General features: G+C 38.9%; 1 pseudogene; it reads left to right on the top strand.

The window, feature by feature from the left end:
• The first annotated feature begins 18,328 nt into the window (after positions 1-18,328).
• LOC149164044 (calcium-transporting ATPase, endoplasmic reticulum-type pseudogene) lies at positions 18,329-27,130 on the top strand (annotated as a pseudogene).
• The last annotated feature ends 44,959 nt before the right edge of the window (positions 27,131-72,089 follow it).

Below are 72,089 nucleotides of genomic sequence, written 5' to 3'. Positions count from 1 at the left end.
CTTCCTGAGCTATGGTGAATACCATTGATCTCAAGAGGAGATGTTTGGAAGTGTTGTACCTTAGCATTGTAAGTGGGTTGAGCTACATCAACGTGTGGGTTTGGAAATGGTGGTACAGGTAGTGGAGTGGAAGTGGATGTTGAGATGGATATGGATGGGATTGTGGTTGTGGTGGAGGTGAATGGTAAGGATAACATGGAGTTTGGTATGGAGGATATGAAGGAAGATACTGAGGATATTGTGGATGGTTCGCATAAGTTTCTTTCCAACCTTGTTGCCAAGATTGGTTTTGGGGTTGAGATGGCCAATGTTACCAAGGAAAGAGTGTGTTCCAATTACTTTGAGATGGATGTGCATAAGCTTGAAATTGTGAATTAGGCTCTTCCATCATATCAAGATGAAGATGTTGCCATGGTCCTCTTGGAGCTACATAACATCGTTGCATTGGTAATTGAATTGCTCCATTGTCCTCTTGGTAAACTTCCTTACACCTTGGTAATGATGGACAATGCTTAACATCATGTGATTCTGGAACACAAGTATCAACATTTTATTTTCCTTCATCTTGCATTCTTAACATTTCTACTTGTTTTGTTAGATTTCTAAGAAATTATGTTTTAAAATTATCAAACAAATTTCGAAGTTTAGCTTGACTTACCGATCTTGATGCTCATTTACCTATTCTTGCTTTTCTTCTTGATATGTGTTTTTATGTTTGACAACTTTCCTCAAATGATAATTGATATACATCACCTCTAATCATGAGATTAAGGAGATGAATGATGTATTTTTTAGTGTTTCGGATCCTAAATGATGTAGTTTTCCCGTCTTAACATTATACATGAACCTCTATATTAGATCCTCTAGACTTTGATCTTCCCTTTGATTCATTCTAAATATTTCTTCTTTAATATCATGATATTTTATTTTTCTAGAAATAACTTTTGCATCTCACCCCATGATCTTATTGAATTAATCCTGAAACTCATGAACCATTCAAGAGCTCTATACTTCAATGTTGTTAGAAACAATATCAGTTTTTGAGTTTTTAAGAAGTAACCATAAGATCTACAAACATTTTCAAATTCAAAGAGAAGGGTTTCTGAATCCTCTCACCTTAGAAAACGAAATTTTGGAAGGAAAGCTGGAGATATGTTCTTCATGTGCACATTGATTTCATTATCTGGAATGGGAAATCTAAGAGGATCTTGCTCATTGTCATCATCTCCATCCATTTCTTCTACATTCTTTGCCATCTTCTTTTGCTACTTGAAAAAGTGAATGGTGATGTGGCTCTTGCTACACCACGTGATAAAATAGGGGGGTTGGGTTGGTGTTGGAGATTTTTTTTGTTTTTATGCTTGAATGATAACACTAATGTAATGAGCTTTTCCTATTTTTGAAATGAAATATGCATAATGCAATTATTTTTTTGTTTTTGAAAAAAGTAAAAAGAAATGAATCAACTAGAGAAGAAAACAATGCATATTTTCACACCTCCCCAACAAGGACACCAAAAAGTGATGAGCCTTAGTATTGCATCAAGAATGCTACAACTCCCAAGGCTACCAACTTTAATTATTAACCCGTGGTTCGTACAAAATTAAGATGAATCAGCACTATATGTGCAGCATACATTGTGTCCTTCCTTTGCTGTCATGATGTAATGGAGCACATGTAATGATGCCAAATCCTAAACTGGTTGCAAAAAATCTAATGTTTGAGATGGAACCTTAACCTATTGCAAGAAAGAAATTACAAGGAAAGAGACTGAAATCAAATGCTAAAACACACCGTTTTCTAACTAACTGCTAAGAGGCTTTGCTTCAAAAGAATGCTAAGTTAACATGTATGCAATCCTACTGTCCTAAGCATGCAGATTCAAACAATCAAACCTTCTACTGTCATGCATGTAAATGAATAAAATAAATTTGTTGTTATTTTTGTTTTTTTCATGTGAGAGTGTGAAAGCTAATCTCCTTTGGTGATGTGGCAGCTGGATGGTTGGAAGTCTTGGGAGACAATTAGGGACCCTTTACTAGCTTCCTAGAGGATGTTTCCTCAATTTGGCCTCAAAATAGGCTTTCCTACACAATACTACAGTGATTTCCTACAGGATGTACTAAAAACCTACAAGATCCCCTAAAAACCTACACGATACAGCCGAGAGAAAAACAATGGGTTCTAGAGTTGATGGAAGGCTTAGGAAAGGTGGTTTGTGGAATGAATGGAGCGATAAAATGCCTAGGATCACTTAGAACTCAAAACCAAAGTTGGGAGATGGATGGATTTGCTCAAAAAGCTTGGAGAAGTTTCCTTGTGAAATGATGAAATTGGTGAGAGTTTAATGACCAAGGAAATCAAATCCAAATTGGAAGGGACATGTTTTGTTATTAATAAGAATTTCATAGGTACCTATTATAATTGGAATCACTCAAAAAACATATATTAACCCATTCGAAAAAAAAAAATTACCAGTCGAAATCTAGAAATCCTAGAACTAGTGAGCTAGTAGATCTAAGAAATCCCTAACCAAATCAAGTGAAAATGAAATGGGGTAGTTTTTGTTATGAACTAGTATTATTTTTTGATCTAATGCAATTGGAAACAACTTGATTGAATCTTGTTAGAATGCTCTAAAAAATAGCAGAAATTTACTATCCTTTGCTGAAAAGGAGGTACACCAATCTTGATTTGGGAATAAGAAGACTAATCCAAGTAGCTCAATGATTACTATGAACTTCCAAAGATTTTCCAAGAATTAAATAATGCTGGTGATCCTACAAAATAACTTACATCAACCATTTAACTCAATCCTACAACAAGAAATCACTAATAGTAAATGCAGAAATACAAAGACATAAAAACTAGAGATGCATGTGGATAAGAGTGAAAAGAAGGAAAGAAAATGATACAAAAGGGCTCTGAGCTTCCTAGGATGGCCAAGCCCAAGGGAAATCAGAGACCTATGGAGGAGAACAAGATTTAGAAGTTGAACATGACACCAATCTTCATTATTTTCTTCAATAGAATTACATCCCTACAAGAAAATACAATGGAGCTTCAAAAATACAAGCTCTCTCCACAATAACACTAATGAAAATCTATATCTAGAGGAAAATTCAACTTCTTACTTATACAAAATGATTAGGAATCATTACCCGTGAATGGAGGAAGATTTCCCCACAAAAATTCCTTGATTAGTGCATCTGGTCGCCAATACTAGGAATCTACATTAAATTGGACAGAACACATTCTTAGATTTTCTCAATCATTTTGTAGAGCCAAATTCGACTTGGTACTTATACTTAAATTTTCTCAATCATTGGATTTCCACAATATCTACCATAATTCCATAATATCTTGTTGATTTATTATTTATTATTGATCCTCCTATAGTAGGGAACAAGTCCCTAAATTATCTCCTCCTCCAAATCTTCATAATCTACCCAATATTCTCATAGTATTCCACAAAAATAAATAATATTAGGCACAAATATCCAATCATTCATAAACCTTCCTAACGAATATATTAAAGTTATAAACAAATTATCTAATGCAAAAGAAGAGGTTTAATGTGCTAAAGGATGGCCATAGGCCTTAAATTATTGTTTAATTTAGAGGCATGGGGTTTAATTTATGTCTAATTTAGAGGCCCGTCACTATAAATGCATCATATTTGGCCTGATTATTAGTGGAACATCCAATGCACATGCTGTTTGAAAGGATGAACCTATGCAAGGGAGAAAAAATGGTCGAGGCTAAATTCCGGGAGAAGCGACTCACACCATCGGCATGGCCGATATATGGTGTGGATGACGGATCCATCTGAAAGGTGAAAAACACAATGGATGAGAGGATGAAATCTATCTAGAATTATGGGAGAAATAAAGACACACAAATCAAAGGGATGTGTTGTGAGAAACATTTGTGGAGGTAGAGTGCATTGCGAGAATTAGGAAGGAGATGGCCTACGGAATCCTCTTGAACAAATTCCCCCTTGCTCAAGCATAGGGGTAATCAAGGGTAGACATACCTTCCATGGTGTCCCCATTAGGGTGGGAGATGAGTGAATGGGAGGAAGAATTACCCCATGATGTGGCGACATTACATGGTGCATTAACCTGAGGAATAAGGTTCACATACCCATCATCTTGAATGACAAATGATAGGCTGGTAGACGGAGGGTCTGCTAATGTTGAGACCTTGAATTCCATCAAAACACGCTTTGTAGAAATGTGCACAGCTACCACAGGAATGTTTTCTTGCGAGGCACTCAAGGATGACGACAGGTAAAGAATGGAGCTTGTGTTTGTCCGTTATCTCGACATCGGGGAAAGGGATCACAATAGAAGGGCCAGAGTTCCCCTATTTTGGTTGACAGGTCGTACCAGAATGGACAGGTAGAGGAGAAAAGGCTTTACTACGACTAGCCTTGTACTCACAAATCGCCCCAAGGCAATAGTGAAACTCATAGAGACGAGGGCAACAATGGGAATTGTGACCATTAAGATCATAGAGGGCACAAGGGTGGTTTCCTCAAAGCATTTTGAGTTTTTTAGGTGGGACTGATATGTTAACATGGACTTCTAGAATATTCAACTGAGGGAATGCTTCATGAACCAAAGGTTTAAGTTGAGGAAGTTCAGGACAATTTTTGGTGGCATGCCCAACAGCTTCACACAAAGCGCATGGCTTCGAGGCCTTAGGTGCTCAAGGAGCTTGGGGAGCCTTGTACTTTGAATCTTTCTTTTTGGATTTTCCCCTTGTCCAAGTGCTTTTGTAACAGGGGCTAGTTCCTATAGAGGTTGTGATGGCGTTGAAGCATTGGTAGGGGTCATGGGGATCAGTTGAGCTGGCGTCAAATTGTGATAAGGTCTTGGTTGACTAGGTAGAATATTTGCAGGGGAATTGATGTACCATACTCCTATCCTGATGTTGGGTTGTCTTATATTCTTTCCACGTAGTTAACAGGGGGTTTGAAGGGCACCTGTAACCCCACTTTATGGGGTCCGGGGCAGCGCCCTGGAAAATTTTCGTTTTGGACCCTCTGTTAGGTTGGGTGGACCCACCTATGGTTTTGTGTATGATTTTCGCACATGTTTTTGGACGTGATGGATTTCGGTCCATGGTATTGGATGCTTCGGCATGTATAAATATGTATTGTAACATTGAAAGGAACATAATGAAAAATCAAGCTGGTGGTCCCAGTTTTGGGATCTAGGGGAAAATCTCTGTGTATATGTGTTTTATGTGTTATGATCTCACATTGTTTAAGTTTAGTGTTTTAGAATTCATATGCAGGTAATTCCTATACGGGTCTAAAACCTACATTTGGTATTAGAGCTATTTTTGGCTTCAAGGGGATGCCTTTGTTGCTAAGGGGTTTCACTCAGGCCTATGCTAGACCCTGTTCAGTGGGAGATCTGCAAGATCGATTCTGGTGGTGAAAGAATATGGCAAGTGGTGGAAAGATAGATATCGAGAAATTTAATGGTCAGAGTTTTGAGTTGTGGAAACTCAAGATGGAGGATCTGTTGGTGGATAAAGATCAGTGGATTGCAGTAGATCCAAGTACTAAACCAACGGGAGTGACCGATGAAGAATGGAATAAGTTGGATTGGAAGGCAAAGAGCACAATACGATTGTGTGTCTTAGATTCGGTATTGCTGAATGTATCAGGGGAAGCTATGGCAAAGGCTTTGTGGGACAATTTAGGGACTTTGTACCAATATAAGTCTTTGGTGAATAAATTGTTCCTCCAAAAAAGTTGTATAACCTGAGGATGGAAGATGGAGACTCAGTGACAGAGCGTCTGAATGTGTTTAATACTGTGGTAAGTCAGTTAGCATCTGTTGATATTAAAATTTCAGATGAAGATAAGTGCATCAATTTGTTGTGTTCTCTACTAGATTCGTGGGATATTCTGGTTATTGCAATAAGTAGCAATGCAACTGCCTTGCATTTTGATGAAATAGTCTCATCCTTACTGATGGAGGAGATGAGATGGAAAAATATGGAGAGCTAGAATGGTGATGCCTTTTTTGTATGAGGACAGTCCTAGAACAGAAACAAAAATAAGTCATCGACTGAGAGATCTAAATCTAGAGGAAGATCTAAATCTCCAGGAAAATCTATAAAGGTGGTGTGCTAGAAATGAGGAAAGGAAGGGCACTTCAAAAGGGACTATAAATCTAAAGCTCCTGATAAAGGAAAGGGATCTGATGATGCTCCTTCTACATAGGTGAAAACCACCTCAGATGAAGGTGGGGATGTGTACTTGGCTTCTTCAAGTACACATGTAGATCACGAGGCATGGTTCATTGACACAGGTGCATCCTTTCACTTCACTCCCCATAGAGAGTGGTTTTGTGAGTATGAGAAATATGATGGTGGATATTTCATGGGGGACGACAGGAAGGATAGAATCATTGATCACGAAAAATTAAAGTTGAAGTTGCAAGGTGGAAGGGTTATAACACTTCTGGGTGTTCTACATATTCCTGCATTGGCTAGAAATCTGGTTTCTATAAGCAACCTAGATGATGCAGGTGTAAAAACAGTGTTCGAGAAGGATACTTGCAAGATGGTTCGGGAGCACTAGTATTGATGCCGGGAGTTCGGACTAGAAATTTGTACAAGCTACAAGGTAGCACTGTTGTTGATGGGTGGAACGATTATGTGGTTCTTGAAAGTGGAGCAGAAAATATAGTCATCTCTGGAGAGAGGACCATGTTGTTGCGTCAAAGGCTTGGAAATATTGGAGAGAAGGGCCTTCGAATACTTCATGGTAAAGATATGGTAGAAGGTATGAGTAATAGCTCTCTGGATTTTGATTTCTGTGAAAATTGTGTATATGGGAAGCAGAATCGCGTGAGTTTTTCCTCTGGAAGTAAGAGGGTGAAATAGATATTAGAACTTGTGCACAGTGATGTGTTTGGACCTGTGAAGGTTTCATCACTACGTAAGTCTATGTACCATGTATCATTTATAGATGACTTCTCAAGGAATACATGGATATATTTCCTTAAGAAGAAAACTAAAGTCTTTGATAGGTTTTAAGAATTTAAGGCTCTGGTGGAAAACTAGACAGAGAAAAAGATAAAGGTGTTGAGGACAGATAACGGTGGAGAGTTTTGCAGTAAGGAATTTGAAGAATTTTGTAAGAAGTGTGGTATAGCATGACAGAAGACTACTCCATATACACCTTAGCAAAATGGAGTTGCAGAAAGAATGAATAAGACATTGATGGAAAGGGCAAGAACCATGCTCAGTGGTGCCAGGTTAGGATAGGAATTCTGGGTAGAGGCGGTGGATATTGCATGTTACCTGGTCAACAGGTCACCTTCATCAGCGTTGGAGGATAAGACTCCACAAGAGGTATGGACTCGTAAGAAACCCTCTCTTTCACATCTAAGGGTATTTGGATGTGATGCATATGTACATGTTCCAAAGGAGAAACGAACCAAGTTGGATAGTAAATCTGTAAAGTGCATCTTTATTGGCTATAAGGATGGTTTAAATGGTTCTAAGCTTTGGAACCTAGTCACACGGAAGGTTGTGTACAGCCGAGATGTGGTGTCCAGAGAGGTGAAAGATGTTATTAAACATGAAGTCCAACGAAAGGAACCTGAGAAGATAGAGTTTGAGCTAAAGGAGGAAGAATCAGAATCTACCACAGAGGAGGAATCAGAAGATGAAGGGCCACAAACTCTGGCTATGAGAAGATCAGTTCGAGAAAGAAGGAAGCCTGAAAGGTATAGTCCATCTACTTTCTATTCAAATTTTGCTTTATCTATTACTGACAATGATCCCAAAACTGTGAATGAAGCAGTGGATTCAGAGGATGGAAAACTCTGGAAAGAGGCCATGGTTGATGAAATGGCATCTTTACACAAGAATGAGGCCTGGGATCTGGTGGAGTTGTCGGCTGGAAGGAAACCCATTGGAAGCAAATGGGTGTTCAAAAAGAAGATAAATATAGAAGGAAAAGTGGACAAATACAAAGCTCAGTTGTAGCAAAAGGCTATTCCGAGGTGTTTGAAATTGATTTTGGTGATATTTGTTCTCCTATTTCCAAGGTAACTTCTGTTAGATTACTTTTATTTATTGCTACTGCTTTTGATTTTGAGGTAAAACACATGGATGTGAAGACAACATTTTTTCACAAGGATCTATAATAGGAAATCTACATGAAGTAACCTCAAGGCTTTTCAGCGAAGGGTAAGAAAGAACTGGTATGCAAGTTAAAGAACTCTCTATGTGGGTTAAAACAGTCACCAAGAATGTGGTATCAGAAATTTGATACATTTATATGAGGACTTGGCTTCACCAGAATAAAAGCAGATTACTGCATGTATTTTAAATTAATTAGTGACCCTGTTATTTATCTTGTCTTGTATGTGGATGATATGTTGCTGGTTGGAAATGACAAAGAAATTATCAAGGATTTGAAGACCCAATTGTCCTCCAAATTCAACATGAAAGATCTTGGTGCTGCAAACTATATGTTGGGCATGAAAATTAAAAGAGATCATGCAAAGAGGAAGCTTTAGTTAAACCAGAGGAAGTATGTCGAGACAATACTACAGAGGTTCAATATGCATGATAGTAAATTGGTGAAGGTTTCTATTCCTATAGGTGTGAGGTTATCTGCTGAACAATGTCCCAAGACACAAGAAGAGGAAGAGGACATGTCCCGTGTTCCATATGCAATTGCAGTCAGTACCCTGATGTATGCAATGGTCTATACTATACCAGACGTTGCACATGCAGTGGGAGAATTGAGAAAGTTTATGTCAAAACTAGGAAAGGAGCATTGGACAGCAGTGAAGCGGGTTTTCAGGTATTTGCGTGGCACTAGTGATTATGGTTTGTGCTACCAAGGAAGACCAGGATTGGACAGAGTGTTGGATATTAGTGGCTTTGTTGATGTGGACTAGGCTAGAGATATGGATCAGAGAAGATCCATAAGTGGGTATGTGTTTAACCTATTTGGAGGTGCAGTCAGTTGGATGAGTAAGAAACAATATATAGTGGCACTATCAACTACAGAGGTAGAATACATGGCAGCCACTTATGCAAGCAAGGAAGAAGTTTGGTTGCAAATATTGTGTTCAAGTTTCGGGTTAGTACAGGAAGCTATAAGGATAGAATGTGACAGCCAAAGTGCAATTTTCTTGGCAAAGAACCCTGCATATAAATTAAAGACAAAGCACAATGATTTTCAGTATCACTTTGTGAGGGATATGATAGAATACAAAAAGGTGTTGCTGGTAAAGGTGGACACTTTGAAGAATACTATAGATGCATTGACAATATAAGAGAGCTCTGAGAAGTTCTCTTGGTGTAGAGAGACAATGGGAATTTCAGGGCTAGGAAAATGACTAAGCTCTCTTGTAGCCCCCTGTGGAAAGAAATCAACAAGTGGGAGAATGTTGGGTTGTGTTATATTCTTTTGATGTAGTTAATAGGGGGTTTGAAGGGCACCTGTAACACCACTTTATGGGGTCCGGGGCAACGCCCTAGAAAATTTTGGTTTTTGACCCTATCTTAGGTTGGGCAAACCCATCTATGGTTTTGTGCATGATTTTTGCACATGTTTTTTGGATGCGATGGTTTTCAGTGCATGGTATTGTATGCTTCAGCATGTATAAATATGTATTGTAACATTGAGAGGAACATAATGAAAAATCAAGATGGTAGTCCTAGTTTTGGGATACAAGGGAAAATCTCTGTGTATATGTGTTTTATTTGTTATGATCTCGCATTGTTTATTTTCTGTGTTTTAGAATTTGTATGCAGGTAATTTTTGTACTGGGTTAAAACCTACACCCCAAAGTCATGTTAGAAAGGGCTAGTAAAGCCATGACAGGTACATAAAATATTCTCGAAGGGGGGAATAAGAATGTTATGTGGCCAGCAAGATAATGTCTTGGTGGAATAGTTCCTGGATGGTTGAGACTTGGAGGAAAAATTCCTCATGGGAACATAGGAGTGGTACCCACAAATGGAGGAGGTCTTGGGGGAGTGGGTCGAGAGGGTTTAGCTAGAAGAGTAGAAATAGGATGTTGAGGGGATGGTTGTTGATTAGGTGTACCAAACTTCTTAAGGGCACCCCGTGACTCCTGTAACACGTAAACTCTCATGGAAGTAGGTTCAGAAATGGGCAGGGGAGAATCAAGGAAGGCATCCAATAATGAGGAATCTTTATAGACTCTAGGCGAGACACTGGTGCAAGGAGCTAATGAATGTTTATCAAACACCGATGAGATGATGAACTCTGGGGAGGTCACGGATGTCGTCTCTTAGTAATTCAACTGATCAATGGTAACGATCTTCCCTTCATGGGGGAAGAACATATTCTAGAACGCCACAGGTGCGAAACCTGACATGGAATATGGGTAACTACGACCTAAGAGGATGTTGTAATCCAAAAGGGCATCGATGACTTTGATATCGACATGGACAGTCTTGCTAGCAAGAGTCACTGGACAGTTTTGGTACATTCCAAGGGGCTAAGAGGAGTGTCCATCCCACACGCACGAAGTGATGGTGGAGGGGAACAACTTAGGTGACTTGAGTTATTTCTGAATAGTAGTGGACATCACAAAGGTGGATGTGCCCTTATCATTAATGCATCTAGGGATGATGGAATTACACACTCCAATTGGTATCTCGAAAGCAAAAGATGAAGGTAATGCAGGGTGATCTGATGTATCAACGGGGGCGACAATTAAATAATCATCTTAAGGATCCACTACAACCAAAGCAGTTAGTACAACCTTCTTTTGGGAAGGGCATGACTGGAGGACTTCCAGTGTTGACATGGTGGTAGGTGATTGCACCAAGTGATCTACTATATTGTATGTATGGGTAGATCTCTTAGTGTTATCACTCAGGTTGTCCTTAAAGCTCCTTAAAGGATACGGCCGAGGTAACCACAAACCAATCTTTGGACTGCGGGTCTTAGCCTACCTGCAATCAAAGAGGGCTCTCTCTTTATAATTTAGCTTTGTTTTGGGTTGATTTTAGGCTAGTTATGATTTTCTTGGGTTTTGTTTTGATTTTGGTGGGATGGAGGATTCTTTCAAACAGAGTTGGGATGCATAGTGTGAGAAGTTCAAACCATTGGGCATGGAATCGTGGATTAGGCTTGCTGTCACATTTTCTTGGTCACAAGAGGAGTACAGAGCAGGAGAGCTACACATAAAACAATATCTAGCTAGAATAAAGATGGAACGAAGGTCAGTGAATGAAAGGAAACTAAGTAGCTCTCATTATGCTAACAGAGGGAAGGTGAATGAACATTTATATATGAGCAATTAAGGATTCCTAAACAAAATTCATATATGAAGGAACTAGTGTAAATATGAGCAAATCAGTATTCATATTCAGGACTAATTCAGAGGAAAACATAGATAAATCACAGAAATTGAGAACAGAATACAACTAAGTGAGCTCTGAACTATTCTTTCTTTCTGCTATTTAGATAGTGAAACAATGATGGCATAAAACATACAAACTGTAAACAGAGATAAGAAACACTTATTGGGATATGTAGAAGCATTAGGATTCCATAGTCACTCTTCAGACATTAAAACACAAAAGTCAGTTCATCTCCCAAACATTCCAGCGATCTTTGATTATAGAGACTCTCAGAAAATACAATGCAAGTCTAGAGGAAGTTATCGACCAACCAACCCTTTTTTCATAACAGAGGGTGGTTTAAATAGAAAAAATATCTACAAACAACAGATCTGAGACAGATCTCATCAAATAAATTCCTTTAACTTAATTTGTGCAGAAGTAAATGGCAGAAATATCTATCTAACAGCTACGTTGGGGCAAATGGCATCTCAAAATAACTATTTGCAGTAGATCTTAGGCAAATCTGAGGAAAATGAGTGCCTTAACCTATTTTATCTTGAAGTAAATGCTTAAAACATTTATCTAAGTGCTGTGTTGGGGCAGCTGCCTCAAAAATGGATCAAAATCTATCCTTATGGCTTTGTGCTGGCTCTTTTAGCCATAAGTGTGCTTTAAATTCATTAATTTGCGCGTGCAAGTTGTTATGCCGCCTTAAGTGGCCAAAACTGTGAGTTGGTGCGCCTTTATGGCTCAGAGTTGCTTTATTGACTTTGTTGGGAGGCTCTTTAATGATTTCCTGCTTCGGGTTCAAAGTTTCCATTGAACACCTTCACTAATATACTTTGCCACATCCTAATATACTTTGGCACTAAATCTGGGCCTTTTCTCACCACTGATACTCTTTAAACTGTCCCATCACCCCCTTCTGCCTTTTAATGCACAATAATTGCTGCAAATTCTTCCGTGGCCATTAGAATGCTATCGGCGCTGGCCGATCAAAAATGGTACTAAAAATGATGAACAACTGCTAACTGGCGAAAGACTGGATGCTGGAGGCACGCCGAGGCCCAAATCTTGCAATTTGGAGCTATTTCGGGCCTGGAGCGCTCAAATATGGACTAAAGAATGCCATGTTTCTTTTGGAGGCTGGACGGGCACGGGTGCCGAACTGTTTAAAAGAAAATGGCCCTTTTCCCTTTTATAAGGCAAAAAAGCTTTAAACGTGAAAATCCTTCAAAATTGGGGCGAGAGCGATTACTGTTCATAAGATTGAATGCTGGCCGTTGAATCCAGCGCGGGCCGATCCAACGGCTGGCGCTAAATCGCATCGGGGCGGACCATTGGTCCCAACACATAAAACCTCTGAAAAGCGATGAACCTGGTGGAAAGGGACTGGTTGTAAGCAGTTTTATCAGATCGCTTTTGGTACGGACCCGGTTTGTGTCGGAAGCCGCCCGATACAACGAGAAATTGACATGTGCCATAGGCCCTACGTCAACCTCTGACACTTTTTGGGAAGTAAAGGACGGCGATCGGGGGCGGTCCGAAATCGCCGAGGACCGTCAGATGGGAGGGCCTGGATCCGACGGATGACGGGATGCGGAGACGGCAGAGCGATACGATGGGGCCCGTCTAATAAACAATTGTTATTACTGGAAAATTGCGTCGAGACAAAACTTTGGATAAATGAAATTGTGGGTTTTCGGAGGTTTTCGGGGATAAATGGTAAACGATATATCCATTTATAAGGTGCTCTTAGGGTTATTAAATCAACCGGGTGTTGATTCAATTCCCAAAAGTAAAGTATGAACAGATATTCCATGGGACTCCGACTTTCTCACACTTCCAAACTTTGGGATATATGCCTAGATTGCCCAGGGGGGGGGGGGGAATATATATATTTATGGGATTTTTTTTGCACAATAATTCTATAATAATAGGGAATGGGAGAACTTAGGGAGCTATATAGTAAGTTTAGAAGTTAATATGAACTTTGAGATGTGGAAGAGAAACAGAGAGCTAAGTTTAAGGAGTAAACTTAGATTTAGAAGCAGATGAGGGTGAGGAATGATTTTACACAAGAAATGTGGCTTCTTGTGTAATAGGAATCAACACCTTGGCTTGATGTTGCCATAATCAAAAGGTGATATTGGTAGACAATGAGGAAATCCCATTGGACCTTTAGGGAATGTTAGAAAGAAGTTTTGTGGGGAATGATTGGGGAGTTAGACATGCTTCACTGTGCTGTCGCCAAAATGTTGAAATAGGTGAACCTTCTCTTGTCAATATATGCTTTCTGTCAAGGCCAGCAATATAATTGAAAACAAGATTCTGCAACCCCTTTCTACCTACCCATCTTAGTGCCTAGAATTTTTTATTACTTCAAGGAGGGTGCACTTAGACTTGCAAACCCTCAGTTGCTCTTTTTCTTTTTCTTTTCTTTTCCTTTTGAGTTTCTATCTACAACTACCCTTATCACTTCCAAGGCCCCAGATTAAGCAGTTGGGAACCTTTATTCTCTACCTAATCTACCAATGTGCCAAGATTAGACAGTTTGGACAGATGTTTATTCTCTATATTCTAAAACAGGAAATTGAAATCTAGGGAGACCAAGATTAAGCTGTTTGGACCTCCCCTTAACTGAAAACTGATCAAAATGGATTACTTATCAAAACAGGAACAAAGCAATAGCATTAAAACTGGCACACCCTCATAGATACTTCTCTGGCCATCTGTAGAAAATATGGAGCATTGCAGTAAGAAAAGTATGACATATTTGGCATGTAAAAATGTCGATCATGAAAGCTGATTAACTTGCTGCAGCAGGAGGCTAACAGTGGCTCCACTTGGGGATGGCTTTTCCTTGTGACAAGCCAAGAACAGCAGGTTAGAATGCCTTGAATTCAATTGTTGATGTGCTATGCAAAATTCCCTTGGCTGGCTGCCTTATTGATCCTACCAACCTACCTACCCTAACCAGCACTTACTTTGCTGTTAGGTGAAGTGAAATAGCCAATGCAGCCACTTAAGCAATAAAAACATGAGTGGGCTTTGCTGCTTGTGTTTGCTGGTGAGGCCAGCTGAGATCTTGTAATCTAATGTGGCTTTGCTAATCTTTGAGGAGATTAGGAAGCTACTGATCTCCTTCGCTGAACCTAAAGACTGTACAAAAGGGTCCTGCAACATATATACAATACTGCTGAGCTAAAATAAACAACTGTACAAAGGTTTAGGATCGTTATCATGCTTTGGAATGTGGAAACCATCAACATTTTGATACTAAGCCTTGCAGCCTGCTAATGGAGAAGAGCACTGACTTATTTCATCACTCAGCCAGCCATCTAATGGATTGCACAAAACTTGGAGCGATACTTGCAACTCATTACAAACAGGCTCAGATGGCACTTGAAAGATTTGCACTTGCTGCTCCTCCTTTTCTTTAAATAATTCAGATGATTCAAAACAAAGCGGCAGAGAATCATCTGGGACTTCTTGATCACATGTTGCTACTTCCGAGTCTTCTTCTTCAATCTGACATTCAATGCCACTCTAGGGCTGCAAATCTAGAGGTAATGCATCAGGAGCAAGGATTTGACTCTCCTCTAGATGGCCAATATCAACACTTGATGATACTTGGTTACAAATTGCATGATAATTATCCTTGATAAACTAAAAATATTCAAAACAAAGAGGTAAAGTTCCTTCGCTGAAATCAAAATTCTCTACTTTTTCCACCTCCTCTTCATAGCTGAAATAGCCAACCTGACCACTGGGTTCAGGCTGCTGATCCTGAACTATGCTTTCTGCCAAAATAGGCTCTGACTCCTCTGCAAGGCTGATTTGGACATTGGGCGCATAATCTTCATCATATTGGTGATATTTGGGTAGACAACTGAAAGAAGGAGAGAAATTATCCTCATACAATAGATTGGGAGATTCATCCATATATTGCTCAGAAACTGAAGTTTTATCTTTGCAAGTAGTTTTTCTCTTAGCTCTTGCTCTGTTTCGCTTGGCAATCAGATTTTCCTCCACAGTAGCAGTTATATTCTGCATGTCTGTTAAGCTTTGAGGGGCTCTTTCCCTCAGTTGATATGCCATGTCAGTATCAAAACCATCTGGGAAGTTATACATAGCAAGATTAGGTGGAGGTCTGAGGTTCTGTGGGATTGAATTATAAACATTATTAAATCTTGCACAATAGTCGAAGACAGCCTCTTAAGGGCCTCTTTTGATAGTATCATATTCTGATAATATGTGCAGGGGATCCTTCTTTTTCTCCCATCTGTTAAGGAATTTTTGGTAAAGAGCCTCTAGATCAGCTATGGAATTTACAGGAAGAGCTCTAAACCAGGGCCTAACATCACCTCTGAGACTTTGGACAAAAATATTCATTCTTATAGCATCATCATCTATTTCATAAATCTCAAAATAGTCCTGCATTTTTTTGGTATGTTGCAGGGCTGTGTAAGACCAAGTTCCCTCAAAATAAGTGATTTTAGTTTGGTAATCCTGAGGCATAGCTCCAGGATTAACAGGTAATTGTAAAGGTGTGTAACGATTCGCCATATTTTCCAGGAAAAATGGAACAGCAGGAAGAAACAAAACAGCTGGAACAACGGGGATGGAAGAGGAAATAGTAGAAGGAGTTGGAATATAGCTTGAATGAACTGTTTCAGGAGGAAACTTAAATATTTTCTCTTTCAGGTTCGTTCCTCCAGTGGAGTCTTGATTGAAAATGATGTGGAGTCGCTAGGTGGATGACTTAACTTTGAAGTGCCTGATCTCTGTCCACCATCAAAGATCAGAACTAAACATGAAAACGTTCTGAAGAAAAGGAGCACTTTCTCCAGAAAACGAGATTTGTCCCCAGCGGAGTCGCCATTATGTTATCACTCAGGTTGTCCTTAAAGCTCCTTAAAGGATACGGCCGAGGTAACCACAAACCAATCTTTGGACTGCAGATCCTAGCCTACCTGCAATCAGAGAGGGCTCTCTCTTTATAATTTAGCTTTGTTTTGGGTTGATTTTAGGCTAGTTATGATTTTCTTGGGTTTTGTTTTGATTTTGGTGGGATGGAGGATTCTTTCAAACAGAGTTGGGATGCATAGTGTGAGAAGTTCAAACCATTGGGCATGGAGTCGTGGATTACGCTTGCTGTCGCGTTTTCTTGGTCACAAGAGGAGTACAGAGAAGGATAGCTACACATAAAACAATATCTAGCTAGAATAAAGATGGAACGAAGGTCAGTGAATGAAAGGCAACTAAGTAGCTCTCATTATGCTAACAGAGGGAAGGTGAATGAACATTTATATAGAAGCAATCAAGGATTCCTAAACAACATTCATATATGAAGGAACTAGTGTAAATATGAGCAAATCAGTATTCATATTCAGGACTAATTCAGAGGAAAACATAGATAAATCACAGAAATTGAGAACAGAATACAACTAAGTGAGCTCTGAACTATTCTTTCTTTCTGCTATTTAGATAGTGAAACAATGATGGAATAAAACATACAAACTGTAAACAGAGATAAGAAACACTTATTGGGCTATGTAGAAGTGTTAGGATTCCATAGTCACTCTTCAGACACTAAAACACAACAGTCAGTTCATCTCCCAAACATTCTAGCGATCTTTGATTATAGAGACTCTCAGAAAATACAATGCAAGTCTAGAGGAAGTTATCGACCAACCAACCCTTTTTTCATAATAGAGGGTGGTTTAAATAGAAAAAATATCTACAAAAAACAGATCTGAGATAGATCTCATCAAATAAATGCCTTTAACCTAATTTGTACAGAAGTAAATGGCAGAAATATCTATCTAACAGCTGCGCTGGGGCAACTGGCATCTCAAAATATCTATTTACAGCAGATCATAGGCAAATCTGAGGAAAATGAGTGCCTTAACCTATTTTATCTTGAAGTAAATGCTTAAAACATTTATCTAAGTGCTACGCTGGGGCAGCTGCCTCAAAAATGGATCAAAATCTGTCCTTATGGCTCTGTGCTGGCTCTTTTAGCCATAAGTGTGCTTTAAATTCCTTCATTTGCGCCTGCAAGTGGTTGTGCCGCCTTAAGTGGCCAAAACTGTGAGTTTGTGAGCCTTTATGGCTCAGAGCTACTTTATTGACTTTGCTGGGATGCTCTTTAATGATTTCTTGCTTCGGGTTCAAAGTTTCCATTGAACACCTTCACTGATATACTTTGACGTATCCTGATACACTTTGGCACTAAATCTGGGCCTTTTCTGACCACTAATACTCTTTAAACTGTCCCATCGCCCCCTTCTTCCTTTTAATGCACAATAACTGTTGCAAATGCTTCCGTGGCCATTGGAATTCTATCGGCGCTGGCCGATCAAAAATGGTACTAAAAATGATGAACAACTGCTAACTGGCGGAAGACTGGATGTTGGAGGCACGCCGAGGCCAAAATCCTGCAATCTGGAGCTATTTCGGGCCTGGAGCGATCAAATATGGACTAAAGAATGCCATGTTTCTTTTGGAAGCGTGGCGGGCACGGGCGCTGAACTGTTTAAAAGAAAATGGCCCTTTTCCCTTTTATAAGGCAAAAAAGCTTTAAACGTGAAAATCCTTCAAAATTGGGGCGGGAGCGATTACTGTTCATAGGATTGAATGCTGGTCGTTGGATCCGGCGCGGGCCGATCCAATGGCTGGCACTAAATCGCATCGGGGTGGACCATTGGTCCCAACACATAAAACCTTCGAAAAGCGATGAACGTGGCGGAAAGGGACTGGCTGTAAGCGGTTTTATCGGACTGCTTTTGGTACGGGCCCGGTTTGTGTCGGAAGCCGCCCGATACAACGAGAAATTGACACGCGCCACAGGCCCTACGTCACCCTCTGACACTTTTCGGGCGCTAAAGGACAGTGATCGGGGGCAGTCCGAAATCGCCGAGGACCGTCGGATGGGAGGGCCCGTATCTGACGGATGACGGGATGCAGAGATGGCAGAGCAATACGGCGAGGCCCGTCTAATAAACAATTGTTATTACTGGAAAATTGCGCCGGGACAAAACTTTGGATAAATGAAATTGTGGGTTTTCTGAGGTTTTCGGGGATAAATGGTAAACGATATATCCATTTATAAGGTGTGCTTAGGGTTATTAAATCAACCGAGTGTTGATTCAATTCCCAAAAGTAAAGTATGAACACATATTCCATGGGACTCCGACTTTCTCACACTTCCAAACTTTGGGATATATGGCTAGATTGCCCAAGGGGGGGGATATATATATATATTTATGGGATTTTTTTCGCACAATAATGCTATAATAATAGGGAATGGGAGAACTTAGGGAGCTATATAGTAAGTTTAGAAGTTAATATGAACTTTGAGATGTGGAAGAGAAACAGAGAGCTAAGTTTAAGGAGTAAACTTAGATTTACAAGCAGATGAGGGTTAGGAATGATTTTACACAAGAAATGTGGCTTCTTGTGTAATAGGAATCAACACCTTGGCTTGATGTTGCCATAATCAGAAGGTGATATTAGTACACAATGAGGAAATCCCATTGGACCTTTAGGGAATGTTAGAAAGAAGTTTTGTGGGGAATGATTGGGGAGTTAGTCATGCTTCACTGTGTTGTCACCAAAATGTTGAAACAGGTGAACCTTCTCTTGTCAATATATGCTTTCTATCAAGGCCAGCAATATAACTGAAAACAAGCTTCTGCAACCCCTTTCTACCTACCCATCTTAGTGCCTAGCATTTTTTATTACTTCAAGGAGGGTGCACTTAGACTTGCAAACCCTCAGCTGCTCTTTTTCTTTTTCTTTTCTTTTCCTTTTGAGTTTCTATCTACAACTACCCTTATCACTTCCAAAGCCCCAGATTAAGCAGTTGGGAACCTTTATTCTCTACCTAATCTAATAATCTGCCAAGATTAGACAGTTTGGACAGATGTTTATTCTCTATATTCTAAAACAGGAAATTGAAATCTAGGGAGACCAAGATTAAGCTTTTTGGACCTCCCCTTAACTGAAAACTGATCAAAATGGATTACTTATCAAAACTGGAACAAAGCAGTAGCATTAAAACTGGCACACCCTCATAGATACTTCTCTGGCCATCTGTAGCAAATATGGAGCATTGCAGTAAGCAAAGTATGACATATTTGGCATGTAAAAATGTCGATCATGAAAGATGATTAACCTACTGCAGCAGGAGGCTAACACTTAGAAGGCACATTACAGCATAATGGTCCCTTTGGGATCTTGGGAATGGCCTCAACTTTTGATTGAGGGATTGTTAAGGAAAATTTCATGTCATAAGAAGCTCAATGGATCCTTTGGTTTTTGACTCAGAAGCTGATGAAGTAAAGGGCTTATCATGTTGACGCGATCAAGTTTGTAGTTTGATATGGAAGGAGTTAACCTCATCAAAGTTCATCATCATGATCTAGTAGTCATCGGAACCAGAATGTTGGGGGAGGTTGGCTGCTTGACCTTGCTCGGGTTGAGCAGCAACAAATCCTTGCTGACGTAAATGATTTGTGAGCATAATAGGTTGAGGTGGCGTAGGATTTTGATGCAGCTGTTGGCCTCGAGAAGCTACTTGAGCTTCCCACATTTGGCACATCTCGGGTAAGAGGGGACACTCATGTGTATAGTGGCCATGTACACCACAACATGCACAAGGTTTGTTTGTACGAATAACCTTCTTCTGCTTGGGTTGGCCACCCTATTGTTGGTTGTTGGTGTCAAGTTGGTTCCCTTAGGGTTCACTAGGCTCATTACCTTGGTTACCCTTGTTACCCTTTGATGAGCCCCAAAAATGGACAATTATTTGGGCTCATCCAACCTCCTAAGTTGACTTAATCGACCATTCTCATTGGTTTATTGCATGTTTTTTATTATTTTTATGTTAATAGAGTGAATTTGGTTAGTCATTATGCCAACACGTCTAATGGGTGCTTTGTGTAGCCTTTTTAGTCATCTTGGAGACAAAATTGAAGGTCTTAATGAGCACTTGGCAGCCAAATTCGTGGGAGAACAAGCTAGAGGATTTGTAGGAAGGTGTCCCCCTCATTTATTGGCCCTTACCTCGAATTCTCCACCATCAGCTCGGAGTTCAAAGGCCACCAAATCAATGAGCACAAGGGCAGCTAAGTAAGTCAAGTTGGATTGCTGTTAACTACAAGTCTTGGGCAGCCAAGTCCCTAAATTTTAGGAGGACTGTTGGGTCCTCAAATTGTATAAATAAGAGGGCTTAAGACCTCATTTCAGTTAGTCATTTTAGGGAGCTAGTTGGTAGTCATTTTGTAGCTAGTAGTTAGCCAGTAGTTAGTCATTTTGTAATTCGATTTGTAGGCCATGGATTAGCTTTGCTTTCAGCTCATTCTCAAGCTCTCCTTGTGGACAGCTTTGATGTAACTCTTCATTCTTGTTTAATAAAGATGAATCCAGCTTTGCACCAGCTCTAAATCTCTCTTGGGAGGCTGTAGCTCTTGGGTTTGGGCCCATCTCAAGTGCCCAGTACCTCCCTTGTTTATCTTTATGTGTTTTGCTGCATTCCTAGAATAAAATCTGCTATTTGTATTTAAATCTTGCATTGTTATTTGGATTTCTTTTGATGGTTAAAGTAGATTCTCATGGTTAGAATAGATTGGTAGGATAATAACAAGAAAAAGGCTACCAAGCACCTTGGATCTCACCTCTCCCTCAGTGGAATCATGAGCTGGGACCAACGTGACTTTGCTGCCAACAAAAACGCTGTTTTGCTTTTCCATGCAACTCTTAGTGTTGGAACCCTCTTTTGTAGATGCTAATATTAGTAGTGTTTAAATGCTTCAGTTGATGATTTCTTAGTGGCATAAGTTAGTTCATGCATTTCATTTCGAATAAATTGCTGTTCATTTCCTTTTGTTGTTACTTAGGTCAGATTAGAGTGAAGTAACTAGGTCATAGGTTTTATAACTAGATCTTTGTTTTCTTGCATATCTTTGTTTGGTCAGTTTGAAAAGCGACTTGCAGAGCACCTGTACCACTCCTTCATCTGCTTATTCTCCAACAGCACAATCCACTCCACCCTCTACTTAGAACCCTTGCTTCACTTTTGCCGTTCGCTCCCAAAACCCTAATTTTTGTGCAACATTGCTTCACTCTCCCTTGAACAAATCGAACCATCCTCGCCATTCCTTAGCTTCATCCATCAGTTCCTAGGCCACTTCAGACCCCTATTTCACCTCCATACTCGTTCCTCCACCTTTTTCCCTCCATCCATTCTCCAAAATCCTCTTTTCAGAACATCCTGTAGAAATCTCTGAACATCCTGTAGAAACCCCTGCAGACATCCTGTAGAAGCCTACACACTCGGTTGCCGAGCACCTGAACGTTGTGGACTTCTGTGGAATGATGTTTTGGATCCCCTGGAACCTCTCCTAGCCCTCCTGACCTTTCCCAAGCTTTCCTTCCCTTCAAACCACCCCTGCACAGTCAAAACCTAATAAGAAACAAGTCATAATAACTCCAACCACTTAAGAAAAAATATAAAAACAATGTTATTTTCAATAGAAGTAGTTTAAGCTCATGCATTTCATATCACTAGCAGTAATGGCATCATTCTTAGACACTTGAACTCCCACCATTGCATCATAGAGATTAAGCTAGTCAGATTAGGGTTTACTAGGGTTTCCATGTTTTGGTTGGCTTTCAGTTCATTTTTGCAAAGTAGATTAATTTCCTTTGAGATAGCCTTCGTCCATCATTTAGAAAGCTTCTTCTGAGAACATATAGAAGTTGGCTTGAGCCCTAGTGGACTTGTGCCAGCTGACCAAGTGACAACTGCGACAAGAGCTAGTACTTGTGCATACAACACCGTCGCTTCCAAGTTTGTACGAACTACCGGGTTGATAAAATTAGAGATAGGAAGCCCCAGGAGTTGTAGCATTATTGCTACAATACTGGAGCCCACCATCTTTTTGGCGTTGTTGCCTTTCATTTCATAAAAATATTCCATTTCATGCCTTGTAGGAGTAGAGATAAGTTAGAAAAATGATTGCACAACACCCCCACTGCTTCACACAGCCAAGATTCTCTCTTCTTCGATGGTTGTGATTGAAGGACCCCTGGGTGGACATCAAGACATATCTGAAGAACCTCTAGGGGAGAAGAAGAAGAAAACATTCCTTTGGAGCAAATGGCTACAAGCAGAAATGTTGGGAGCAACATCTTGTCTAAAGATGAATTTGAAAATCAGATCAAAGATTTCAAGAGTGATATGAGGCAGTTTCTTGCCATGCAACTGGATACCTTGCGGATCCAAAAGAAGCAAGAAGAATCCAAGAGGGCTTTGGCCATTTTTTGTCCTAGGTGCACTAGAAAGCATCCTAGGAACGAATGTCCAATGCACTCTCTAGAAGTGTGTTTCATCTGTGAAGAATACCATCCTACAGATTAGTGCCCTTCCTTGCCCAGAATCAAAGCTACATATCAAAGAGTCAAGGGAGCCACTAAATCACTCTGTTATATGAACCAAAGGAGGCCACATGGACCCGTACCCTACCAGCAGGAACTACAAGGGACACCCGAGACCTATTATGACCCTTACTAAGCCACCTTCATGCCTTCTTGGGGTCCCCCTGCTCATCCTTCCTGGTTCACACCTCCTCCTTATTCCTTCACAGATCCATATTATGCCCAACCAGCTGCTCATTCGTTTCACTCTTATGCTCAGCCACAGCCTCAGTGGAATGCACATTATCAGGAGTGGAGGCCCCAGTACAACTCTCATCCCGCTCATTTTCCTCCACCACCTGCTCATCCACAACCATCGCCTCCTCCTCCACCAAGGCAACCCCAAATGCCTACCCAACCACAATGCCATCCATCTCCATCTCAATTTCACACCCCCACTCAGCTACCCGTACCTCCATTTCCAAAACCCTGCAATGGAGCAGCTCAACCCAATTGCAAAGCTGAGGCACAACATGTGCAAATGACTCCTTTTGAGCTCAATGATGTTCACCAAAGCTTAGGAAGAGTGTTGCAAAAGAGAGAATCTATTGACAACATTGAAGGACCAAAAGCAAAAGAAGATTCCAAAGAGGAGATCAAAGAACCATGGGCTGCACTTAATGAAGAGAAGAGATCAGAATCAGAGATCGAGAGAGTTCCTTCATGGTTACCATCAAATCTTCCATGTATTAAAGAGAAAGATCAACAAAAAGAGGAAGATCAGAAGGTCATGATAGAAGGTGACATGAAGAATGATCCAGATCAGCAAAAGAACCAAGGATATCAAAGCTATATTGAGATATGGTTTCAGAAGGTCACTAAGTTGCAGCAGTACTTTCTTCCTCAACTTCGTTTGATCCCTTCAAAGCCAGATCATTTGGTCTCTGAGATCTGGATACTTGTCCAAGCATGCATTTCAAGCCTTCACATCATTTTTTCTCTAATCTCGATGTGCACATGGCTCCATTGGAAGTATTCTTATACTTGAAAATGATTTTGTTTTTCAAGTAGGGTAGGGTGGAAGAAAAAAAAGAAGAAAAAAAAAGAAAAAAAAATGAAAATAAGAGAAAAATAAAAATCTAAGGTGAAAACCTCCTCGGAGGCGCCTTAGATTGGCTCATTGATTGAAAACCTCCATGAGGCGGTCAATGGGTTGAAAAAAAGAGAAAAGAGAATAAGATCTCTGGGTGAAAACCTCCCTTGGAGGCGCCCAGGGCAGGCAATTAGGGTGAAAACCTCCATGAGGTGCCCTAGTTTTTTTCAAAAAAAAAAAAGAGAAAAAAGAAAAAGAAAAATAAAGCTAATCTCCATTGAATAATTTCATGTTGCAGCAATGACATTGCAGGTTGCAAGAAGGACATTTCATGACAGGAGGAGCACTCAAATCAAGGTCAAAGTAATTGTTCTTGTGCCTTCTACAGGAAGCTCTGTATTTCTACAGGAAACATCCTGTAGAACCTTTGGACGAGCCAAATCCAATTTCAAAAGTGAATCTGATGGTGGGAATCTATTGATTAGGCCTACAAGCACTTGTGTGTCCATCCCTTGCCTTTCTCCATCATTTTTTCCACCTCCTTGTGCTTCTCATTGTGCTTCTACAGGAACTTCCTGTAGAAATTGTGGGAAACTAGGCATGCATTTCAAAAAGTGGTTTGGCGAACATGGTAGCTTCCTCAAGGGTTTAGAAGTCCTCATGCAATCTTCCAACTCCTCCTCCATCATCTCCATACCTGCATCACAGCCAAAATTCATTTTGTCATACCATGCAAGCACATGCAAAAAGCCTTGAGGCAAAAATCCATATAACAAAATTTGTTTTTGCCATAACTTGAAAACCATGCATCCATTTGACAAAACGTTTTATGGGGAATTGTACAAGGTTAATGACAACATGCCTAAGCAGTTTCATCCAATTTCGATGCACGGTTTCCAAGAAATCAGCCTCCATCATGATCAGCCATTTTTGCATTTTCTCCATAACCATGCATCCATTTTAAAACCTGTTTCATGGGGAGATGTACATGGGTGATAGTAGCCTACCCAAGCAGTTTCAGCCGATTCCGATGCACGGTTTCCATGAAATCGAGCTCTGAAATCTTCAGCCATTTTCCATTTTTCTCGAAATTCGTGCATCCATTGATCACGATTTTGATATGGGAGATGCATAATGATGATAGGAACATGCTCACCAAGTTTTAGATTAATCCGATCTACCGTTTGGGAGAAATGGCAAAATGAAGTTCTGGTTTTGTGACCATGCAGCAGCAGCAGCTTGAACGGGCAGAGTTGAACGTGGAAACGATTGCATGCAGCTCAGATCCAGCCATAGGACACCTGCACAAGGAAAAGAAATCAAAAATCATTAGCCAAGCCTCATGCAATCAAAGGATCCAAGCATGCAGTAGCAGAATCAGAGCATGCAACAGCAAGAAGCTTCACAAGCAGCCGTTTGGCTTCAGGTACATGACAAAACCTATTCCTCTATTGCATGAATCTAATTCAAGAACTGCATGAACGAATGAGATGAGTGGATTCAGCCAAGAAGAGAGCTACGTTCAATTGCACTCAGCAAGGCAAAAATCACGCAGCATGATCAGTCATCCACGTGAAAATTTGAAAAACACAATTAGTGGTAGACTTGTTGAACTTCAGTGAACAGGGCATCAGTTGATTAACAAATAGAAGACATGCAGTTCATAACATCACTTCAGTTCGAAAAAGCCAACGCGTATGTTTTTTTTCCACCTCACCACAAATCATGCAGTAATTGAAGGGACACTCGGTTGAAACTCTCACCACTCTTTGTTCAACTGCGGTCAACTGAAGCGCATGTCCACCATTTCCAGGTCAGTTAAACAATGGTGCTCTACAGATTTCTGCCTTTTTTTCTCGAGATCTCTACAGTCCCTTCAAAGATTCCCGCCTGTCGCACTCTACAGGCGTTTCTATAGGATGTCGTCTACAGGAAAGGCAGAAAACAGCTCTGCAGAAGGAAAACCCGAGATTTTTGTCAAAATTCAAGCTTGAAATGAGAAAAGTAGTTAAAGCTCGTGTCCAAGGTTACCAAGGTTCTTGAAAGTATTGATTTCAGAGTTTTTTTAAACGCATTATAGATCTGTTAATGATGGAGCAATCTGTTTGAATTCAGAATCTGATCAAAAGAACATATCCAGCCACCTTGTGTGACTGTGAGTTGCAGTCAAAAGCATGCATGGTGTTTGCAGGAACTACAGTTACCAATGGCTGGTGCACATGCATTGTTGTGAGCACTGGCATGTTTACAAAAACAGGTAAAATTTAGGCACAAATTCAGGAAGCTTCAATGGAATGTCATGATCCCCCTTTGAAAGGAAGTTAGATGAATTTGGTGAAAGACTGACAACCATGATTGATGCCATTTGTATTCTTGTCTGGATCATGAACTACAAATATTTTCTTTCATGGGAAGTCATAGATGGGTGGCTAAAACAATATCAGGTTTTCCTTTGAGAAATGTACGTACTACTTTAAGATTGTTGTTGCTCTGGCAGTTGTTACTATACCAGAGGGATTGCCTGTTGTGATTACTACATGTTTGGCTCTTGGCACTCGTAAAATGGCACAAACAAATGCTATTGTGTGTAAGTTACCGAGCGTGGAGACTTTGGGTTGCACCACAGTGATTTTCTCTGATAAGACAGGTACTCTTACAACCAATCAGACGCCTGTCAGTGAGTTTATAGTCATAGGGCACAGTGCTGGTTCACTTAGAGAATTTACTGTTGAAGGAACAACATATAATCCTGAGGATGGAAAAATATTGGATTGGCCTGCACATAATATGGGGGAAGATTTAGAAACTCTGGCAGAAGTTGTTGCAGTTTTAAATGATGCAGGGATATCTTGTCAAGGTCACCAGTTCCATGCTACTGGTATTCCCACTGAGGCAGCCTTGAAGGCATTGGTTGAAAAAATGGGAGTTCCAGACCCAATGGCAGGTGATACAAGTGCCATTCTCAACAGTGGCACAGTGCAATTGGGCAATTATGATTGGTGGATACAAAGATCAAAGAGGCTGGCTTTATTGGAGTTTGATTGTGATCGAAAATCCATGGGTGTTATTGTCATGGAACCAATGGGACAAAATCGTCTGCTAGTAAAAGGCGCCATGGAAAACTTGCTTGAAAGGAGTGCTTTTCAACAACTTGCAGATGGATCAGTTGTTGAATTAGATGATGCATCAAGGGAATTACTCTTGAGAAAGTTTCATCAAATGAGTTCAAAGGCTTTGTGTTGATTGGGCAGTTCTACAGGAAGTTTAGAGAAAGGGCAGCAGAAGGAGAAGCTGGTCGATATTTTAGCTAAGGAGGCAGCACCTGGTTTGGCCACCCTAAGCACATCCATCCCCTCCATGAACACTCATTTTTTCAGGGTTCGGGCACAATTTAGTCATGGTTCAACCTTCTACAGGAAGCTACAGGACTTTCTATAGGAAGTTCTGTATTTTTACCAGAAACATCCTGTAGAAGCCTTTGGGCAGGCCAGAATCAAGTATGGAGAGGGATTTGAAGCTTGAAGTTTGTTGAGGAGGCATGCAACCACTCTTCTCTTCCATTCTCCATGGGTTTTATCTCCTTTCACCACAATTTCAACCATCATATTAAATATACTTACACAATCATACCAACGCTGAGAATTCTCTAGGAAAAGGAGCAGACAGTGGGAAGAGCAGAAAGGGGGAGAAGATGAAGGCTGCCACAGCAAAGCTGAAAGGAGAAGGCACCCTCAGCCAAGCAGGCCAAAACAGTGAAGACTGTTTCTACAGGAAGACAGAGGACTGTTTCTACAAGAAGCCAGCGAACTGTTTCTACAGGAAGTTTGAAAAGAGGGAAGCCAAGGGAGAAAACAGCAGAGATGTTAGCCAAAGAAGCCACCAAGGCCATCAAAGATAAGGAGAGAGATTGGTTTCTCAGAGGATGAGCAACACTTTCAGTAGGGGGGTGATGATGAGCCCCAAAAATGGACAATTATTTGGGCTCATCCAATCTCCTAAGTTGACTTAATCCACCATTCTCATTGGTTTATTGCATGTTTTTGATTATTTTTATGTTAATAGAGTGAATTTGGTTAGTCATTATGCCAACAAGTCTAATGGGTGCTTTGTGTAGCCTTTTTGGTCAACTTGGAGACAAAATTGAAGGTCTTAATGAGCACTTGGCAGCCAAATTCGTGGGAGAACAAGCTAGAGGATTTGTAGGAAGGTGTCCCCCTCATTTATGGGCCCTTACCTCGAATTCTCCACCATCAGCTCAGAGTTCAAAGGCCACCAAATCAATGAGCACAAGGGCAGCCAAGCAAGTCAAGTTGGACTGTTGTTAACTACAAGTCTTGGGCAGCCAAGTCCCGAAATTTTAGGAGGACTGTTGGGTCCTCAAATTGTATAAATAAGAGGGCTTAAGACCTCATTTCAGTTAGTCATTTTGGGGAGCTAGTTGGTAGTCATTTTGTAGCTCGCAGTTAGCCAGTAGTTAGTCATTTTGTAATTCGATTTGTAGGCCATGGATTAGCTTTGCTTTCAGCTCATTCTCAAGCTCTCCTTGTGGACAGCTTTGATGTAACTCTTCATTCTTGTTTAATAAAGATGAATCCAGCTTTGCACCAGCTCTAAATCTCTCTTGGGAGGCTGTAGCTCTTGGGGTTGGGCCCATCTCAAGCGCCCAGTACCTCCCTTGTTTATCTTTATGTGTTTTGCTTCATTCTTAGAATAAAATCTGCTATTTGTATTTAAATCCTGCATTGTTATTTGGATTTCTTTTGATGGTTAAAGTAGCTTCTCATGGTTAGAATAGATTGGTAGGATAATAACAAGAAAAAGGCTACCAAACACCTTGGATCTCACCTCTCCCTTAGTGGAATCATGAGCTGGGACCAACGTGACTTTGCTGCCAACAAAAACGTTGTTTTGCTTTTCCATGCAACTCTTAGTGTTGGAACCCTCTTTTGTAGATGCTGATATTAGTAGTGTTTAAATGCTTCAGTTGATGATTTCTTAGTGGCATAAGTTAGTTCATGCATTTCATTTCGAATAAACTGTTGTTCATTTCCTTTTGTTGTTACTTAGGTCAGATTAGAGTGAAGTAACTAGGTCATAGGTTTTATAACTAGATCTTTGTTTTCTTGCATATCTTTGTTTGGTCAGTTTGAAAAGCGACTTGCAGAGCACCTGTACCACTCCTTCATCTGCTTATTCTCCATCAGCACCATCCACTCCACCCTCTACTTAGAACCCTTGCTTCACGTTTGCCATTCGCTACCAAAACCCTAATTTTTGTGCAACATTGCTTCACTCTCCCTTGAACAAATCGAACCATCCTCGCCATTCCTTAGCTCCATCCATCAGTTCCTATGCCAGTTTAGACCCCTATTTCACCTCCATACTTGTTCCTCCACCTTTTTCCCTCCATCCATTCTCCAAAATCCTCATTTCAGAACATCTTGTAGAAATATCTGAACATCCTGTAGAAACCCCTGCAGACATCCTGTAGAAGCCTGCACACTCGGTTGACGAGCACCTGAACGTTGTGGACTTCTGTGGAATGATGTTTTAGATCCCCTGGAACCTCTCCTAGCCCTCTTGACCTTTCCCAAGCTTTCCTTCCCTTCAAACCACCCCTGCACAGTCAAAACCTAATAAGAAACAAGTCATAATAACTCCAACCACTTAAGCAAAAATATAAAAACATTGTTCTTTTCAATAGAAGTAGTTTAAGCTCATGCATTTCATATCACTAGCAATAATGGTATCATTCTTAGACACTTGCACTCCCACCATTGCATCATAGAGATTAAGCTAGTCAGATTAGGGTTTACTAGGGTTTCCATGTTTTGGTTGGCTTTCAGTTCATTTTTACAAAGTAGATTAATTTCCTTTGAGATAGCCTTCATCCATCATTTAGAAAGCTTCTTCTGAGAACATATAGAAGTTGGCTTGAGCCCTAGCGGACTTGTGCCAGCTGACCAAGTGACAGCTGCGACAAGAGCTAGTACTTGTGCATACAACACCGTCGCTTCCAAGTTTGTACGAACTACCGGGTTGATAAAATTAGAGATAGGAAGCCCCATGAGTTGTAGCATTATTGCTACAATACTGGAGCCCACCACCCTTCCACTTATTCTTCTTCTTCAAATTTTGGGGATTGATGATATCACTGCGACACAAACACGTGGTCCTGTGGGGGAGGTGGCTGCTGGGGCTAAGGACATGTGGGATGTTGAGACATTAATGCTTGAGTGGCTGGAGTGTCAAGATGTGCAGAAGAAGGAGAATGAGTTTGTTAGATGGGTTGAGGCCCTTGAACATGTTACTAGTAAGATGGGCATAAATGTTGGAGTAACTCATGCCCCCCTGTAGATAGCCATAACTGTGTCGGGAATATGGTGAAGAGTGTGAAATGGATCCAATGATACTATCGGTGGCATGAGATGCTCGTAGTGCATTAACACTTCTAGGATGAGGGAGGTCTAGAATAATGGTATAGACATAACCTGATTGATCATAAATCAAATCATATCTCAAAGTGACCTCAAGAGATTCTTCCTCTGTATGAGAAAATGGGATGCGACATCTTTCCCAATGGGGGACAAAAGGCTTTAAGAAACCAATCTAGATAAATACGGTCTTCGAAAGGCAGGGCACGACATGTGCTCCTACTTCAGCACCACTCTTTAACTTGGTCAGAAAGGCGAGTGACGGAGGATTGACGGAAAGTGGTCAAAATCTCAGTACCAATGTCATACCGGAGAGGTAACTGGAAATATGATAAGAGCACCTTAGCAAGCATCACAAAAATGGAATGAGAAACAGAGGGCTGGTCTACATACCATTTTGTAGCATCTCCAATGAGCATGCATTGAAAGAGCTGAAGATGAATGGAGGCATCTGTTATGGAGTTAGAAAAACACCACATGTCAAAGGATCAGACATGGTTGGTAGGATCCTCTCTAGTAATACCCTCAAACTTTGGAATGTATGAAGGAAGCTTAGTCAGCATAGAGTGCCAACTAGCATCATGGTGAATGGGGTCATTTATCAACTGGTTAAGATTTGGTAGACTTGACCTAGGCACAAAGGGGAGCATGGGCACTATTAGAATGGATCTTGAGACTGTTCAAAGTGATTTGACCATGATATATTATTGGAGCCAACACCAGTTTGGGTTCCTGCACCAGTTGTGGGTCCATACATGATGATAATATGTGGTGAAGGAGGTTCGGAATGAGATGATGAATTAGAAAGATTGCGAGAAGAGTTAGGATGGAGAGTCGGAGGGCTATGAACTCAAACTCAACCGGGAGGAGTAATATGTCCAAGCAGAAGATGTAGGTGAAGGCTTAATAGTCTTCATGACTCATTCCATGGTGGTGCAATGATGGAAGGACAAACGTAACATGGAAAAGGTGTAGGGAGATCAACAATATATCTTATGTCTCTGATGCAGTGAGATAAATTTATTATGTTAAGTCTTGGCATGGTGGTCTAAACCAAGCGCCCTTCGCTTAAGGTGTGCTTATGTGTGAAAGTGTATTAATTGATTAAGACTAGATCATGTATGTAGAAAATAAAAAAGCTTTCTGCAAATAAACTGAAATAAATAACAAAAAATATACAACAAAATAACTAACTAAACCCCACCCAAACTGGGTTTGTAGACACTGTACTACTTGGTGGCTAAACCTGTAGGAAATACGCTAAAACACTCAAGAGATTTAAATGTTAGTGTGATTGGGATGAAGTGACTCTAAGCTACTGGAAAGTGGTGCAGCAACAACAAAAAATGAGAGGGGAATATCACTGCAAAAAGATAGGGAGAAGGGTGAAATACCTAGGGAATCCAATGGGACCCTAATGGAATGACCAAACAAGTTTAAATGTGAAACTATGGATGGTAGCATCCTATCTTATCAGATCTAAAACAAAAGGTTACAAATTTGTAAAATGTGGTTGAAAGTGCTGCAGAAACTCAGACATCTTACTGAGCTAAAATCCTCCTAGAAAGGTGGAAGTGTATTAGAGGCCCTAGGGGAGGCTAAGTTCGACTTTGATGAGTAAAAGAGAATGGATCAAGGCCTAAGTGGGTTGAGATAGAGGTTAGAAACCTAGCATACAACTCTCAGAAAACTTGGAAACAGATCTGAGAAAAACCCTAAAACCCAGAAATTGCGGGTTCTAACCTGTTTTTTGATGAAATCTTATTTTTTTCAGAAGAAAGCTACATTCTTGAGCCCATATTGTACCTTTTTGGCTGAAAATTGTGATTTATGCTCTGAGACTTTCAGAATGCAAATTTCAAAAAAATGTCTCACCTTTTCCATGACTGGTTCCTGTTACTTGCAGAAATGACCAAAAAGCTTGCAAAAGTCATAAATTTATCAGATCTAGGGTTAATACAATAGGAAACATTAATAGAATTGAAAAAAGAAGAAACCCTAAACTAAAAACCAAAGGTCACTCACGTTTCTGGATCTCAAGTATAAAACCCAATGGAGTGGCCAATTTGTTATAGTATTTTCTTCTCAATGATGTACTAAAAGAACCCACTTAAGATTGTGGATGAAAAAAATATCAACAATAAAAATGAGTGCTAAACATTGTAGATCTTCATCTATTGATAGAAACAAAACCTGCCAAAATTCTGATATACTGCAATCATATTTAAACAATGGAAGAAAGAGTAATAACCCCAAAACATCCAATGGAAACGAGATATGTAAAGAATAATTTAATAATAACACCTTTGAAGAGAACAGATAAATGTTAGCAATCCTCCTCTATGGGATGGGTTCTTGGCTATCCTCACACGTTTTTACCTTCTCTAGACTCTCTCTCCTCTATAATGTATAAACCGAGCAAAAATATGTTGTGCGACAATTCGAATAATCAAAAGTGAATAATCAATGGTAAACCCTCCTATGTATAACAAAATATTGGGTTATCCTCGAATAATGACCAATAATAAAATATTATTAATCCCATTCTAGGAATTACCACTTGGAATATTTTATTATATTTGTTTGGAAGGGAAAAATTATTTTAACTTTTTTTAGAAATAATAAATAAATAAATGATTTATTTATTATCTCAAAGAATTAGTTAAAGAATAATAAACAAATAATGATTTACTTAATTATTCCTAATGGATTTAGTTATATTTAGCAAAATTTTGTAATTAATTAATGATTAATTAGTTATTCTTAGAGAAAAATAATATAAATAATGATTTATATGTTTATTTTTCATGGTTAGGTTGAATTTGACAGAATAATAATAAAACAGTGGTTAAATTAATTATTCCTAGAAGAAAATCAAACAAATAATTATTTATTTAATTATTTTTCATCAGTTTAACTATAAATTACTTAACAAAGGTGGTTTATTAGGTAATTTCTCAAAATGAAAGCAATTTTACTAGGGTAAAATTGGCTTTACATGGTATACTTCAATCCATCTAGTAAATTAGGAGATGATCAATTTTTTGGTGATAACAAACTCACATTCAAATATTCAGAAATGTGGTAGTCAAATATTCAAATATGTGGTTTCTTACTCATGGTCGTGTGGTGTGATCATGGTTCCTCCTCGGGACTAACAAAACCATATTAATAAATGTGTTTGATATACACCGATAGGCATATATTACTACATAATATTATTACCCTCACAACATTATAAAATGCAAAATAAAATTTCATTAACATTTAAGGTTATTAATCATACTCACATCCAATAATTTTTTTCAAATCCTACATATTCAATAAAAAATAGAAGCAAAACCCTAGCTATTAGAGAAATACAAGAAACCTAGATATACTATAATGTATAAAGAGGGAAAAATCTAGCTATGACATAAAGAGAAGGAAAATAAAAATCATAGATCCATCTCAATGCTTAAATTACTCACTAAAATTTTCATAAATAGTAATGAATTCAAGTTCAAACTGATTTGAGCTATAACCACCTTACAAAACTAAGAATATATGATTTAAAAATTTAAATCATTCTTTTCTTTATGAAATAAAAATCCATGACCATAGAAATTTATATCAAATGATTTTGAGAGATAAAGAAGGAAAACATAGCACTTACCTACAGTCAAGAATGCATTCCTATGATCTTGATCTCTTTTCCTACATGCTCTTCCTTCCCATCGAAGTCTTGGAATCTATGTTATTAGAATGATTTAAAAAATAAAATTCACTTTCATTTTAAGGAAATATTTTATATAAAAAAGCAAACAAGTTCCAAATACCAAACTCCTCCCACTTGGTTGTCATCATCACTGCATGCAACTTCATAGCTATACCATTTCTTGACATCTCATTTGTGTCCTTTGCACACACCCACCCCTCATCTTAATAAACCAAATCTCACAGAGAAATGGATATAAATCCAGGATGGAAAATAAATGAAGAGAAATATAAAAGGTAAAACGAATTCAAACAAAATAAGTGCAACACAAACAACAAAGAGGCATGGCCATCCAAAATAGAGGGAAAAAAATTGCATGTTTCATGTCTCCCTTAATTGACACTCTTATCACTTCTCGACAAACCTACACTCTTCCTCCTCTCCTTATGACTTTACCTTGTTGTCTATGAGAAAGAATGTAAAAATAGAAATACATAGAGAATGAACATGAAACTAGGATTGAGTGAACAACTCTTCTAATCATTCAAAAATATTTAAATAAAATAGCATAGGATACTAGGAAACAAACAACAACAAATGACTAGAGAAAGTTCCAACTAAACCCAACTAAACTCAACTGAAATAAAAACGCCTATGAAACCTAGAAAATAGTGAAATTAATTATCTCAACACCCACTCCTAATCTCAATTGTTACAAGAATTTGGACATGCAATGGTCAATTTCTCTCTTCGAAATTAAAATACAATTTTTCACAATGGTTTTGTGAAAATATATGCAAGCTGATCTCTTGAACCATAAAAATAAGATAATATATCTCCATCATAGACAAGCTCATGAATGAAATGAAAACGTGTGGGAATGTGCTTGATATTTTTATTAAAGGCATGATTTTTTGATAAATAAATTGCAAAACTGTTATCACAATAAATAGGAGTTGGGACCTTTTAAACACTTGAAAGATCCTTCAATAGTTTTATTTGCCCCACTACTTGACAAGTTGTTAAAGTCGAATCTACATACTCTACCTTTATAGAAGATATTGAAAAGATGGGTTTTTTCATTGATTCCCATGAGAACAGATTGGTTCCAAAGTGAAAAAATACCTTGAGGTGCTTTTGGGATCATCTGAATTGCCCATAAGCATTGCCTGTATAACCTGAAAGTGAGCAATTTTTTGAATGTGCATAGAACAAGCCATTGTAAACTATTCTTGTAACATATCTTAATATTGTTTTGGTGACCTTCCAATGAGAAATATTTGGTGATTGCATAAACTTGGAGACAAAACTAGCTGCAAATAGGATATCAGGTTTAGTTGAAGTGAGACATGACAAACTACCAACTAGACTTTTATACAATGTGGAATTAATTGGTGGTGCTACATCTTGTTTGCTCAGCTTGGTGCCTGTTGGGTCATTAATATACCATTATTATTGTCACTTTTGAATGCTTATCCCACCCATTTCTACTATTTTTCATCATGTCATTTATTATAATTTATTATTTAAATCCATTTTATAGTGATTTATGCACTTATGAATGAATATTATTTATTCTCCTTTATTTCTAATAAATTGATGATTATGCATGATTTTATCACTGAAAGTTTAATAAATTGGTTATAACATTATTCACCATTTTTAGCCTCCAAGATAATTTCCAGATTGAAGATTTGATCACTAAAATTGCCAACTTAGAAATGCGCTGTAATAAGTTGTTAGAAAATTATATATTACGGAGCAATGGAACACATAAAATATTGCAGAAATATAAACACAGAAAACGCACAAAACAAGAGAGACACAAATAAACGTGGTTCACCCAGTTTGGGCTACGTCCACCCCAAACAACCAGTCCTTCCTTTCTATTATCCAGCAATATGAAGAGACACAACCTACAGCAAATCCGATGTAATATCCTCTGTTTTCTCTCACACTCTCACCTCTCCATTTCTCGCTCACAGAATACACATCTATATCTCAGCCTCAAATACAATGCCCTCATACAAAGATAGGGGGTTGCCTTCTAGGGAAAAAAAACCCTAAACTAAACATAAGTTCTACCGTCAGATCATCTACCTAATGAACGGCCCAGATTGACTAGAAATTACTATACTTTTACAAGGCAATTTTACATTTGTTTTTAGCTTCGGGGGTGCTGCCCCCCTGGGGGAGGGGTGTACAAACGTCCTGGGGTATACATTTGGCTGAAACAAAGACCTCTAAACAATCATGCTCCACACACAAATATCTCCCACTTGGAGAATGATTGTAGAAACTCCACCGCTGCTTCATTTGCTGGACAATGACTCCTCTTTGGACCTGGTTGTTTCTCATCTTCATCGTCATCCTTGAAGACCAATTGAAACTGAGCATATTCTCAGTTTCTGCCTGGTTACAACTTTTGTTAGCATATCTGCAGGATTCTGGCTAGTGTGTATCTTTTCCAGCTTCAACTCTCCATCTTCCAACACTAATCGTATGAAATGGTACTTGAGCTGTATGTGTTTAGTCCTAGAATGAAATGCTGAGTTCTTTGCAAGATGAACGAAATTTTGGCTATCATTGTATAACATGCCCATATCATGCTCGTTACACAATTCACCCATAAACCTTTGTAACCAAATCATTTCTTTACTAGCCTCTGTAGCAGCAACATACTCTGCTTCTGTTGTTGAAAGTGCAACAACACTTTGGATTTTTGAAACCTAACCGACAGTTGTTCCTCCAACAGTAAATACATATCATGTAGTGCTCCTCCTGTTATCTCTGTCACCTGCCATATCTGCATCAACATATCCCTATAGAGAAATGTTTGAACCACCAAAGCATAATGCTTGATTTGTGGTACCTTTCAAATATATGAGAATCCATTTCACTGCCATCCAATGTTCCTTTCCTGGATTGTTCATGTCCCTGCTTACAACTCCCACTGCATGTGCAATATCAGGCCTTGTGCAGACCATTGCATACATTAATCTTCCAACTGCTGATGCATATGGAACTTTAGACATATAATCCATGCCTTCTTTGGTCTTTGGGCACATTTCCTTGCTAAGTTTGAAATGGCTAGCAAAAGGTGTACTAATTGGTTTTGCATTTTGCATATTAAATATTTTCAACACCTTTTGTATGTACTCATTCTAAGACAATGTTAATTTGCGATTTTTCCTGTCTCTAGTTATTCTCATACCAAGGATTTGTTTAGCAGCTCCCAAATCCTTCATTGCAAATGAATTTGCCAATTTTATTTTGAGTACATTTATTTCCTGCATGTTAGATCCTACAACAAGCATGTCATCCACATACAATAACAATATAATATAGCTGCCATCATTTTGCTTTTTCAGATAAACACAATGATCAGAGTGACATCTAGTATAACCTTGTTCAGACATAAACTTGTCCAATTTTAGATACCACTACCTTGGAGCCTGTTTTAAGCCATACAAGCTCTTCTTCAACCTGCACACTAGTTTCTCCTTCCCTTTCACCTCATATCCTTGTGGCTGCTGCATATATATCTCTTCCTCCAAATCCCCATGGAGAAAGGTTGTCTTTACATCTAACTGCTCAAGATGCAAATCTTCAGCTGCTACAAGACTTAAAATAGTTCTAATTGAAGTCATTTTAACAACAGGAGAAAATATTTCATCAAAATCAATACCTTTCTTCTGTGCAAACCACTTCACCACAAGTCTAGCTTTGTACCTCTGTTTTCCTCCATCTTCTTCCTTTAACCTGTAAACCCATTTATTCTTCAATGTAGTTTTTCCTACAGGCAACCTGACTAAATCCCAAGTCTGGTTATGCATTAAGGATTCCAACTCTTCTTCCATGGCTACCTCCCACTTCTTCCTGCTTTCAACCTGCATTGCTTCTTCATAACATTCAGGTTCACCAAAATCAGTCAACAATAAATAATATAATGAAGGAGAGTATCATTCAGGGGGTCTACTTATCCTGGTAGATCATCTAACACCACTTTCAAGTGTTTGGGGTGCCTGTTGCTATTGTGGTGGTTGATGTTGTTGATTATTATCATTTTCGGGCACCTTTACCTTTTCAGTGATGTCATCAAGAACTGTGTATTCCTTGTTTTCGTTTTCTTTCTTCTTTTCTTGCAACTGATTCTTATACAAGACCTTTTCATTGAATATTACATCTCTGCTCCTAATGATTTTGTTATTTTCATAATCATATAAGCTATAACCAAAATCATTAACACCATATCCAATAAAGGTACATTTCTTTGACTTTGCCTCAAGCTTTGTTCTATTTTCTTTATCAATAAGGACAAAGGCCTCACAACCAAAAGGCTTTAAAAAAGAGTAGTTTACCTTTTTACCTTTCCATGCTTCCTCCGGAACACCACCATCCAAGGAACTTGAAGGCCCTCTGTTTATTAGATAAACAGCAGTATCTACAGCATCTGCCCAAAACTGTAAAGGAAATCCTGCATGCAATCTCATGCACCTTGCACGCTCCATGATTGTTCTGTTCATCCTTTCTGACACACAATTTTCTTGTGGTGTTCTTGGAACTGTCTTCTCTCTGTGAATTCCATGTTCTGAACAGTACCTATCAAACTCTTTGCTGCAATATTCACCTCCATTTTATGATCTAAGACACTTCAATTTCTTTCCTGTCTCAATCTCAACCAAAGCTTTCCATTTCTTGAAAGTATCAAATACATCAGATTTACTCTTAATACAATAAATCCAAGTTTTTCTAGTTGCATCATCAATAAAGGTAACATAATAACGAGAGCCACCGAGAGATGATACCTGAGCAGGTCCCCATACGTCTGTATGCACAAGCTCTAATTTTTTGTTCTTCTTTTCTTTCCCAACTCTGAGAAATCTGACTCTCTTCTGTTTTCCATAAATGCAGTTCTCACAGAAGTCCAAATCAACATTCTTCAAACCCGGCAACAAATTCCTTGAGTGAATAATGTTCATCCCCTTTTCACTCACGTGTCCGAGCCTATGATGCCATAATGCTACATCTGCTCCTTTGGAAGTTAAAGCATTAACAGAGTTAGAAATACCATTGCATAAATACAATGTACCAACCTTTTCGCCTTTTGCTATTACCAGGGCTCCTTTGGTGACCTTCCAAGCTTTATCTATGAAAGTTGTCACACAACCTTCACCGCCTAACTGCCCTGTTGAAATCAGATTTTTCTTTAGATCTGGAACATGCCTTACCTCCTTTAATAGCCATTGGTTTCCATTCTGCTGTTTTACAAGAACATTACCCATTCCAACGATTTTACAGGGTTTATCATCACCCAGACGAGCTTGTCCAAAATCTCTCTGAACATAGCCATGAAAGTATTTCTTATCAGGTTTGGCATGGAATGAAGCCCCTGAATCTATCACCCAGGAATCAGTAATATTTTCGAAAGAAAGAATCAAAGAATCTTGTAACACCTCACCTGTCACATTTGCTTCATGATTGTTTTCTTGTTGTGAATCTCCTTCTTTTCCCTTCCGAGATCTACAGTCTTTCTTTAGGTGTCCTTTCTTTCCACATTTCCAGCACACTATCCATGACCTGGACTTGGATCTCCCTTTCCTTGACTTACTGCGATATCTTGAGCTCTTTCCTCTTTCCATTTTTCTTCCTCTAGACTCTGCACTCAAAGCATTTCCCGATGTCTCACCGGAGCTTTTCCGTCACATTTCCTCTCTAAGGATAGCACCGACAACATCATCAAACTTTAAAGTACTAGATCCAGAAACGGAGTTACTAATGGCCATTACCAAACCATTCCAACTTTCTGGTAATGAGCACAAGAATAACAGAGCTCTAACTTCATCATCAAAGTTTACCCCTACAGAACTTAACTAACTTGTAACTGTATTAAAATCATTTAAATGGTTTGCAACATATCCACCTTCTGACATATTCATATTAAATAATTGTTTCATAAGAAATACCTTGTTTTAGGCCGAGGGTTTTTCATATAGTTTCGAAAACATCTGCATCAAACCCTCTGTCGTGGTTTCCTTCGAAATTTTGAAGGCAATTGACGCAGCAAGGCACAACCGTATTTTTTCGAGTGCCTTTCTATCGAGAAGGTTCCATTCTTCCTCTTTCATACCCGTCGGCATCTTTGTTTTTCCGCCCAATGGTAGGTATAGATCTTTCTGATACAGATAGTCTTCCATCTGCATCTTCCACAGCGAGAAGTTTTTGCCGTTAAATTTCTCGACCCTAAACTTACCATCTTCCGCCATTGCTCCCACTTGAACTAGGAACCCTTCTTTCCTACGAGTTTATCAGCCAAATAGACCTTCGGCTCTGATACCAGTTGTTAGGGAATTATATATTACGGAGCAATGGAACACATAACATATTCCAGAAATATAAAAACAGAAAATGCACAAAACAAGAGAGACACAGATATACGTGGTTTACCCAGTTTGGGCTACGTCCACCTCGAACAACCAGTCCTTCCTTTCTATTATCCAACAATATGAAGAGACACAACCTACAGAAAATCCGTTGTAATATCCTCTGTTTTCTCTCACAGTCTCACCTCTCTGTTTCTCGCTCACAGAATACACATCTATATCTCAGCCTCAAATACAATGCCCTCATACAAAGAGAAGAGGTTTCCTTCTAGGGAAAAAACCCTAAACTAAACATAAGTTCTACTGTCAGATCATCTGCCTAATGAACGGCCCAGATTGGCTAGAAATTACTATACTTTTACAAGGCAATTTTACATTTTTTTTTAGCTTCAGGGGCGCTGCCCCCGGACCCCCATGGGGGGGAAAAGTACCCCCCGCACCCCCCCGCGTGGAGGGGTGTACAAACTTCCTGGGGTATACATCCGGCTGAAACAAAGACCTCTGAATAATCACGCTCCACACACAATAGAAGTGACAGTTTTTCGATTGAGATTATGAGAAAATGAAGATGAATCTGGAAAATCTAGAACATGGGTTTTGTCCAGAACGGACCAAATCAACTTTATGAAAGAAAAGTTTTCCAAAATTCAACTTGTTTTGAGAGAAACGTAGGGTTCTTTAAGCACGATTTTCTCAAATTCGTCGTGTGTCCATTTTCCAAATCTCAGTTGCAAAGCCAAATTCGCCTTGCTCTTGTTGAAAGGTGGATGGAAATATATCTTCTTCTTGATCAATTGGTTGGAAACAATCTAATTTTGTAATAGAAATCATGTTGTAATTATCTCTGTTGTAACTTCTCTCTGATCTCTCTATTTAAATGAAAACAGAGATCAGAGAGGGAGTTGGATTTGAATGATGGAATTGAGGATGAATTAGAGATTCAAAATTAAGGATGGCAGAGAGAATAGATAATGGCTGAGAGATAGAGAGATTTCTTGTTGTAATCAACTGTAACTCTGCTTTGATATTTTAATATAAATCTAGTTGCCATTCCATCTTTGATCCTGAAGTAACCCAGCAGCATCCGCTGGCCGCTAAGGGCCCAGCCTCTGGTGGATTGTGTTGCTGCCATATATTATCTCTTTGGTTTATGCGTGGTTTTCATTATCAACTTTATTTGGTAATCTGGTATGCTCTATTATTGTACATCACGGTTCTATTATATCTGATTTATGTTCAATTGAGTAATATCATTCTCTATGACAGGAATGTCGTATTGATTCATCTTGAATTGGTAACGCATTGTTGCTCTTTTAATCATTGATATAACATTGTTGGTCCTTACAAAATGTATTGTTGTTCAATTACAGTTTATCCGTGTTGTAACACTCTTTAATTGGTATTACTGAATTCATCTTAGAGACTATATTTCCTTGCAATTTCTAAATCTATGAATGTTGTTGTTCCATTCCAAAATACAATCATATTCTTTATAACTAAGACTGATAATCGGATTACCAAGATCAGATTACTATTAAGGTGTGCCGTGTGTTAAGTTATTGTGTATTTATATTTGACTTTCCAGCGTTGTTTCATATTCCATCATTAATCAATGTTGTTCTATTTCCGTGTGATGTCCGATTTATTCTTAAAGTAAAGATTGCTATTAATTTGGCTTTGCTACTTTTCATGTCCATTAATTAGAGTTCGTTGTTCAGATTCCTTTAATTACAGTTTGTTGCCCATTTACTTTGCTGTTCATTTCTGTGATTAATTGCAATAGTTTGCTTTTAAAGATTTTTCCCAGTTTACTTTCAATGGTAGCTTTAGTTCAATTTCTATTTCCTTTTAATTTCTTTAAAGCAGGACTGTCAACTGTAAAGAACATTGGTTATTACTTCCTCGTTCCTAGATTGATTGTCTTGTTCTAGTTTGATTTCAATTGCATCAATAGATAAAATGTGAACAGAATTGAAAAGAAAGAGATGTAGCTCTCAGGTATGGCCTGCATATGGAGACTGCACTCACAAAACAAAGAGATCACTCTCCTACACTCTATTATTCATCAATGAAAGATTACATCATTAAATACAATACTAGGAATTAGGAAGTTGCACCCAAACCCCTAAAATTTAGGAACTAATCCTAAACTAGGGAGAACGTTACAACAATGTAACCAATTTCTCCATTAATACAAAATAATATTAATTATTTTTAACTCCCCCCCTTAATGGAGAAAGGGTTCTCCTGGACTCCTAGCATCCTTCTAAACAATTCAAATTTCACTCGTGCAAGAGGCTTTGTAAAAATATCAGCCACATTGTCACAATTTTTACAGTATTCAAGAGCAATTTCTTTTGATTGTATTTTCTCTCTAACAAAATGGAATTGAATGTCTATATTTTTGGTGTTTTTGTGAAACACTGGATTGTATGCTAATTTAACGGTGCTCTGGTTGTTGCTTTTGATGGAAGTGGGATTGTTCTATTCTTTTCCTGCATATTTGAGAAACCTTCTCAACTAGATCGCTTCACACGTTGCTGCACACAATGCTTGATACTCAACTTCACACGAAGACAAGGCTACAGTACTCTGCTTCTTGCTGCTCCATGCTATGACCTCGGATCCTATGTTGAATGTGTAACCTGTGATGGACCTCCGATCATCCAAGTTAGCCACCTAGTCTGAGTCTGAAAAACCTGCTAGAGTAACATCAAATACATCAGTGTATAAAATACCATAATTAACAGTACCACAAAGATACCTCAACACACTCTTTGCTGCTACCTAGTGACTTTCAAGCGGTTTCGACATGAATTGGCTCAACACATTAACAGAGTATGCCAAGTCAGGTCTGGTTGTTGTAAGATATATCAAGCTGCCAACCAGCTATCTATACATTTTGGCATCAACCTCTTTAGTGCCATAGTCACTGCTCAATTTCAGATTCTGCTGCAAAGGTGTCACTGCTGATCTACACTGATCCATACCAAACTTTTCCAACAGATTTCTGGCATACTTCCCTTGGGTAAGAAAAGTTTGCCTAGTATCTCTGCATACTTCTAATCCCAGACAGTAGTGAAGGCTTCCAAGATCTTTCATCTCAAAAACTTGTGCCATAAGCCTTTTGATTCCTCTGATTAAATCATCTGCATTTCCTGTTATAATCATGCAATCCACATACAAAGAAATCAAAATAATCTGCCCCTGGTTATTGTACTTGGTATACAAATTTGGGTCATTTAAACTTCTATGGAAGCCATGCTCTACAAAGAAAGAATCAACCTTTTCATACCAAGACCTGGGTGCTTGCTTAAACCATATAAAGCCTTTTTCAATCTGCAAACAAGATGTTCATGCCCCTGCTTTACAAATCCTTCTGGTTGTACTAAGTAAATTTCCTCTTTTAAATCACCATTTAAAAATGCAGATTTATCATCAAGCTGGTGTAATTCCCAATTACATTTAGTAGCTAAAGCAATAAGCATTCTGATTGTATTTAACTTTGCTACAGGTGCAAAAGTATCATCAAAATCTATACCTTCCTGCTGTGAATATCCTTTTGCAACCAGCCTAGCTTTTAACTTCTCTATACTTCCATCTGCATTCATTTTTGGTTTAAACAACCATTTACATCCTATGGGTGCTTTATTCTTAGGTAGCTCAACTAAATCCCATGTATCATTTCTAAGAATTGATTCCATCTCTTCATTCATTGCAGCTATCCATTCCTTAAATTGACTAGCTTCTTTGTAATTAGAGGGTTCTACAATGTTCAAAACCTTTGACATCAAAGCACAGTTTCTCAATTTTAATGTTAATTGAGTCTTCCTACCTGATCTCCTTGGTAGGGGACTTACCTCAAATTTGTTTTCTTCTGCTATAACTGGGCTTGCATTATCACCTTCTTGTTGTTCTTCTTTTTGCTCTTCTTTCTGATCCTGCTCTCTTTCATCCTCACTACTTTCCTCCAACAACAATGGAATGAGCCAATCATCATCAACGTCATCTTTCCCTTCCTGTACCTGTTCATGAAACACTACATCCGTGCTTGTAAATGTCTTACGAGACTCAGGATTGAATAATTTATATGCTTTAAATGTTGTGCCATAACCAACAAAGATGCATTTAACTGCTTTACGGTCTAATTTCTTCCTATCAGCTTTGGGTATATGGGAAAATGCTTTTGACCCAAATACTCTTAGATGGTTTACTGCTGGTTTAAATCCATATAGAGCTTCAAAAGGGGTTTTGAAGCCAAGATACCTGGTAGGACTTATGTTCTTCAAATATATAGCAGTGTTGATAGCCTCTGCCCAAAAACTATTAGACAGACCCTTACCTTGTAGCATACTCCTTGCACACTCCACCAAGGTTATGTTTTTGTGCTCTGCAACTCCATTCTGTTGTGGTGTGTGTGGCACTGTATACTACTAAACAATCCCGTGAGATTTTCAGAATTTCATGAATTCCTTTAGCTTGTATTCTCCCCCTTGATCAGATTGGAGAATTTTTATACTCTTACCAAACTGTTTTTCCACCAAGTTTTTAAATTCTATAAAGCACTGGAAAGTCTGACTTTTCTTGTTCAAAAAATAAACCCATGAATATCTAGTGCGGTCATCAGTAAATAACAAAAAATTATATGCTCCTCCTAGCGACCTTGTCTGCATAGGTCCGCATACATTAGTGTGCACTAGTTCTAAAATGTTTGTTTCCTTCCTCATATCATGCACAAGAAACTATTCTCTATGCATTTTTCCTAAGGCACAACCATCACAATTTAACTGAATATTACGAAAGATAGGGAGTCCCTCGACCATACCTTTCTTCTGCAATAACATGAGGTCCTGCAAATTCAAATGACCGAACCTCTGATGCCAGAGTTGTTCAGCTGTCGATCCTCCTGCAACCATGGCTTGCTTTGGTATACTTTTTCCATCAAGCCTGTATAGGCTTCCAACTCGCATGGCTGTTTCAACTATTTCATTCCTGCAATCCTTTATCACACAATGAGCCTTGAAGAACTTGACTTGCATATCTTGATCAGCCATCATGGATACAGATATCAGATTTTTCTTAATTCCAGGTACATATAAGACATTTGTAAGGTAACTAATTTTTCCATTTGGTAAATTAACTGAAATCACCCCATGACCTTTAATCTCGTATCCACTATCATATCCTAGATATATTTTTGATCCATTTATACTTTCTTCAAGACTATCAAAAAATTCCTTTTTACGTGTCATGTTAGAGGATGCTTCGGAATCGACATACCAAATATCATCCTCATTAGATGCTGAAAGGGCACAGTCGACTATGAATAGTCGAAATTCATGACTGAAGTCTTCTTCTTCAACAAAGTATCCTCTGTGCTTTGCATTTGCCTGCCTCCTCTTTGCATCATCAGCCTCCTTATTATAACATTCACTCTGTATATGACCCTTCTTTCCACAATAATAAAATTTCTTTTTAGAATGATTTGCAAGCATACCTTTATGAGAATGTGAATTCTTATGTGATGTTCCTCCTTTCTGCTTTGATTGCTGTTGTGACTGCTTTCCTTTGAATGATCGTCGTTTCGCCATGAGTGCAAGATCATCACTCTGGGGGTTCAAGTTCTGCCGTTGCTCCTCCTCTTGCTGCAAGATCCCTATGAGATCATCAAATGTGGGCGCTTTCTCCCTTGCCGACACTCCAGTGATGAACATTTGAAAATCATCTCGCATCCCGTTCATTGTGATTACGACAATATATTCATTAGACACCGCCACTTTGATGGCCCCCAATCCGTCTTTGACATCTTTAATTCGCGCAACAAATGCAGTAGCAGTCTCCCTTTCGTCCGTCCTCATTGAAAATAGCTTGCTTTTAAGTGCCAAGACTCGGCTTGTATTCTGGGTCTCATACAGATTTTTGATTTTTTTCCAAATGTCCACGGACATTTTACAGTCTCTGATGTGTGCAATAACATTGTCCTTCACAGACATCTTCAACAAGACTTTGGCCTTGTTCTCTCGTTTTTCCCAATCTTGCTCCTGTGGCCCTGCGTTCGGCTTCTGCTCATTGTCTGTAACTATGGACCAAGCATTCGCTCCCTCAAGCAAGGTCTGGATCTTAAACTTCCAATTCGTGAAGTTAGATCCATTAAGTTTACCAGACTTGTTAAGGTAAGATTCCATCGTATTACTCATTCTGATCAGATCTACAAAATGAATCTACCCAACAACAAAAAACAATACCTGTCAGATCGATCTGTCACCTCTACCACCGATCTATAGTGTCTGCCAATCTCGCTCCAATGAGAAAATTCGGCATTTCCAATACAGCCGAAGAATTGATCTGATCAAAATTGATCCGATCTTCCTCTCCCGGATAGATCTGCAACTTCGCCGATCTGCACCCCTTGCAAATCGCTAAATGAAGTTGATGCTTCCCGCAGATCCCCTTGAAGGAAGATTGGCGCGTCCTCCTTTGTATCAGCGTTTTCCCAAGCGAAAAATCCCCTTTGTATCGGCGCTTTCCCGAGAAAAAAAATCCGCACCAATTAGAAATCGCTTAAAGTAATTTTGCTGGCGCGATTAATCCATAAAATTCTGCGCCAATCGGATGTTCTGGCGCTCTTGCGCGATTAATCCCAAAACATCCGCGCCAATTCCCCTCCTGGCGCTTTTGTCAGCGCGAAAAGCGCACAAATATCCTTTCTACTCAGAAAAAATATATATATCCGAGTCTGAGCCAGGTGTTCTGCAGTCCACCTGCTCAATTGAGCACAAAGCTCTTATGTACACGCGGCCACAAAGGCACTTCAAGCCACACAGGTAATTCTACCACACAGGTAAGCTAGCTACAAAGGCACTTCAGCCACAAAGGTGACAAAAGATCAGGCTCACCCAATCTGAGCTCTGATACCAAGATAAAATGTGAACAGAATTGAAAAGAAAGAGATGTAGCTCTCAGGTGTGGCCTGCGCCTGGAGATTACACTCACAAAACAGAGAGATCACTCTCGTACACTCTATTATTCATCAATGAAAGATTACATCATTAAATACAATACTAGGAATTAGGAAGTTGCACCCAAACCCCTAAACTTTAGGAACTAATCCTAAACTAGGGAGAACATTACAACAATGTAACCATTTTCTCCATTAATACAAAATAATATTAATTATTTTTAACTTCAATCTCTAGAGGAATGAGTTATTGCCACTGTATCCTCAATTGATGTTTGCTGAGTGAATAGTTGGATTTCAGAGCATTTGAGTTTATGTTATTGTTAGATTTATTTTTCAAGCATTCATTTACTTTTGGATTTTAAGCACTATACTGCAAAACATTACTCTTGAGTAAATAGCCACCTCAGACTGAGTACACTCTTGAAATAAAAATTCGTCCCTGGGTTGATAATTAATGTGAAGGTGATTAGGAGTTAAAAAGACACCCTTTTATCGCTCGACAGTGCCTAGTGAAACTGGAGTATCAGTTGGTTTTCAATTGGTCATTCTAAACTTTGAGAGGATGTGATTGCCATATTTTTGTTTACAAACAAAAATTCCATTAGGATACTACTCAATTGCAATGCTATAGAAGTATTTCATGAGCACTAAATTAGTCATATCAAACTCTATTTGCATTGCTCCTTTGGATTATTCTAATATTATATTGCCTGCATAAATAAAATCATCAACATTAAGGAAAACAATGAGAATGTTACCTTCACAATTTTTGGCATACTTAGTTTACTAATGGTTTCTTCTGCAAAAACCACTTTTGATGAGATAACTATCGATGCAAGTGTACCAATATTGGAGAGCTTGTTTCAAGCCATCTAAGGCTTTCTTCAACCTGTACACCTTATGCTCCAATAATAATCCTCCATTGTTGTAATCTTGTATTAGCTATATTGAATTACGATAGCGAGAGTGGATGGAAATCCATGAAAAATATCATAATAAGTATGTAAATGAACATTTTATTAAGTTAATGGAATATAAGTATTCAGAATGAGACACCTAGAAAATGATATTTTTTTTAAAGAAGCATACACAAATATCTCATTAAAAAGATGAGATTGGAATATTATATCATGATCATTATTCTAGATGATATTCTAGATAAGCTTAATCAATGGGAGAGACAAATCCATTAACTTTATTAGCTAGAGAAAGATGTTAAGCTTGGATAAATCATGAAAGAATCACGAGAGAGAAAGGCGAGAGTTTATGGAAAATCCTAGGCAAGTCGATAGAAGGTCCACAAAAGTGAGACACTGCGAAACGAAACTTTATCATGAAAGAAAGGTATTAAATATCTATTAAAGGGATCAAATCATGGATTTGATTGTCTGGCAAGATTATATCAGCTCAAGGGCGAACTCGAGGAGTTGAGTTCATGGTTGGGTATTGAAATCAGTGGTCTATTCCCAAGTGAATTTTAAACAATATATCTAGTGAGAATGCCTATGATGTATGTGTTTACGTTTGAATCAGTATATTATTGACGAATTATTTGAACCTCTAGTTAATACTAATTTATTCATTGTATTATATTACTCCTGTGGGAATCTGGTAAAGAATTTGTAAATTTTGATCGTTAACTTTAGTTTTGAGACCTGCAGAAGTTGGAAGTTACAGTAGATCAAGAAATGCATATGGTATTCAAATGAACTAAAAAATAAGTCACATAGACGAAAGGAAGAGGAGGTTGTGACTCTATTATAGAAATTTTTAGAGTGTACATGTCGTGTATAAATATACAACATTCCATTCATATAGAAATAAAAATATCTACAATTTGGTCTGAGTATTTAATGGGCCTCTAAATTAGACATAAATTAAGACCCGTGCCTCTAAATTAAAACATAAATTAAGGCCTATGGAAATTACTGAGCACATGAAACCTCTCTCTTTGCATTAGATAACTTATTTTTAACTTTAATGTATTCATTAGGAAGGTTTATGAATAATTGGAAATTTGTGCCTAATATTATTTATTTTTGTGGAATATTATGAGAATATTGGGCAGATTATGAAGATGTGGAGGACGAGATAATCTAGGGACTTGTTCCCTACTACAGGACGACCCATAATACCTAATAAATCAGCAAGATATTATGGAATTATGGCACAAATTGTGGAACTCCAATGATTGAGAAAAACTAGGAATGTGTTCCACCAATCAAGGGACCAGACCCACTAATCAAGAGATTTTTGTGGGTAAATCTTCCTCCATTCATGGCGAATGATTCCTAATCATTTTTTATAATTATCAAGTTGAATTTTCCTCTAGAGGTAGATTTTCATTAGTGTTCTTGTGGGGAGAACTCGTATTTCTACAACTCCATTGTATTTTCTTATAGGGATGTGATTGTATTAATGAAATACTGAAGATTGATGTCATGTTCATCTTCTAAGTCTTGATCTCCTCCATAGGTCTCTGTGTTTCCTTGGGCTTCGCCATCATAGGAGCCTCATAGCCCTTTTACATCATTTTCGTTCCTTCTTTTCATTGTTTAGTCACATGCATCTCTAGTTTTTTTTTCTTTCTATTTCTACATTTAGTATTAATGATTTCTTGTCGTAGGATTTGGTTAAATGGTTGATTTAAGTTATTTTTCAGCATCAAAAGAATTATTTCATCATTGGGAAATATTTAGAATTTCATAGTAATCATTGAGTTGATTGGATTAGTCTTCTTATTCCCAAATGTAGATTGATGGACCTCCTTTTTAGCAAAGAACAATAAATTTCTACTATTTTTTAGGGAATGCTGACAAGCTTCAATAGAGTTGGTTCCACTTCTATTAAATCACAAAAAAGTTTTAGTTCATAAAAAAAATTACCCCATTGGATTTGCACTTGATTTGTTTAGGACTTCTTTATATTTACTAGCTCACTAGTTCTCGAATTTCTAGATTTTCGACTAGTAATTTTTTTGTTTTTTTGCATGGGCTAGCAGAGGTATTATTGAGTGATTCCTCTTGTAGTATGTACCTAAGACATCCTAGTTAATAAAAAAAATTTTCCCATCCAATTTGGATTTGATTTTCTTGGTCATTAAACGCTCACCAATTTCATCACTTCAGAAGGAAACTTCTCCAATCTTTTTGAGAGAATCCATCGATCTCCCAACTTTGGTTTTAAGTACTTAGGTGCTCCTAGGAATTCACTTGCCTCATTCCATCCACCAACGACCTTGAATTCTTTCCAACACCTACAACATTCATCCTTTTTCCCTCGGTTGTATCCTGTAGGTTTTCAAGGGATCTTGCAGGTTTTTGGTACATCGTGTAGGCTTTTGTGTAGCGGCCTGTTTTGAGGCTGAATTGAGGGAAAACCTCTAGGAAGCCACACAAGGTCACCTAAGTATCTCCCAAGCCTTCCAACCATCCACCTTCATCTCCAAGCCACTTGTCACATCACCAAAAGAGATTATCTTTCACACTCTCACATGAAAAAAGACAAAAAGAAAAACAAATTTATTTTATTCATTTACATGCACATCAATAGAAGGTTTGATGTTGAATTTGCATGCTAACGACAATAGGATTGCATACATGTTAACTTAGCATTCTTTTGAAGCAAAGCCTCTTAGCATTTAGTTAGAAAATGGTTTGTTTTAGCATGATTTCTGTCTCTTTCCTTGTACTTGCTTTATTGCAATAGGTTAAGGTTCCATTTCGAACATTTCATTTTCTACAATTAGTTTAGGGTTTGACTTTAGTACATGCACTCCAAAACATCATGACAGCAAATGAAGGATAAATTGTATATTGCAGATATATTTCCAATACCTCTTAATTTTGTATGAAACCTGAGTCGATAATTAAAGTGGGTATCCTTGGGAGTTGCAACAATCTTATTGCAATACCGAGGCTCATCACTTTTTGGCATTGTTGTTGGAGAGGTGTAAAAGTATGCATTATTTTCTTCCCTAGTTGATTCATTTCTTTTTATTTTTTGCAAAAACAAAAATTAACTGCATATTTCATTTCAAAAATATAAAAGTGTTTTGCATTAGTGTTTTCATTCAATCATAAAAAAAAAACAAAAAAATCCCCAACACCAACCCACTCCCCCATTCGATCATGTGGTGCAGTAAGAGCCACATCACCATTCACTTTTATAGGTAGAAGAAGATTATGACAAAGAATGTAGAATAGATGGATGGAGATGATGACAATGAAGAAGATCCTCTCAAATTTCCCATTCAAGATTTTGATGGTAGTGTTCACATGAAGAACATCCCTCCATCTTTTCTTCAAAAAAATTCATGGTCTAAGGTTAGAGGATCCGAAAACCTTTCTCTTTGAATTTGAAATTGTTTGTAGATCTCATGGTTACTTATTAAAAACTCAAAAACTAAGATTTTTTCTGAAAACTTTGAAGGATAGAGCTCTTAAATTGTTCATTATTTTAGGGACTAATTCAATAAGATTATGGAATGACATGCAAATGATATTTATAGAAAAATATAAACATCATGATCTTAAAGAATAAATATTTATAATGAATCAAAGAGAACATGAGAGCCTTGAGGATCTAATAGAGAGGTTCATGTACAATGTTAAAAGGGTAAAACTACATCATTTAGGATTTGACACACTAAAAACTATCTTACTTAGAGAAATTAGGGATGAATGGATTGATCTCCTTAATATCATGAGTAGAGGTGATGTATATAGATTATCATTTGAGGAAATTTGTGAAACATGCAAACAATTATCAAGAGGAAAAGCAAGAGTAGGTAAATCAACATGAATATTGGTAAGTCAAGTTAAATTTGGAAATTTTTTTGATGATTTTAAAGTGGAAATTCTTAGCAATCTAACAAAACAAGTAGAAATTTTAAGAATGCAAGATGAGGGAAAAGAAAATGATGATATCTATGTTTCAGAATTACACGATGTTAAACATTTTCCATCACTACCAAGGATGAAGGAATTTTATCAAGAGGATAATGGGGAAAGACAATCACCAATGCAACTATGTTATGTAGCTCCAAGAGGACCATGGTAGGCTATTCAGCTTGATATGATGCAAGAGACTAATTCAGAATTTTAGGATTATGGATATCCACCTCAAATTAATTAGAACACAACCTTTCCTTGGCAACATTGGTCTTCTCAACCCCAAAACCAATATTGGCAATAAGGTTGGAAAGGAACTTATGGGAGCCATCCATATTATCCTAAGTATATTCCTTAATATCCTCTATATCAAACTCCATGTTATCCTTACCATTCACCTCCACCACAACCACAACCCCGAACACATCCATCTCAAACATCCACCCCCACTCAACTACCTGTACCACCATCTCCAAACATAGACATTGAAGTAGCTTAGCCCACTTACAATGTGTTAGAGCCTAGATTTCTCTCAAGCTAAAAAGACAAGGTTCTAGGTCCACATCAAACCACGCTCAACCTCGTAGCTAGCCCTACGAGGACAAGAGAGGGCTCTCCTTGGGTCGATCTCAGTAAAACACAAGCGATGGGGCTCGAGATGATTGATTTAGCAACTGATTTTAGGATGGGTATTAAGTGCAAAGTATTTTATTTGAGTTTTTGAGGGTTTTTTTGAAAAAATGGGAAAGGCAATTTTGGGTTCGGGGATGAGGCACAGTTTCTGTAGAGGTCTGATTGGGGCAAGGAAGGCAATCATTTTGATGCTTTAAAGCAAGTGAGATGGGTGGATCAGACAGGTGAGGAGCTAAGGAGAGCAAGAGAGTCTCAAGGATTCTCCTTAAGTTGAAGAAAACATGAAAATTTAAACAAATTCAAAGGCAGAGCATAATAGTTATGGATTCCACCTTAATCACTCATTTGTTTCAAATTCAGAAGAAGAAACAAGAAAATGATACACATAACACTAGATAAACTTACAATTACTTAGAGAGGCACACCACCAAAACATAAAACCACATGGATCCCAAACAGTGATGCAAAACCCTGGTCTTTCCTTAGCCAAAAATGCAGAAGTGAATGTACAATAGAGTGCCAAGCTTCTCCCAAGAGTCCAACCCCGAAAATTACTTAGAAATTACATAATATAGACAAGCCAACCTATTCCCTTGCCTCTAGGGGTCGAACTCATCCTTCTAGGAGCTGTTTCAACCAATTCTAAACAAAGCACTAAAATCTAGGCAATCAAAACAACTTGCCTCTATAAGGTAGGAAACTGATTCATTCATTAAATTTTCACTCTTTGGGGAATGAATCCTCTAGAACAAGTAACTAAGTGTTAAAATTACATCATTTTAACTCAATTACATCAAGATAAGTCAAAAATTACATCACAAAGCAAAAATAGTCAAACTGGCCGAATTTCTGATCTGGAAGGTGAAAAATTGGGCCAAAAACCTTTGTGCACCGCTACAATTTCTGTATGCGTCGCACTACGTTTCTGCTGATTTTGAGGCACTTTCGGAAGCCCAAATTGAGCCCAAGTGCACTTGTTGGAAAGCCCTACCTGTCTACTTTCCAACACAAGTTGAATTTATGAATTTGGTGCCCATTTTCCCCTCCAAAACCTCAATCTCCCAGGACTTCTTTCTGTGTGTGAAATTAGGGGCAGAGAGGTCATTTTTAGGGTGTTTTTGACCTCCTTAGGACTCAAAACTTACCCAAACTTCTTTTCCATGCACCAACAGGCATTATTTTTCATGTTGAATCCAAAAATACAAACCATTTGTTATTTGGAGCTCCCAATCCTAAGCGCCGCGCCACAGGGAGGAAAAACCTGTGTTGTGCCCAAAAATTTGTCATCCTTTGATGATGGTAGTGAAACTGAGTGTTGTTGTGATATCTACCACCAAGGGGAACAATGTAAAACGGTAGTGCTAGGAAGGGGAATAATATGATGGGAATAGGGTTATGGGGCAAATTTTGTTCAAGGATATGTAAGAGGGTTTGGGGATTTTATAAGGTATGGTTTTGGGGTTTTATAGTTGACAAATGTGTGGAGGGATAGGGAATAGGGGTTTAGTATTTTTGGGATTTGAATGAAATTTTGGATTGATGAGCTTGATGGGAGGGGGTAGGAAATGAGGAAACAAAAGGGAAATGGGGAAAGGGGAGAGTCCTTGGCGACCAATCAATAATTCAAGACCACACAACAAATTTCCTTTCAATGTATTTTAAAGGGAGGGTTTAGATTTTGTTCCAAATACTACCACCCATAAACCACTCACACTTATCACCAAATTCAAAGCAACAGCAAGAATGAGGGCCTACTTGGCGAATTCATGCAAGGTATGGGTGAATTGGTGAAATTCCAAGCAAGTTTCAGGCTTGAGGCTATACGCACCACGCTCAAAACCCAGTGCGCCACGCTCTTTATACGCACTGCGACCGTTATAAATTACACTGCATGAAAACTCCCAGTGCGCCGCGTGCCATTGCGCGTCGCGCCACCTGCTATATGCGCCACGCTACCTCCAAGTCATGCAATTGGCCTCCTCCACTCACTATTTTTCTCTTGCACTTTCAAAGCACAATTTCGCCCTTGGATTATGAAAGAAACTTGTTGCAAAGGGATAAATTGCTTGAGAAATATCTTGACAAGAGATGGTTTTGATTTTTACTTCTTCAAAATCCAATTTGCAATGTTTTTGACTATGGCACTTTGTCTTTTAATGAAACTCTGTCTTTTGGCTATCTCATTGATTTTCTGTGTTTTGAGCTGATGAAAAGCAAAACCAGATCCTGCTTTGAAAACTCCATGGCGAAAAAAATACATTATTATTACAAAAAATGAATTCGACAATTTCGTATTCAAAACAGAGTTTTGAAAAAGAAATTTCCTCAAATGTGTTTGATGATAAGCTTTTGAAGTAGGAACCTCTTCGAAAACCATCCTCATGGCCTGTGCGCATTATTCGACATGTTTGAAGACCAACCACTAGACCTAGACTCTTAAAATAACTCTTTTTGACCAAAATAGCATAATGACTATGAATGATTGAAATGAACTTTGATGAACATAGAGAAATTTTGACTAGCCCGGGCAGGTACAAGCATGAGGGAAACAAGAACACCAAACCCTTCCGTCAGAAAATGGCATGCCCCTAGCGAAATGCAACGAAGTGAGTCGAGCGAGACACCTAAACATGAAATGCAAAAAGAGTTTTGATCTCTGACGGAGGGATGACCAGACCGACTTCTAACACAATGATGAGGTACAATAATTCCAAACATCTCCTTTTGAGATCAATCGTATTCACCATAACTCAGGAAGAGTATTGCAAAAAAGATATTATCTTAATATCATTGAAGAACGACATCCAAAAGAAGAATATTCAAATGAGAAGACCATGGAACCATGGGTTGCACTTGATGAAGAGCATACATCAAAATCAGAGGTCAATAGAGCTCCCTCATGGTTACCATCAAATCCTCCATGTATTCAAGAGAACAATCAACAAAAGTAGGAAGATTTGAAGGCCATGGTAGAAGAAGGCATGAAAAATGGTCCAAATCAGTAAAAGGACCAGGAGCATCACAACTATATTGAAATATGGTTTTAGACAGTCACTAAGTTGCAATATCACTCTCTTCCTCAATTATGCTTGATCCTTTCAAAGTCAAATCATTTGGTCTTTGAAATCCAGGTACATGTCAAAGCATACATTTCAAGCCTCCACATCATTTTTTCTTTCATCTTGATGTGGACATGGCTCTATTGGAAGTATTATTATACTTGAAAGTGATTTTTCTTTTGAAGTATTGTAGGGTAGAAAAAAAACGATGAAAAAAGGAGAAAAAAAAATGCATGTGAAAACCTCCTTGGAGGTAGGTGAGATTGGCTCATTGGTTTAAAACATCCATGAGGCGGTCAATGGGTTGAGAAAAAATAAAAAAGAAAAAAAAGGAAATATATCCTAGGTGAAAACCTTGTTTGAGGCACCTAGGCAAACCTACTAGTTGAAAACATCCTTGAGGTGGCTAGTAGGCCTAGTAGAAAAAAATGAAAAAAGTAAAAAAATCTTTGCTTCATGTATCTCTCTAATGAATGCATTTATTCTCCAACATCTGCAAGCAACAAGAACAAGTTGGTACCAAAAGGAAAATTGGTCAAGTCTACTCAAAAGAAGTTAAATTTTGACTTTCTCCTCCTTTGCTCAAATGCTCCAATAAGGCCAAGGCCATGCCAATCCATCACCCTCATATATTTCGACCATCCACCAATCATTCTCAAGCTTCTACCATTCAATTTGCTTGCTGTCCTAAAAAACTACATGTGACATATGTAAGTTCCCTTTGCGGACAGAGGCAACCCCTCTAGCCCTAGAGTGGGTTTAGTCACCACACAAACAATATCAAAGAAAACTTCCTTAGAAAGTTGGTGTTATGAAAACCTACCTTCAATCCGATGTTTGATGAAGTCCTCGTCATGTTGCTCCAATAATTTATTCTTCTAGTCATTCATACCTGAAAACAACATGTAGAGAAACATCACAAACACAAATAGAAAACAACCAAATGATCTACCTGAAGAGTCAAGGAACCTCAAGCTATCAACATATAATTTGACGCATGATATAGGAAAAAATTTGTTGATTTGTATTAATATAAATAAAAATAAACATACAACCGGGCCTTGACATCATAAGCCTCCTTGAAGGGTCCTATAGGTATGTCTCTGTAAGAATTTACTTGTGAACCATCTCACCAGGGAATATATGACTCTCTCTTCTATCCAAAAGGGTTGATACTAGAAAGCTCTCAAGCCAAATCTACTCAAGCATATCTCAAATCACAACACAAATGAGGCTACTTCCACACTCCAATAACACTCTCTACCACTACTCCTCCCTTAGAAACTTGAAACTATCAAATTACATCTAGTTATCATTCCATTACATCCAAGCTAGCTGATGTTATTCATGAACGAAATATTTATAAGAGGGAGAGGTCCCCATAAGAGAAGGAAGGAGGAGCTTATCTCTTATGGAGGTTTCAAAAACGGTGGAACAACTATCCCAGAGGAGACAGGCGAGCTTAACTAACCCAACAACTAGCCCTAGGACTACCCATGAAGTAATTTCATCTAGAAGTTTCGACGAATTGTTGACAAACTTTTCAAATCTGGCTCATCACGGGTGCAACACAGGGACAGAGTGAAGACTTTGCTAGGGCCAGTTTTAACACGTCAATCTTTTCAAGGATAACTTCTGTCTCACTCTGACCCAAAAACTTAGGTAAAAAGGGTATTCTTCAAGGATAATGAGATGAGACAATCTTCTTAGATTGCAAGGAAGGTAATGACACATAGTTGGCAACATGACATAGCACAGATGTTGGTAACATGGATTGGCACGGGATCAAGGAATGAAAATTCGGTGACAAATTACTGTGCAATAGATGCCCCATAAAGCCTGAAGGCTGAGAGAGTGGGAGGGATGAAATGCTTTACGAATACATAACCAAGAAAGAACATCCACATGGAGAACTTGCATATGGAAGTACAATTGATATCTCTAGTACATGAGTACATAGTGAAAGGAAATACATATGAATAAGGCATGGGCACAACCATCCAGAAGATAAACATAAATGGTCTTTGGTATGGATGCAACCATCCAATCAGAAAGACCATAAAAATGACTCAGGTATAGTTGCAACCATCAAATCAAAAGATTCATGTATAAACCAATCCACGCAACCTAGACTCGTGTAATCTGAGCCCAAGGTCTTGAATCCCAGCCTGACCATTGTACAATTTCCAATTTGTGAATAGATGTTTTGAAGTTGAACACACTAGAAAATCACTTGATTATTGCCAAATGATGTGAACTATTAACAAGCATGAGAGAGACCACCAGTAATATCAATGGTTCTCAAGGTACTGCTAGTACAATCCACAATGTGTGAAAAAATGATCTGTAGTCGAACATTTGTGAAATCACCCAATTGAAGAGCAATGATGCAAGCCTGTTGTCAAGCACGAAGAACTTTCCATTGAGGCATGCAAGCTCCAAGCTACCAAAAATGAGTCTCTAAGTCAACTTCCCAGATAATGAATTGAAGTCGACAGGAAGCGACTGGTCGAAGGAGGGCCATAATGTTTCCCACATCATCGACGCGAGACGAAGGGACAAGATGATTTTGGATGAGATAGAGAATCTGTGGGAGGTGTTTAAGGCTACAAACTGGAAAAGGATTAAGCTCTTGGACATATCGGCGACACGACTCTAGAATTTGGTAGAGTTTTGGTACCAAGGGATCAAAGTTCATGACGATGCAGCAGGGATTAGATGGAATGTATAAAAAATGAATATACCAAAACCTAGAAGGCAATGATAAAATGAGGATATCCCAACCCGACACGAAGCAGAAAGTGTGTCAATGTCCAAGTGTGACAAGCTGTCGTAATGACTAATATGATCAACAGAATGTTTCCAAATTTCCCCCCTCCATTTATGGCGAGTACCCCAATTATTTTTCGGACACAATCTTGAAGGGGATAGCGTATGCTTGTAATGTAAGTTAATCCTTTAGACGAATCTGACCTAGTGAGTTTTAACAAGCCCTAGGAAGGAGAAGCTTGATCTCATCATGGTGAAAAGTCCAATGTTGTCATGGTTTAATGAGTCTGACATAGGTGAAACTTTAAGTCTTTTTCATGTTTGGAGAGTTTGAAAAGGACAGAGAAAAGAAAACTCCAAAGGTCCCTTTTCGTAAATTTGTCCCTCGAACCCGCAAAGGTAGAAAATAATATCCAAGGGAACCTATTGACCATGAAAGATCAATGTATACATTTTTTGTAAATAATCTATCCCAACCCGAAAAAGGGGTAAATGTATACTGGGTAGACAATGCTTCACAACCTTTGACAAGTTTAAAGAGACAAAAGGTCGACGACCTTTTCATGTTTTGAGAGTCAGAAAAGAGCTTAAAGATGACTCCAAGAGGGACTTTTTCATGTTTTTACTGAGTCTGAAAAGGTATAAAATACAACTCGCAGAGTAGTCACCACGGTTCGTGAAACCTGTTGCTGCACAAAAACAACCATAAGATCCATCTTTGATATAAAAATATGCGAAATAGTCAAAAACCCTAATTAACAAACCCTAATTTGACAAAAGAGGCTTATAAAAGAGTCATTTGGTAAAAACAAATTACTTTTCACCATTTTACCTCATAGCAAAAATTTTACCCTCGTTCATTTGAAATTTCAACGGTTGACGGGAGAAAGATCAACAACCTGTCGGCAAATTCATCCGGTCCAGGTAAGGTCCAATCATTTTCCTCCACTTTTCCATAAATAATTTTTCATTTTTGATGGTTTGAGCCACCCCTAAGGAATATTTTACAAACAACATATGCACTGCAGTCGTCGTGAGTCACCAGCTCGGCACCGCAATGATGCGAAATCTTCCACAGGGAGAAACTGAGGTCTTCATGACTGTACACGAAAAAGTCATGAAGATCTTGGTTTTTCTCAACAGGTGATTTCGGGTCAGTGCACCTATTTGCAAAACAAGCGCGCCAAGTGGCGATTCTTTACAATTCTCAAAATTAAAGCTATTTCTTTTGATTTGAAATGCAAATAAAGTATTTATAATCCTTGTTGTGTATGTGTGGGAAGAAAAAATGGTGATTGAATGGAAAGAATGAGAGCATACCTACCATGATGAACTGGCCATGGGAGACCAAGATTGTTTGGACATGCTCCGGAACTATGGTTTGCTAAAATTATTTATGGTACCCAGTCTGAGGGCACAACTGGATTTACTCTAGTATCTGATTGGAGCATGGAATCCGAATGAGGCTAAGTTCATTATTCGAGGGCAAGAGTTGGACATTGAGGTAGCAGATATCTATTTCTTGATAGGTTTGTCTCGGAGAGGGGAAAGGCCCTGCATGACCGGGACACGGATCACGGGAGAAACTATGGACCTAATGATGGGAAGGATGTGTCCAAAGGCAGAGAAGTCAGACAAGGGCGGAAAGCTCAAGATTTATACTGTCAGAGACTTCTCTCTCTGTGTCATTCTCTCGACCATTACTAGTTTGACTAGCTCACAGGACCCTCACGAGGCCACCAAAACCCAACTCCGGCTGGCCGCCGACTGCATGGATCCCACTATCTTCAGCTAGGCCGAGGCCATGGCTGATAACATGAAATGAAAATTAACAAAGTGCCACTGAGGGGATGTAAAATAGTTTGGGTATGGGTCCATCCTAGTATCATCTATCCTTGAGTGCCTTCCTATCTTTCAGAGACAGGAAGCAGTTGTACCATGGTCAACTCCATGGGGGTCATGGATGACTCGATGGGCGATGTTGATGCCCAAAGGAGGCGAGGGTCAGCATATGTCCTGGAGACCCAAATTTTTCCAGTGGTTGGACCGCCAGCTTATCGTTGTCGAGGACTGGGCATAGGTTGGGATAGATTTCAGAGGTGATCTGGAGTTAGTACTTCCCCCTGGGGAACACTGGGACCACAGAGGTAACAAATGTTGATTTTAATGATTTTGTAATTTTTTATCATTTTTTTGTATATATTCTGATCACTATGATTCAATCTGGCAGATGTTGGGCTGGAAAGGCCTGCAGGCTTATCCCTGATTTCTTGGAGAGGTGAGCGGGAGTTTGAGATTCCTCCTCCTGGTGGAGACGTAGAGGATGAGATTGCTCGAGACCTGGAGGGATTGATGGAGGGAATCCCTGACTATGCGAGATTCGAGGATGTCCCTCGACAGTATCAATGACACACAACAGGGGTGTCATGCAGGATTCACCAGCTTCTCATATGTGTGGTCTGAGCAGTCATGTGCTACAGAGAGCACCATGCAAATTGGGCTCCTAGGTTTAATTTCTGCCACTTTTGAGAGACATGATGTCTTTTGATGTAACCGAGCACATATTTTTTTAGCACTGTGATGTGAAACACGAATATACATATACCTATGTTTTTTTGTTTCAATATATGACTTATTATGTCTTTAATGGTTTACTTTCATAAATGCCACAAATATCTATCTAATACATGATTTTCCAATGCATCAATTAATGTATTTAGTCTTCTGGGAATGCATCGATATGTAATATAATCAAAATTCCTTCCCAGTAAACGAACAGGTAAATACAACCTTAAAATTAGAGGATTTCTATCGGAGTAATGCCTGTTGATTTGAAGAACAAGAAGCTAGGAGTCTAGATTCACAATCAATGTGCGAATATTGAGTACAACAGCCTCAGCAAATAATTCGATGACGATGCTATATTCAACGACATTGTTTGTGGTACACCCTAGACAAACACCTTGAAGATCCACCAACTCACCGTGAGGATCGTAGATAACCCATGCTGCGGAGGAAAGATGCCGAGTATTGTGACATGCACCATCAGTGAAACCGACATAAGGTGCGACAGACATCTGCATAAGAAGAAACAAGGACATAATAAGTGGAAAATGCTTACACACCAAGCCAAACATGTAGAAAATGAAAAACAGACTTATGTATGCATCAATGCATGACAAACTCATGAATAGTATTTCTTAAGATAAATCCCATTCCAGGGCTTATCTAAAGCATTACTAATCTGGATTTAAATAGGAACACAACAAATTACAGAGGTAACCATAAACAAGAAGATGCAGCAGAAATAATACTTCATTTGATTAATGTAAAATATTGAAATATGCTTACAAGCAGAATTGGAAATAAACCATCTAGGGTGATGGTAGCTTATCTCTGAGAAGAGATGTGGCTGCTACATGCCCTGGAACTATGTTAGAATGAGGCTCAAAGGCCTGTTTATTGTTGAGAAACAATGAGAAACAATGGAAAACCCTTAACATCCCAAAATCTAACCCTAGAAGATGAAACACCAAATTGTTGGCCCATTTTGGGTAAGTTAATACATTAGCTTCCCGGGGTTGTAACTTTGGCACCTGATTTTCATTTGATGTGTACAATAGCTTGTTAGAAAGATCTATCTGAGAAATGTAACTCTCGAAAGAGAAACATTGGTCCATGGACCGATTTCTCTCCCATATTTCCCAAAGAAAGTCATTTAGGGCCTCAAAACATCTTTGAAAGTTCAGGACCTTAAAAACTGCTAAAAATAGTAGATTGTGCTACAATTACAGAAACTGAAAAACTGAAAGAGAGATTTGTCAGGGTCCAAATGGAATAGGTGGGTGGCCACCAACATCCACCTGGATCATTCCTCCCCCCTTAGGAGGCAATGGTATCCATTGCGTTGAGTTCCTCCATCTACTAAGCTTGGTCCCTGGTGAGTTGTTCTACATTCAATGATGTGTCCAGTAATGGTGGGAAGCATGGTTGAGGGTGTTCCTCATTGAACAATCGGTGTAAGTGAAGTAATGGAGGAATGTTGTGCTCCAAAGAATTATTTCCCATAGCCTTGGTAATGTTGTAAGGACCATGTCATAGTGGTTTGAGCCTCTGATAGGCTCTTGTAAGGTGTTCCTTCTACAAATGCAACCTAACTTTGTCGCCCACCTAAAACTTGCATGGTACCCCTATGGGTGAGGAGAAGTTGTTCCTATGTTCTTTCATGACCATATCCCTTTGCTGCTACTACTGCATGTAGGAAGCTTTGTGGGGGTCATGGATGTGGCTATGATCTACCCCTTACTTTAGAAGTGAACAAGACAGAAAATGAATTTCCTACTCTGAGAGACGATCTTGTTGCATTTCTTAATTGAGACCAAAGAGGTGGCAGTAGGTGGGGATACCTCTGGTATCCTGTATAATGAATTACCCAAAGTAATAATAATAGCACAAGGCCTTGACTCATACACAACATGTCATCTCCACAATTATGGCTAGCCTAATAATACATCACAAACATCCAAAGGTGTAACATCACACAATACCTTGTCTGTGAATGGTTTGATGTTGTAGGGCAGGCGGCACTGCTGGCGAACATGGAGATCTCGTCCTTGGTGAAGCCACCTGATACTGTACAGCTATGGGTGTGCTATAGTTGGTAGGCCCAACCGCTTCATGACCTCTACTGAAATGAGGTTCTTATGGCTCCCACTGTCAACAATGAATTGTAGTGGTGAACCATTCACCAACATTTCTGAGTGGAAAAGACGCTTCACCTCCTCTGGATCTTCAAGCTCATTCTTCTGGGTCTTGGTGGTGGCAACAGTGATGATGGGCTCCACCTCATTGATTTTCTTCCCTTTTCCATTCCCCTTGTCGGGTTCTGACTCAGGTTCAGATCATGTATCTGATTCTAAAGCCTTCAACTCGGCCACCAATGACTGCTCAGTTTGACACTCACTTGTGTTGTGAGTGGGGCTCTTATGAAACTCACACCACTTTCCTTTGTCCTTCTTCAACATTGTGGTGTTGTTCTTTTATTGTGGCTTCAATGAGTTATCTTGGATCACCCTGCCTTGGCTTTGTCCTTTAGCCTTCGGATTTGCAGATCCAAAGTCTCGCTTCTTCTGTTTGAACTTTTGCTCGATTTTGACAGCGTATCAGTATGTCGTGCCGAGCGAGGAGATGTTTAGGAACTCCATCTCTTCCTGGATGTATCTACGTAGGTAGCCATAGTATTTGAGTACCAAATGCAGCTTAGAATATCTGATACCCAACTGTGTGTGAAGAGTACGAAAAATTTTGGTGAACTCTGGCAGATCTTGGTCCCATCCCTGTCACAGCGTGGTCCACTTTATGTACTTGTCCTCATAGCTTTTGGCAGGGTAGTACTACTCCTTGATGGCATCTCGGAAGGAATTCCAAGTGGGTGCGGCTAAGAATAATGAATTTGTACTTTCATCCTTCTGCTCGCAGTAGGTTTCCCACCAGTCCTTGACGTGGGGGGCTATGTTGAGAAGAGCGAAAATAATATTTTCTTAACTTGAAAATTCATGAAAAGAAAAATACCCTTCTAGCATATTTAACCATTTATCTACAACATCTATGTCTATTTGACCCTCGAAGATGGGGATTTCAAAATTAACTTTTACCTTAAAGGGTATGGAATTTTCAGAGTAGCTGTTGGAAGCCGATGCATTGCCTCTAGGCAGCCACTGAAGGATCTATGAAAAGTTGTCCATCATCACGTTGCTCAAGGGCTTCTTCAAGTAAGCTTTTGATAGGATCTCCTACCCCCTCATCTTTCTTTTCATCCGCGATGGGAGGCCGTCAGGATTTTCGAGGCTCGTCTTGCAAAGGTTTGACCAGTTCAAGCCCTAACTCCTTATATCCCGACCTCGATGTGGACATGCAAAAAAAAATAGAGAAAAAGTAGACAACTCTAATACCAATGATTTGGATTTAAACAAGAACATAAGAAATTACAAAGAAAACCATAAACACACAGATTAAGTGGAAATAATACTTCATTTCATTAACGTAAAATACTGAAATATGCTTATTAAAAGAATTGGAAATGAACCAGCTAAGGCAATGGTAGCTTATCTCTGAGAAGATATGTGGCAGCTACATGCCTCTGAACTATGTTACAATGAGGCTCGAAGGCCTATTTATTGTTTAGAAACAATGGAAAACCCTTAGCATCCAAAAACTTAACCCTAGAATATGAAACATCAAATTGTGAGCCCCGTTTTTGGTAATTTGGTACATCAACTTCCCGGGGTCGTAACTTTGGTACCCAATCTCTGTTTGACGCGTAAAATATCTTATTAGAAAGATCTATTTGAGAACTATAACTTTGGGAAGAGAAACGTTGTTCCATGGACCCATGCTACTCCGAGATTTCAAAAAAAACTTTTTTTAGGGACTCAAAACGGCTCCGGAAGTTCAAGACCTAAAAAACTGCTAAAAGTAGTAAATTATGCTATAATTACAGAAACTGAGAAACTAAAAGAGATAGTTGTAGGGGTCCAAATGTGATAGGTGGGTGGCCACCAACATCCACCTAGATCAGTTACCTTTGTAAACAATTAGTTCATAAGCCCCTTTTTGCAGCACAGATATGACGATATAGGGCCCATGCCACATGGGTTCGAATTTGCCTACCTCCAGCTTGTCATTAGCTTGATCATACAACAGGACTAAATCTCCTTCCATGAAGGAATGTGGGTTAACTATCTAAACAAAGTGAGTTTTGACTCTCTTCTTTTGTGCTTCAATGACTAAAGAAGCAAGTCGATGAGTCTCGTCAAGCTGTTCTAAATAAAGAAGGTGTTCTTCCACTAGAGCAGTATTTGGGAGAAATTTGAAAGCTAATTTGAGAGAAGGGATTTCACATTCAATCGGGAGGGTAGCTTCCAAACCATAATCAAGTTGGAATCGTGTGAATCCGGTCGCATCTTTAATTGAGGTACACTAGGTCCATAGGGCGGAAAACAACATCAAATGCCAATTGGACTTGTGCATTCCAATGGTGCTGGTGAGCTTGAGTATTGCAACAATAATGCTGCAACTCCTGGGGCTTCCTTCTTTACTTTTGTCAACCTGGTAGTTCGTAACAAAAATGGAAGCAATGGTGTTGTATGCACAAGTACTAGCTCTTACTGTAGGCTGTCACTTGATCAGCTGGCACAAGTTCGCTAGGAGCTTCAGCCAACTTCTATGAGTTCTCAGAAGAAGCTTTTACTATGATGGAAGAAAGATAACCATATAGAGCCTATTTTACTTGTAGGAAAAGAAGGAAAATTGAAAGGAAATGCAAACCCTAGCAAACCCTAATTTTGCAATAAAGAGATAGGAACTACTAAAATGGATGCCATTGACTACTGAAATGGTAAATTGCATTTATTAAAGCTACTTTTGAAGAGAAATGAGAGGGAATAATTTTTTTGTACTTTTGAGTATTTTTATGTGGAATTATTATGCTTATGGTTTGACTGGTTGTGACTGTGCAGAGGTATGGTGGCCAAGGAAGATGGAGTTGGCTTTTGTAGATAGTGAGGAAGGTGTGGTTAGGTCCTAAGAAGTCCCTAGTACCCTTCTAGAGACTTCCATTATGATCAGACTTCGAAAAATCTCTCAAAGGAAATTCTACAAGCGGCTGTAGGGGATCTATAGGAGATTCTACAGGAGGATTTATAGGAGGAGGCTGAAAGTGGTTTTTGGAGGTTTGAAGGTGGACGAATGATGGGAAAAGTGAAATGAAGGCTGGATGAAGGTGTTGAGGGGTCTAGGACTCTGTTAATGAAGATTAGGAATGAAGGAGATGGTTGGATTTGTTCAAAAGGCAAGAAAGCAACTTTATGGAAAAATGCAGGAATTAGGGAAGATTGGTGAAATATGGGGAAAGTGTGGGGAAAATTTTGAGAGATGAACTAGTATAGGTAGTGCTATGGAGGAATGATAAGATTGGATGTTCTACAAGAGAGCTATACACTTACTTCCTAAAACTAATGAAAGAAAAAATCGAAAAACAAAGTCTTGTCTATTTTAACCTAAAATCTGACCTAAAACCATAGAAATGTTGAACAATACTATATGAGCAGAAAATTATGCGAGAAAACCATGGTACATGAAAAGGAAATGATCTAAGCATGTGAATCCAAAATAATATCAACTTCTCCAACTCGAAATATCACACTAGCAATTACATTGGAAGAGCAAAGACTGTGTTTTTGGTGGCAACAGTAGTGCCTTGACCTCAAATCGTGGTCCCAAGGAGGGAGAAAGGAGATCAAAACCTGCTCGTAGCCTTTTTTGATCTTTTTCTATTACTACAGCAAACCACTTAAGCCACTTGAAGCAAGAACAACTATTCTAACCATCAAAAGCAACCTAATTTAACAAAGCCAAAGTAACCTAAACAACAAAAGGTATCTTATGAATGCAAGCAAAAGCATATAAATACACAAAGGAGGTGTTGGGAACTTGGGTTGGGCCCTAACCCAAGAGCTTCATCCCTCTAAGAAAGATCAGTGCTAGTCCAAAACTAGATTCATCTTCATTGATCAAAAAATAATAGCAGTCACATCACAAAACTGTCTTCAAAAAGAGCTTGAAAATGAGCAGAGTACAAGGTTGCACAATAGTGAGAAAATATACTATGAAATGGCTAACCTACTGAGGCTTGAAGCCTTATTATTTATACAAGTGGGGACTCCCAACAATCCCCCCTAAAATTAAGGAACTTGGCTGCCTGGAACTGAAGATAACAACAACCCTACTTGACTTGCTCGGCTGCCCCTTGGAATCATCGATGTGGGCCTTCGCACTGTGAGCTGTTGATGAATAATTCAAGGGGTCATTTAATGAAGGGGAAATCCCTCCTATAAGTCCTCATCCCTGTTTCCTCAAGATTGGCTGTCATTTTTCTCCTAAATTCCTGGTCCTTCTCCAAAATTATAAAACAAATCTGCAATAAACACTCATTAGACCACATGGCAAAGTGACCATCCCCATTCACTCTATTGACATAAATATATTCAAAAAAATAGACAAAAATATTGAGAATAGTAGATTAAATGAAAATAATGGGCATAATAAGCCCATATAGTTACCCATTTCTGGGGCTCATCATCACCCCCTTGCTGAATGGGTTGCTCATCCTCTGAGCAACTAATCCAGTTCTTCATCTTTAATAGCTTTAACAGCTTCCCTGACATCCCAAGCCTCTGATGTGATGTCTTCTTCTTTGTCATGAAAACCTACTTTCCTGTCCACTTCCTGCCATTTTTTTTGTTCTTCCTCCTCGTTAACCCCTTCCAACAGTCCTAACAGTAGTGGAGGAGTGAGCTTAAGACTAATCCAGTTGGATTTCAAGTTTTGCATTCATTGTTTATATAGAGGCACTCTCATCATAGCTTCTATCGTTCTGGTTGGGATGTGATACTCCCTGATCTTTAGGTTATGCGACAATGCATTCCACCTCCTCATGCATGCATGAAGGTAGTCATCGCCAAACAATCTCTCCATATCCTCAAAATGAGAAATGGCTTGTGCTTGCCTATCAACATAATCAAGGAGAACTTGGGGGTTGGCTGCAAGGTGTTCATGGGCATAGATGAGAGCCAATCACTCTGCTGGTTCTGCCCTTATCATTAGGGGCTCGCTTAGCTCTTTTGCCATTATCTTTTGAATTTCCCTTGCTCTCTTTTCCTCATGGTTCATTCAGGAAGCCATAGCCATGAGTTGTAGGTCTCCTAATGCAACATTTTGATCCCATAAGTTCATGTTCGGAAGTGCCATATTGTGTAGGTAAAACTCTACTAATTTGGCTTTATCCTCGGCTGAACTATTATCACATAAATGCATAAACTGACCATAATCTTGAAATGGGATGGTGCCCCCCTGGACCAATGTTTTAATCTGGAATTGGAGCCACTAGTATTTGAGATACATTACATAGGATCTAGTTGGTTGTCTACGCTTCATGGCCTCCATTGCCTAGCTAGCCATGCAAGCCGTTTGGGCTTCCTTTTCCTGCAACTATTTTTTCAAAATTAGCACTTTAGTTACTACTTGAGACTCTCTTTCTTGTTGTTGTTTCATCAACGTTTCAACATCAGTCTATGGTTCTTCTTCTTGTTGTTGTTTATGTGTTGCTTCGCTATCTGCTAGGGGTCCTTCTTGCTGTTACTACCCTTCCAAGGTTGGCATCTTGTCTCCCCTTTGAGGTTCCCATTCCTGTAATTTCTTTTTCAGTAGTTCATTTTCTTCATGTAGTTTGGCTCTTCTAATGCTCTTTGTGTGCATTACCATGCCCAACTCCCTGCTCAACAATCTTAACTTGTTTTCCATGTGCCCTATATCTCCAACTCCTTTAGATTTAGCGATATGTATCCAAGTGTGGGTTCTCACCCTTTCTTGTTCTAGTTCAAAGAAAATAGGTACAATGAATTTTTGTGGGATGATCTTCCCACCTTCTAGAAGATTGTAATAGGAGCCTAAATTAGGCTGAGGGCTTGGCTCAGGTATTTCCTTTCCCTTTCCTTCCTCTTGTGACTATTCTTCTTCCTGCTTTTCCAATTTTTAAGTTTCTTTAAGCTTGGCTAGTGTCTCCTGTAGAGAGGTTTGAGCCTCTTTTAGGACTTCTTTGGAGTCAATCAATTTGATCCTTTCCTTCGAGTGGAGGTCTTCGGACTCCCTCTCTTGTAGGTGATAGAGATTTTGGAGGGAGATTCCTCCCCTGCTATAGTAGGTGCATCTTCAATGGTAATGGGTTCTTTTGATGGTGGCTGGGGCTTCCCACCTTAATCATGGTGCTCCTCCTGGCTTTGAATTACATAGATGTTTGTCTTTTTCTTTTTCCATTTTGCTTAGCTGGAGTTCTTAATGCAACAAGCACAGTTGTTGCTTCCCTTGCCAATGTTTTAGGGGATATTTCCTCTTGCTATTTTTCTTCTTTACCCTCTACAATTTTTCATGAGTCTGTTGTTTCTACTTTCGTCTCTGCTATCTTTGGTGGTGTCTTTTCTTTTTCTTACTAAGTCTCTGCCTCTCCTATGGTAGTCTTTTTCTGAGTCTTCTGGGGCTTCTTTTTCTCAGCTTCTATTTTGTTCCTTTTCTCCACTTTTGATGTTGTTTTCCTTCCTGCCTTAGGTGCAAATGTGGTTTTGTCCGACTTCTCCTCTTCTTCCTGTTTTTCCTGTTTTTCCTCTTCTCTTTGAATATTTTGTTGCTCCTCATGAATTACCTTTTGAAGTTCCTCTGTTTGCTTCTCCTCTTCACTATAAGATGGATTGAGTTCATCAGTAAGAGTTTTGATGTCGTCTCCTCTAGACATGTTTCGAAAAAATTCCCAAGCTATGGGGATGGTGTATGTGTGTAGGGCATCTTCTACCAACAATTTGATGAGCCCATGGTGGGCCAGTTGGTCTGGAAACCGAGCATTCAACTTGGTGCACATTATATCAAAGATTAAAGGAGGAAATATGGGAGACTAAGTTTCCTAGCTACTGGTAGATCCATACCATATCTCAATTCATGTAATAACCTGAAGTGATACCCATAAAATATACTGAATCTCCCTTTACCAGAGATATACTTCATGATCTGGTAGCTGACTTCACTCCATGGAGGAGGTAATATTATCCTTCTAACCCTATTCTTATCATCTACAGGAAGCTCATCAAGCTGAAAAAATGTCTTTTTAGCAGCCTGTCCCAATGGTTTTTCCTCTTTGCTCCAGGGGAGCCCAAGTGGAAGACCTGTGATTCTGCTAATAAAATCTAGTGTAAGCTCTAGGGTCAAACCTGTTACAGGGAAAAGTGTCTATATAGAACTCATCTATCCCACTAAGGTGTGACAGCTGCCTTAGAAACAAACAAAGAAAAGCTACTTTCATTTTTCCTTTATGAATTATAGATAGAGAGGAACAGAAAGACCAACCTCTGTCTTGCGCTAATCTCCTGATTTGATTCCTCTCTTCTTTGATAGTCTTTAGCTACTTGCTCCCTTGCATGCCCAGCTTCACCAAGTACCTGTAAGATCACAGTAGCATAGCACTATACAAAGACATGGATCTATAATCATAAACAATCTAGGATCAGATGTAAATTGACCATACAAATGTAGCAAACATCAATGACACAAGAGCATGGAGGAAAACTTGAATAGCTTTTATTGATAAAAAAGAAAGAGCCAAGAGGAGTTACAACCAGTTGTTCTGACCTAGCATCAACCTCTCAGCAAGGAAGCCCCTCTTCACCTCATACAAAGCTTAGATGACCCAACAATCTGATGTTTGTCTCAAGAAACCAACAGCAATTCCTTACAATATGCAAAATTCCACCCTCTGGATCTCTGGGATGAGGGATCCATATATAGATATCTATAATGGAGATGAGTCAGCTTATGATTTGATTAGTTTCTTCCCTCTGATAGTTCTTGCTTCCACTTGGAGATTGATGATCTCTTACTCATCCTTGGTCGAATTCAAAGAGGCAAGTGTCACAGGAGAAGATTCTGGAAGCTTCCATTGCTTCTCCACCTCGCAGAATGACACTTCCATTTGTCATTTCTCGCCCATCACACCCCATAGAAGGGATTTTTGAAATGCAACGCACCCACACAGTGTATTTAGGTGAGATGCAACGCACTTGGCCAGTGGAGCAACTGAAATGATCCTGTTTTGACAAATTCTGAGCAGTTATTCATGGAGAACTTCTAGGAGAAGCTGTAATCTGTTGACATTGTTCCTTTAGGGGTTAGAACAACACTTTTAGGGACTTAGGAGCCCTTGGTTTATGGACATTTCATGCTTGGGGTTGTAGTGCCAAAAAATGTCTATAACAGTTGCCCCCTAAAGCATGAGGTCATTAATCTTTTGATGTCGGGTGAAATTCTTTATTATGAGGATCTAAAGTTCTTTCAAGCTGGGAGGAGACCTGTAATAAGATACAATACAATACATTATCTTCATAATATTTTCATGATCTAGTTGAGGCGGGCATTCCCATGCTTAGCTTTATAAATTCATTTTCATGTACATAGGATAGACAATCGTCTAAGTGTAGATTGATGATTCTGATAGAGCTACCATCCTTTTGATTGGATGATTATCTGTGCAGCAATGATGTACATTTGATGTCTTTATTTCCCTGAATATATATCATAGCCTGAATGGATGGAACTAGATCCGGGGTCTTCAATCTTGTTCGATCTTCACTCGAAGTACAAGTCGATCCATGTGAAATCTCTTCTGGAGTCGAACATGGAAAGACATCGTCTGATTACTAGCCAATGATGTAAGTTGTTAACAGGCGCGAGAGGAATCACCGATAATGATAATGACCATCAAGGTACTGCAGTACA

This window comes from Pinus tabuliformis, chromosome 5_1, assembly GCF_031772625.1.
Source record: "Pinus tabuliformis cultivar Carrire ecotype Pingquan chromosome 5_1, CPIR1, whole genome shotgun sequence".
Classification (NCBI taxonomy): Eukaryota; Viridiplantae; Streptophyta; class Pinopsida; order Pinales; family Pinaceae; genus Pinus; species Pinus tabuliformis.
The sequence above is the reverse complement of the archived record's forward strand: the minus strand, read 5'-3'. Positions and strand labels throughout refer to the sequence as shown.